A 62,775-nucleotide genomic window follows, 5' to 3' on the forward strand; every position below is an offset into this window, starting at 1 on the left:
GTGGTTATGGGCCCAGAACCCTCTAGAGGCTCTTTCTTCTCAGAGTTTATTGTTTTATAAGTTTAGTTCAATTAGCAAATGTATATTTATCTTTTACTTATGTGAATAACTACAGCGAATGTAAGAAAAGTTTAAAACAGGGATCGCACTTGAGAAAAATGAAGTCTAGCAGGGAATCCGTGAATCAGTCTCACATTAAAAGTAGTAAATGACTGTCCGGGTCTGGCTGGGTGGGGTATTAAAGCCAAAATATTTGGTATTATTACCAAAGTGTCCCTTAAACACTGGCGGAAATGTGATTAAAAGCTTTTCAACATAATTTTATTTTTTTAATTGAGATACAATTGACACGTGACATTATATTAGTTTTAGCTATATAACGTAATGATTTGTTATTTGTACATATTGCAAAGTGGTCACCACATGTAGTTAACATCCATTCTTTTCTTGTGAAGAGAACTTCTGAAATTTGCTCTTAGGAACTTTCAGATACATAATACAGTGTTATTAACTCCAGTAACCATGCTGTACATTACATTCCCATGACGTATTTGTTTTATAATTGGTGGTTAGTACCTTTTGACCACCTTCACACATTTCACCCCTTCAGCCCCCACCCCTGATCTCTGTATCTATAAGTTAGGATTTTGGGGAGTGGGAGGGATTCCACATATAAGTGAGATTATATGGTATTTGGCCTGGTGGAAGGCGCAAGGGATCTCTCTCAGACCTCTTTTTTTTTTTTTTTAATTTGTGTTTATTTTTTTATTTATTTTGAGAGAGACAGAGAGAAAGAGTGGGGAAGTAGCAGAAAGAGAGGGAGACAATCCCAAGCAGGCTCCACTGTCAGCGCAGAGCCCCATGCGGTGCTCAAACCCATGAACCGTGAAATCATGCCCTGAGCCAAAGTCAAGAGTCGGACACTTAATCTCGGGCCTCTTTTGTAAGAACATGAATCCCGTTCACCTAATTGTGTCCCAAAGGCAACTTCCTAATATCATCACCTTGGAAGTGAGGATATCAACATGAATTGGGGAGGAAACAAATATTCAATCTATAGCAGGCCAATTCTCCATTAGTAAAAGAAGGTGGGGGACGCCTGGGTGGCTCAGTCGCTTAAGTGTCCAACTTCGGCTCAGGTCATGATCTTGCAGTTTGTGGGTTCAAGCCCCATGTCTGGCTCTGTGCTGACAGCTCGGAGCCTGGAGGCTGCCTCGGATTCTGTGTCTCCCTTTCTCTCTGCCCCTCCCCTGCTGGTGCTCTGTCTCTGTCTCTCTCTCCCTCTCAAAAATAAATACAAACATTTAAAAATAATTAAAAAACAAACAAAAAAAAGGTAGTGGCTGGCTTCAAGTGCTGGTGGCTCTCTAAACTTTGTCCTCAGCACAATTCCATGCAAAGAAAAAAAAAATTCAATTGGATAACCTATTACGCAGCATCACAGGCAGACATGGCCATGCATATATGTACATTGTAACTAATCAGTGTTCCTTATAGTGCTAATAGTTCACACACACACACACACATACACACACACACGCACACACTACTCTTCTAGATGGAGGAAAGATTTTCTCTTGCTTTCTTTATCCAGTTCTCTGAACCTGATATACATTGAATCGTGACCAACACTTGACTAGAATATCCTTGATTCCTTCTTCCTCCTCACCTTCCACATGTAATCCATCAACCCATCCCACTGGCTCTACTTCCAAACACATCCTGACTCTGGTCCCTTCTCCCCAGCCCACCACTGCCACCTCTGTGCAAGCTGCCACCATCCCTCCCCTGGGCAACCACGACAGCCTCCGCTGTTCTCACTTTCCCTCCCACTCCCCTATAGTCCACTTTCACACAGCACACAGAAGGATCTTTTTTTAAAATACAGGTCAGATTTTTTAAGTCCTCTGATGCAAACCTTCCATCAGCTCCCCATTGTCCTCGTAATAAAGTCCACACTCCTTGGGGCGCCTAGGTGGCTCAGTCAGTTAAGCGTCCGACTCGCGGCTCAGGTCACGATCTCACAGTTCGTGAGACTGAGCCCCATGTCAGGTTCTGTGCTGACAGTGCAGAGCCTGCTTGGGATTCTTTCTTTCTTTCTCTGCCCACCCCCCTCTCATTTATTCTCTCTCTCTCTCTCTTATAATAAACCAATAAGAACTTTAAAGCCCACACTCCATGCTATGTCCCCCAAGCATCTGGGATCTGGCCCTTGCCTGCCTCTTCAGCCCCATCTAGAATCACTCTCTTTGAAGGTCTTGCCCACAAAACTCCATCCACTTGGGCCTATACATTTCCTCAAACAAGATGAACTCCTTGCACACAGACACTGGATCTTTCCATGACCAGTTGCTTCTTGATGTTAATATGTCTAGTTAAAGGGCACTTTGTCAGAGGCCTTGGCATGACCATCTGCATTGGAAGTAGCTATTTATTCACTCTGTTCCATCACCCTCCTTTTGTTCTCTGTGTCGTTCTTGTCACTCTCTGGCTTGTAAATGGTCCGTCTGTGCCTGCCTGCCCGCTCACTGCCAGAATGAAGCTCCCTGAGGTGGGACAGTACCTGTATTGTCCCTCATTGTATCCCACTGCCTGGAAGGAAGTCTCATACACAGGAGGGTCTCAGTAATGCTTAATGAATGAAGGGGTTCCTGATAATTTGGACCAGTGATGGAGTTCAGAAAATAGCTGTTTCCCAGTAGGGGAGACACCAGCTGCTTTCTGACTGATCAGGCCAGACCTTTGGCAGGAGTGGTAGTCATTGGTGGGAACACTTTTCTACCTTATTCATACTTACTCTGTTCTTCAAAGCCTCAGAAGTGAAATGGCCATGACCCTTGCTCAGCCTAGCGCTCTAATGGCTAGTTAGTGGTAACTCTTACACACCTTGGCAAACTCCTGATGGACACTTCTTGTTTCTAGTACTATTGTAACTTTATATTTTTGTTTGTTTGTTTGTTTAAGTGGACATTTGACCATGAAATTGGGGGAAAGAGAAGAAGGTGCCACCACAACCCAGCTGGCAATCAAACAGAGGTGGTAGTGACATAGTTTTATATTCAGCCCATGTTCAAAACTGGTGGTAGAGAATTGTGTTTTTATGTGTTCATATTAGCCTTTTCTTCATTTAATAAATGTGACTCTTATAAGTAACATGCTAATAGCATACACCTACCAGATAAAATAATACTTTAAAATTGTTATCAGTTATCCTCCCAAGTCAAAGGCATTTGAAGTGCACCTCAGTCTTCTCATTTAAGAGATGGGAATAATGGTAATAATAATAGTATCTAGCTTAAAGGTTGTTGTAAAGATTAAATGAGATAATCAGCATAAAACTCTGATGGAGACCCTGACAAAAAGTAAGTGCTGGTTAATGTTCTCTAAGATTGAGGTTAATATTATTTTGATTTTCTCTATCCTTGGTGCATTGTATGTAAAATGCCAAGAACCATGGGAACCATAAATATTAAGAGAAGGTCACTGTTATTTTACAAACTAAGGTTATCATATCCTTAATTGTACCTGAGTGTGGCTAGGGGGCACACAATTCTGCCTGTGGGTATGAAACAATGGAGAATAGACATGTATCTCAGAAAGCAGGCCAGTTAATGGGCCAAGGTGAGCCCCTAGAGGGCACCAACTTCATGGGTCATTATAAACCACATCTAATCCTTTTATGACTTACAAGGTCACAAAAATTTGATTTTGTTGATTCGTGGAGGATTGGTCAGACTCTCAGGGGAAATTCACCAAAGGTGGGAAGTATCTAACATTCTGGGTGCCTATTACTTGCCAAGCCATCTGTTACACACTTTATAAATGGGATTTCATTTAATACTAACAAAACCCTTTAAAGAAGTAAGTAGAGAAAACTTAGGCTCATGGGGAGTTTCAATAACTTGTCGCAGGTAATGAGTGACCTAATCAGCATTTGAACTCAGGTATGGATGATTTCAAACCATCGTCCTTTCTATTATACCACACAGCCTTTCTCAGATGCTGAAATATAGTAAGCAACTTAACTTTGGTAAGAGGCTGGTATATATGTTAGAACAACAATGCATTATTTTACAGTGGTGTTTTCAGCCATTCCAGTGAATGGAATATTTAAATCTGCCACTTAGGACATTCACGAGATTTCTCGAGAAGTAAATTTCCAACCAGAAAGGAATCCACCAAGTCTGTAAGAATATTCCAGGCCACGAAGTGTACTAAATTCTGCCTGACCCATACACCTGGCTAAATCTTCCTCTTGGTTTTGAGCGTTCTTCTTCGTGCAGGTTGGCTATGGCTCTGACCTGCCAAGGTCTAAGGAAGGTAGCATTAGGCACTGAGGCCGATACTTTCTTCCCATGCTCTTGCTCCTTTCCTTTGGGGCCAGTGGGTCTGCTCTCTATGCCCTTTTGCTCAACTGGGAATGCTAAGATTTATGTGAGCTGCGGTTCCTAATATAGTAGACAGACTTAATAATTTAGTTTGCTCCGGGTTGAAGCTTCTTTGGCTTCTACTTCCTCCAGCTGGTCCAGCCTACTTCCCTAGAGTTCTACAGAAGTACTTGGAGGCCAAAGCCCCAGCTCAATAATGGTAATGATTCGCTTGGCCCTGCCTTCTGAGCTCGCGCCTCTGTGGATCCTTGACAGAAAGAAGGAAGTAAAACCTGGGTATTCCTGGATCTTGGCCAAAGTAATAACACATGACTTTAATCTTATACTTGTCCCCAACATTCTCCATGTATCTGCCAGATCCCATCATTTTCTTTCCTGGACACAGTTACGTAAACACTGCCAAATCCTTGGTCTTTGATTTCTTTTTTTAATATATATGTATTTTTTATGTTTTTATTTTATTTTTAGGAGAGAGACAGGGCAAGCAGGGGAGGGGCAGAGAGAGAAACAGAATCTGAAGCAGGCTCCAGGCTCTGAGCTGTCAGCGCAGAGCCCGACATGGGGCTTGAACTCATGGACTGCGAGATCATGACCTGAGACGAAGTCGGATACCCACCCGACTGAGCCACCCAGGCTCCCCCTTGGTCTTTAATTTCCTAACTAAATTCCATGTAAACCAACTTCTTTCTGCTAAAACATTTTGTCCTAAAACAAAACGATGACATTCCAGTGCACCCACCCCATTCTGGCAGCACCTGGCGGGGACTGCATTCCTGTGGCAATCTTGCTTTAGTTGAACTTCATGATTTCTCCAGTTTTTCAGCCCTGGGCAGGCAGACCTTCTCCTTCTGTGGCTTGAATCTCTGAAGAGCTCATTTATCCATTCGTTATGAGTTGGTCCTATTCTTTCTATCACAGAGTTTAACCTTATTTCCAAGTTGGGAGGCAACTAAGTTTTAGCCCATTTATGTCTGACTTCATTCAGTAAAAGTGTTACTTCTACTCTTCCAGAGACATATGGGATTCATCTAAATGGACAATTTATTAACAAACTTATTTTTTAACAGACTGCCTGTACTGAATGACTATATATAGCAAGAATCTGGAAAAAACTTTATCTCCATTCCAGGAACATCCACTGCAAATACCATACTAAATTCTTTTATTATCCAAACTATATAAATTATCTAAATTGTTTCCCACTTTTCCTAGCCCTTGACTAAGGAAATACAAAGTTCTCACACCTAAACTAGGAAGATAAAGGGGTTAAGGAAGAGTAAGATAGACTAGTGAGTTTTCAAAGTCATGTGGTAACCCGTTGTGATCCAAGAACTGTCTGCATAATAATACAGTTCCATAAAGATTAAACTGAAAAGTGTCCCACTAGGTTCAATTATTGCACATCTGAGCACACCAGAATACTGAACATTAGTTGCTCTTAGTAGACAAAATAAAAATCATTTTACATTTAGTGAACTGAAAAGCAATATTCCCCAGACCAGTAGGTTTTCTCCTTCAAGCTATTTTCCTTCCTCATTAAATGGCAACATCTACTATTAGGTGCAGAGATCCCAAGCATGGGAATAATTCTGAATTTCTGGTAGAAGGGGCCAGTGGTTCATGGTTCAAGGAAGAACTGTCACTATGGAAATGCTAACTTAAAGGGGAGCTATCTGAACTGAAAATCACTAAAGTGTTGCTTCAGTAATGGCTTGAGCTATTCTCATGTTTATTCAATACACATCAATAGCTTTGGATTGAGAATTTATGATGATAAACCAAATGATGTCTCCTCTTTTTCCTCCTCTTCCTTCTCTTCCTTTCCTTTTCCTCTCCTTCCCTTCCCCTTTCTCCTCCTCAATCTATCATTATTTTTCACTTCTCTTTGCTATTTGGGATATACATCATGTGTGCTAGAATGTATAGGATTTCTATAATCATGATATGTGATGATATTACATAGGACACATAAGGAGTATTGGGACCCATCTGAAATTTTTGCAGTGCTATTGGTTGCTTTTTATGTAGCATGAGTTCTGGTGATAAGAACTTGTGTGTAGTTGCTGATTTGAGGGGAAATTATAAAAGCTGGTTAAGTGAAGGGCAGTTTAACCAAAAAGAAACTTCATAAGAGCATACAGCTTTGTTGGGCTTGAGACATCACTTTGAGTTCATCATCACTTCCATGACGCTAATGTATACCATAAATCATTAAAGTTTCCTGAGATTGTGCAAGACAGACCAATCTATGTATTCACTTTATTATTATTCCCAAGCCCTCAAAGAGGCTAGAGCTACTAAGAAAATGTCGTTTAACACTTTAGGCTCAAAAGTTTCTGCCAAAACAAAGAGCCTTGCTGAAAAGAGACAAACTTACGACCGTTGATCACACATACGTATTGACCATGTGATTACAGAATGTTTCAGAAATAACTTTTTTTTAATGTTATTCATTTTTGAGAGGGAGTCAGAGCATGACCCGGGGAGGGGCAGAGAGAGAGGGAGACACAGAATCCAAAGCAGGCTCCAGGCTCTGAGCTGTCAGCACAGAGCCCAATGTGGGGTGCAAACTCAAGAACCATGAGTTCATGACCTAAGCAGAAGTTGGACACTTAACCGACTGAGCCACCCAGGCACCCGAGAAATAACTTTTATCTGAGTCTATTGCTCATCAAAAGTTTCAATGTAATTTTTTAAAAACTTGGTTTTTCCTGAAATTCTGCATATCCTGATGGAATTTGATGAAACTTGTCTTTGATGAGAAACTTATCTCATTCCATAAGATAGGACAAATATGGCATGACTCCAAGCAAAGATACCATTTCCACCACAAGGAGTAGAACAAAACCAAGAGACCCTACAATGATGTAATATATATATAATATATATATTAGTTAACTATAAACTTCAGTAGTTTAGGTTGGTGCCTCCTGGTTGGGAAACTAGTACCCAGATTGAGTACAAGCAGATTGAGAAGTTACCAAATGAAGTACCTCAGGTTCAAAAAACCATTTCACAAAATAACCCTTTGACTTATTATTTGTTTTTTTGATAATTTTCTTTGCTGAAACTATAGAGCTCAGCTGAAAATTACACTGATGGCAGTAATGTTTTCGTAAGAAGAGTACCTATTTTGCCATCAAAAATTATCCTAAGAGGGTGCCTGGGTGGCTCAGTCAGTTAAGTGACTGACTTTGGCTCAGGCCATGATTTCATGGCTTGTGGGTTCAAGCCCCATGTCAGGCTCTGTGCTGCAGCTCAAAGCCTGGAACCTGCTTCGGATTCTGTGTCACCTTCTCTCTGTCCCTCCCCTGTTCATGCGCTCTCTCTCCCTCAAAAATAAACATTTTAAAAATTTTTTACAAATTATCTTAAGGAAGGATAAGAACACTTAACTATGTGGGGCGCCTGGGTGGCTCAGTCGGTTAAGCGTCCGACTTCGGCTCAGGTCATGATCTCGCGGTCCGTGAGTTCGAGCCCCGCGTCGGGCTCTGTGCTGACAGCTCAGAGCCTGGAGCCCGTTTCAGATTCTGTGTCTCCCTCTCTCTGACCCTCCCCCGTTCATGCTTTGTCTCTCTCTGTCTCAAAAATAAATAAACGTTAAAAAAATAAAATAAAAAGAACACTTAACTATGTGATTTGAACAAATGCATGTTAAAATAAATAAAGAGTATGCCATTGGGAATAAGGTAGCTGCCGTGGCAGCTTAGCACACACACACACACACACACACACGTATGTTCAGATTACCTAAATACTGTGTATGTTGTATTCATTGAAAATTGTTACTAACTTACAGAATAATTATAGCCCACTTTTCAATTGCTGAGACTATATTATGTTTTCCACCATTAAGTATGAAATATATTGTAAATATGCGTTAATTTTTGCTCTAATGGAAACAATGTAAACTTTTAAATTGGGATTCCGTAAAAGTGAGCATCACTTTCCCCCAAATTATAGGCCCAGCCTTTTTTCATCACCTGTAGCTGAGCTAATAATTCTGCTTTAAAACAAATAAAAATCTGGGAATGCAAGCTGGTGCAGCCACTCTGGAAAAGAGTATGGAGGTTCCTCAAAAAACTAAAAGTAGAACTGCCCTACGACCCAGCAATTGCACTACTAGGCATTTATCCAAGGGATACAGGTGTGCTGTTTCAAAGGGACACATGCACCCCATGTTTATAGCAGCACTATCAACCATAGCCAAAGTATGGAAAGAGCCCAAATGTCCATCGATAGATGAATGGATAAAGTAGATGTGGTATATATATATATATATATAATGGAGTATTGGCAATCAAAAAGAATGAAATCTTGCCATTTGCAACTACATGGATGGAGCTGGAGGGTATTATGCTAAGCGAAATTAGTCAGAGAAAGACAAAAATCATATGACTTCACTCATATGAGGACTTTAAGAGACAAAACAGATGAACATAAGGGAAGGGAAGCAAAAATAATACAAAAACAGGGAGGAGGACAAAAACATAAGAGACTCTTAAATATGGAGAACAAACAGAGGGTTACTGGAAGGGTTGTAGGAGGGGGGATGGGCTAAATGGGTGAGGGGCACTAAGGAATCTACTCCTGAAATCATTGTTGCACTATATGCTAATTTGGATGTAAATTTAAAAAAATAAAAAATAAAATTAAAAAAATAATAATAATAAAATAAAGCAAATAAAAATGTATTTTGGTCATTATCCTAGCACAGTTCTTGGTAGAAAAGATTATTGATGCCAGAATATCCATATATAAAGCCAAGTTTGTCTTTTAAAGAGATGCCTTTAAATCTCATACATTATTCATGAGACTTTGAGGCAGCTCTTTGCCTCCTCCAGCTGATGTCATTTTAGCTCAATGAGAACAGCCAGGACACCATTCCTGCATTGAAGTTGCTTTCAACTGAAGGAGGAAGACAAGACCTACATACTTGGAAAAAGTGAAGAACACCCTTTGTATTACAGGTGAACACACAGGCAAAGGGATTTCAAATCACAGATGGGTGGGGCGCCTGGGTGGCCCAGTCCGTTGAACACCCAACTCTTGGTTTCTGCTCAGGTCATGATCTCACAGTTGGGCTCCATACTTGGGATTTTCTCTCTCTATCCCTCTCTCTCTTTGCCCCCCTCCTGTGCTCGTGCTCTCTCTCTCTCTCTCTCTGTCTCTCAAAATAAATAGACTTTTAAAAATATATAAAAATAAAATCACAGAGGGAACACTGAGCGGGTGGAGTTTATAAAGGAAATGCAGCAAGAGGTAAGTAAATGACCTTCCAAAGGGTGTGGAGTTTAGGTGCGGTGGCAAATTAAGAGTACTTTGTCAGAAACACCCTCAGAGATCCCAACTCTTTGGCCTTCTTGACACATTTGAATAATTTTAAAACGTGCCCCAACTTTAGGAAGTGCAACATTATCTCCAAAAGCAAGACTTCCTGCCAGAAAGTCACCCTGATAAGGGAGCAGTGGGGGACAGAGAGGCCAGGCCTCCTCGCCTCCCCGTGGGCCAGCAGGAGCAGGAGGGCTGGTTCTGACTGGGGATGGGCCTTCCGAGTAGAAGCCAGAGGGTAGAGAACACGCCAGCACTTTCGTGGGTCCTGGCAACTTGTCTCGGGAGACGTAGAAGTGGCTCCCAGGTGGCCTGACCGTCAGAGATACATGACGCAGGGTGTGCCCAACATGGCACCGGGTCCTCCTCCGGCTCGTCGTCAGCAATGCCACGTCGACAGATGAGACCCTCTTGTTTTTGACTCTGATGTCCCAGAGAGTGGTGACTAGGGAAGGCCTCCTGCCACCCAGGGGGACCCAGGCCTTGCTTCTCAGGCTCGGGTGGCAGTTGGGAAAGAGAGAGCAGTGTGAGCGCTGAGGCTGGGAAAGGAGGGAGGCCGGATCCACGGGGCCGGGGGCACCACACTAAGGAGCCTCCCCCTCACTTTGACACAGTGGGGACCCAGAGGACGGGGCACCAACAGAAGTGAAGTCCCGCAGATGTAAATTCCTTCTGCAAGAGGGCCTTTGTATTCATATCGGCAGAATGGCCTAACTACTAAAAAAGGGCACCTGCTTTGCCTGTCCCTGCACAAAGTAAAAGGAGTTCCTTTCCTTTCTCCTGCCAGTGGGGATGTGCACTGGGGCGGGCAGAGACAGAGATCCCGGGCTGAGAGGACATGGGCAGTTCGGCAAGGACTGGGGACCATCCTGTGGGTGGAGAGATAAGAAGTGGGCAGACACTGTGACAACGGCTTTACCAGGCTGGACCGGCTGGAAGGCAGCTAGAAGTCCCCATCTGCGCATTCCAGATGCCGGCCTTGCCCGGGCTTCGCTCTGCTCTGAGACTCCAGGGGCGTGGGCCCTGGAGATAACGGGGTCTCAGTACCGCCTTGGAACTGACTGATTGATGGACTGAGCAGAGGATGGCTTTGAAGAGAAAAGAGCAGGGCAAGACAGAAGCTATGAAGATCTCGCAAAGGCCAGTGAGCAGAAGAACCTGGACCTGGATGGAGGCCGAGGGCACGCGCAGGAGCTACGCTGACAAGACTGGGGACACTGATCGCCTGTGAGGATAAAGGAGAGAAATGGGCCAAGAACGCCCCTGAGGCTTCCAGCCCAGGCAACTGGGCTTTGAGGGGAAGAGCAAGCCTCTGAGAGAGGATAACGATCACTGGAAGCACATTATTCATCAGAGCAGAGTTTGAACCCCCGAATAACCAAGAGAATCCACATATATGACAAGAGTAAATATATGAAAGAACACGAAATGCGATTAAATCTGTTTATTGAAATAAACTGTAGTACAGATTGGTTTCAGCATGTTATAGATGTCACACGTTTCTCCTACTAACAGATTATAGCCAGATGAAACACGATAGCAGAAGAATCTAGAATAATAAATTTTATTACTGAGACTCTCCCCAGAGGTCAGCAAACCCAACCCAACTCTTGAACAGATGAGGAAACTAAGGACCAGACAGGCTGGCATCGTCCACTCTACAAATGTTTAGGGCACTGACCATGTGCCAGGCACTTACTCGGTGCTGGGCATATAAAAGCTAACACCACGTGGTACCCGTACTCAAGGAGCTCGTAGCCAGGCTAGTGGGCAATAGTGTCCAGTAAGCAGGAAATTAACACACGGCCGAGGCAGTGTTGTGAGAACAGCGTGCTCAAGCTATCGGGGGCACCCAATCCAGGCTCAGGAGCAGCTCTCTGAAGGTCAAGTGCGAGCTGAGCTGGCAGGGATACACGGAGCTCATATAGACAAAGAGGTTGTGAAACAGTGCCCCGGGAAGGCCCGGGTGAGGGAAAGCACAGTGCGTTTCGTTAACCCAAGGAATTCAAGTACAAAGGAACTCCACTCCTGGATTTTGAAGACAGCAGTCTCCTGACTTCCAATTCGAAGCTATTTGGAGAATACTATCCATCTTTCTAGGTCCCCTGACAAATATGTGGTGATTCGGCACATACATATCAATACTCTTGCATAGAAAAAGCATACGTGGCTCATGCTTACCCAGGTAAGATTTTCAAACCCTCTTGTTTACAGTGTCTTTTGGAGGAATCATTACTTTGCATTACAGCCTCTCATTTCCTCCCCAAATTTCCATCAGTGGGGTCATGCCATAAAGCCCTTACGTCTGGAAGGGATTTTAAGGAATCACTTTGTCAGTGGCCATGGGAGCAGGAGGCGGGGCTGGGGGAGCAGTCACCACCCCGGTGCGGGCAATAAAGGAGCTGTTATCTGTAGAGCACATAAAAATTTATAGTAAAGCTGACCAAAATCGTCCTGCATTTTATTACCACCACGTGGCAGCAGTCCAGCAGTCCTCAGTCAAGTCAGTAGCGAAACACTCCTCCCTGCCAAGGCAAAGTGCTCCTGCTGACCCCCGCCCGTGCACGCCAGTGCGCTTGGGTACACCTGCACAGGCAGAGAGCACACTTAAATACACCTGCACACGCAGAAGCACACAGCGCCCGCACAGGCTGTGCACCTGTCTGAAACCCCCAGGGTTGCCCTCTCTTCCCATTCTTGTCACCATTCTCCAGTCCACTCCCTTCTGTAAACAAAGCTTGAATCGTCAAAAAAATCATATATACAAAGAACCCCTTATCGATGTGCATCTTCCTACAATGATGACATTTATCTCCAGTGAAGGTTCTCGTTTCTCAAAAGCCTCAAATCCCTCTCAAGGTGGGGATGACGTCGGAGGCCACCACTTCTGTGCTCACGGGCTTACCAGGAGCAATCCTCACCCATCCTTTCCGGCTGGGCCATCTGGCAGGTGCTCGGCGGGGTAAACACCGAGGGGTCTTTAATACCCAGCTGTATGTCAAAAAACCGCGTGGACAATATCACACTGTAATTTTTGGTGAAGGTTTCCTGGACGGGATAGCAATCCTTGACTGTATAAATGCCAATCCAGGTTTCATCTGTAAGAGAAAGAGAGGGTGACTTAAAAAATTTTTTTTTAATCTTTATTTTTGTGAGAGAGACAAAGTGTGAGCAGGGGAGGAGTAGAGAGAGAGGGAGACACAGAATCCGAAGCAGGCTCCAGGCCCTGAGCTGTCAGCACAGAGCCCGGCGCGGGGCTCGAACTCACAAACCGTGAGATCACAACCTGAGCCAAAGTAGGAAGCTCAACTGACTGAGCCACCCAGGCGCCCCCTGGGGGTGACTTTTTAACGTAGAAGGTAAGGCAAAATGCCTGTGTTGTTTGCTTTCTTTTTCTCTCGTGGGAAAATATACATAAAATTTACCATTGTAACTATTTTTAAGTAGTTCAGTGGCATTAAGTACGGCATTAAGCCATCACCACCTCCATCTCCAGAACTCTTTCATCTTCCCCAGTTGAAACTCTGTGCCCTTTGACACTAACTCCTCATTCCCCTCCCCCAGCCCCTGGCAACCCCCGTTCCACTCTCTGTCTGGGGGAATGCGACTATTCTTGGCATCTCATGTAAGTGGAATTATATGGTGGTTTTCCTTTGCTGACTGGCTTATTTCACTCAGCGTAATGTCCTCAAGGTTCATCCACATGGTAGCGTGTGACAGAATCTCCTTCCTTTTTAAGGCTAAATAATACTCCATTGTCTGTTTACACCACGTTTCGGGGATTCATTTACCTGCTGGGGGACACTTGGGTTGGTTTCCACCATCTGGAGGAATTATTATTCATTCATTCATTGTCATTAAGTATGCTGCTATACACATGGGTACACAAATATCTTCTTGAGTCCTTGCTTTCAGTTCCTTCGGATATACACTCAGAAGTGGAATCGCTAGGTCATATGCTAATTCTACGCTAAACTCAGCGGCGGGGATGGAGGGAACTGTTTTCGCACTGTTTTCGACTGTTTCCCGCAGGCACCATAAAGCCTGTGTATTCGAAACAGCTTCGGGGTGGGCATATGGAAGCACCACCGAGAACAGCTTTCCGTCTATACGCAAAAGCAGACACTCAGAATGACAGGAGAAGATCTGGTCACTGTAACTTCAGGAAGTGATATGGGGACTCGAACGTATACCTTAGACAGACATCTTCTGTGTCCTAGATCTCAGGGTCATTAAACGTCAGAGCCAAGGCTAAGCCCCTAACAGCCAAGGTGGCAGAAAGGTACAGGTGGTGCTGGAAGGCAGAGGTGTTTCAAATGTGATGCGTATACCCTGGAGCTAAACCACTAGCAGATTAAGCACGTGGGGGGGGACATTAAACAATTTGATTAAGCTTGTCAATTTCCTTAACTACCTTCCTTAGTGAACTTAACCTTTTTTCCCATCATGCTTTCTGGGACGCAGCACTTGGATAGTTTTTGAAGCCTTACATGATCTAGCTGACTTTCTGTCGGACCACTCCTGGACGGTGATCTGCTCCTGGGGTCCCCCTATGGAGTACTGGTCCTCAAAGGTGGCATTCTGAGGAATGTCTAGAGGGTCCCAGGGGTCTGTCAAGGTGATCTTGGAGCACTGCTTGGTGGCTTGTTCAATCTGAAACATCACTCCATCCTTATAGAGCAAAATATATTCAAATAATCTGAAAGACAGATATAGAGAGACCATATCAGGACTTTATTGTCAGTCGTCATGCTTTTGTCAGCACACCGTCCAAAGGGCTGCAATATGAATTACTCTTGGAATAGAACAAGCAGAAAAAAACAGTTTGGCTTGTTAATAAATAAATAAAAAACATTTATTTATTTATTTATTTATTTATTTATTTATGAGCACTAGACACTTTGATAACCTAAATACAAAATAATTAAAACTAAGAGTTCAAAACTGAATATTGAATAACTGAGCACCTATTATATGCCAGACTCTGTGCTTAGGCTACAAAATGGGGAAGACGGGGCCCTGGGTTAACGGCTGGTTTGTGACATTGTAGTACAGGGACGCAGGAGGATTTGACCCTTGGCTTGGTTCAGTTCTCCTTGCAGCACTGAATCTGGCATTACTGGGGTGCCCTATGTAGGGCATCGAGAAGATGCTGAGGTCAGACCACACACCTGTGCCCCATTGTCTCAACTGTCAGTCATGAGTAATGGGTTTTGGGGTGAGGCACAGCGGTGTGAAAATGGGGCCCTCCTCCCACATCTGGAGGAGGCTGAGACAAGCAGGCAGAAGGTGAGGGGACCCCAGAACAACTGGTTTCCACACAGTTTGTCCACATGCTCTAGGCCTCGTCTCTCCTGCCCACATGCACGCCCCATGTGTGGAGCGAGCCAGAGGTGTTCCCAGGCTGGGCCAGGAGTCTGCAGACGCGCCCTGTCTCCCAGCACACGGCCTTGTCACCAATCCTGCATCAATCTTAAAGCTAAGCAATCCTGGTGCTGGGTGAAGCCAACGGTGGGGGATGGGGGGAGGGGGGGTCCTCTGAAATGTGTTTGATCATCAGTCTGAGACTCGGGCCACTGCTGCTGGTCCAGCAGAGTGAGGCTGCAGGCCTTGAACTCACACAGTGAAGAGCCTACAGAGGGTGCTTTCGATGGGCAAATAAAAGACAACCAACATATTATCTGTGGTATGTGAGGCTCACTCCACATCACAGCCTACGTCTGCCTCCAGGGCAAATGTTCACCATCCCAAGTCCGAGCTTAAAAAGCATTTTCTAGAAAAACTATTATAAATGATCACTGTCTATGTGGTCAAAAAATAGTACCACTATTTTAGCGTTATGCTTCCGTTTTCTACTGAGCCAGTATGGAAATGTACACATGACCTCATTTTATAGATTTAGGTATACTTATCCTGCTTCGTTCCAGGAAACACTTGAAATGGCTTATGAGGGTCAAACCCAAGCACAGACTTTTAGAAATGGGAGTGATCACAGAAAGAAAAGGAAGTGTTCATTTGCTCCGACAGTGCTCCCATAAACGTGGAGCCAACCTCTCATTATAATACACATGCAGGGTTCACACCCTACTGAAAGCCCTTCGAAGGAGATGGGGTTGGACTGTCACTGTCTTCTCAGGCCCAGAAAAATCCCTGGCACATCAGTCTAAACATTCGCGTAAGGACACCCCGAGTGCCTGAGTGACTCAGTCTGTTTAGCCTCCGACTCTTGATTTCTGCTCAGGTCATGATCTCGTGGTTCATGAGTTTGAGCCCCGAGTCAGGCTCCACACAGAGCATGAACCTACCTGGGATTCTCTCTCTCTCTCTCTCTCTCTCTCTCTGCCCTCCCCCAGTTGCACATACTCTCTCTAAATAAATATTTATTTAAAAAAAAAAAAGGAGTACAAAGACATCCGTATCAATTTTAGAGCACTGTCCATTCATAAACACGGGACTCTGTACAGAGATCCTGTTCTACGATCCTCTCTGACAGCGGGCCCCACAGAACACCGTGTGCCCTCAGAGGTGACTGTCTTCTTTATTCTTCTCCTCACCATCAGCACCCGCCCCTTGTGCCTTCCCAAGTCCCAGGCATTAGCCTAGACAGCCATTCGTCACTTTTGCTGAAACCCCGATGGCGTGCTTCTCAAAGCGTAGTGACTGCCCCCTGGAAGATATGCACCATGGGCGGAAGAGGTGCGGGGTCCTTCCTGAGAACAGCCCTTAGCTCCCAAACCCACAGGTCGCAGAAGGTGGGAGCCTGGCAGCCATTCTGGCCATACATGGGCGGGCTTCCCTCCACGGAGCTTACGGGACCGGAGGTGAACATCCCGCCCAGGGCAAGACCATCAGATCCTCACCCACAAACATGTGGAATTGCGCCTGCACAGGTCATATGTAAACTCAGAAGCTCTGGGAGGCTTTTTCCAACATGTGAACTGAGCAAGAGGGAAGAATGAAGCAGAGAGAGGCACCAGGAAGCGGGGATTCCAACAGCTGGTCCCCCCGGATGCATTCCTGTGTCCTCTGTTGTAATAAACTTTCCTTTCTTCTGCTTGGAACTTTTTGTGTGACTCATAACCAGGACTCATCTCTAAGATAGTTGAGGACTCCGCGGTTTCCACCTAGAGCCCTGGAGAACAGCCACTGGGACAGCTGTGTTATGTGTCATGCGGTGTCATGGCGGACCCCTAGCCACCTCCGCCTGCCCGGGCAGCCACCAGCTGGGGAAGGGAAGGGGCAGCGGGAAAGGAATTCTGCCAGCTGCGCCGTTGTCCCGAGGCCAGCTCTGCCCATACACACACAGAGGTAAAATTTAATTTCAAAATGAGAACTCTAGACTTGAAGGAATCGTTACAAAACGTTAACCTTTATTACTTCTGGGTGGTCTGAACACAGGTGTTTGTTACAGTGTTCTCTGTAACTTTTCTGCTTTCAAAATATTTAGTATTTTAAAAAGAGGCCATAATCTGATACCGAGGTTATGTTGACAGTGCCTTAAGTAAGACAGAAAATATTAATTCAACGGGAAACCAAATACAACCGTATAACTGTTTTTTTGTTTTTTGTTTTTCAAAATCCCATATGGGTAGAAAAGCGAGTACTGATCCATAGGCAGTTTTGGAAAAGAAGCTTTTCACAGTGCTGTTGTGGCTTGGGTGTTTATGGGAACACATTCATAGTTCAGACGTAAAGTTCTCCGTCGCAAATAGGATACAGGCTCCGGAGCCTGATAGAGCCCTTAGGTCAAAATGCAGAGATCAGCCAGGGTTGAAATGAATCATCTGCCTGGGATGCTGTGCGGGTTATTACCTCCGGAGACCCAAAGGACTGACTGTCTTCAACAGAAACTCGATCCCGGGAAGCAAGATCAAAGCCTGGCTCTAAAGCAAAGGAAGTTGTAAGGATGGGAGTCACAAATGACACCCCCGGGGTGCAAGCAAGGTGAGGTGCTGGAAAGGGCTTGGAGGACAAGGCGGGCAGGCCAGGCCTGGGTCAACAACAGCCTGCAAACTCCTCCTTGCTGGCCAGACCCCAAGCAAAGCACAGTTCCCGGGAGGGCCCTGCCAGGCCTGGGCTGTGAGCGAGGTCAGGCCATCCAGGCCCGGCCAAGGGGTCAGCAGGCTGAGCTCTCACAGCAGCCTCAATGCAGACGCAAGGCCCAGGCAGGGCTCCATTCTGCCGCTCGCCTCGTGGGACCAAGGATTTTTGTTGCTTCTGACAAAATTCTCAGGCTACATTGACCATTTCTGTTGTTTCCTGAAAATCCATTTTCCTAAATATTAGCCTCTACCACCCGCATGTTCTCCAAAACACTGAAAACCTGCAGAAGTTTTAGATCTTTTGAAAATGGATGTCTGGTTTTTGTAAAACGATTCACATTCAAAGTTAAAAAAAAAAAAAAATCCAAACAGTACAGAAATGGAAAATGAAGTAAAAATTGCCCAGAAACTCGAACTTACAGAAATAACAACTCTTTGCCTCTGTGGCTAAACATATAGTGATATTTTCACTTAAATTTCTTAAAATTGTGGTAAAATAGAACATAAAATTTACTATCTTAAGCACTTTTAAGTGCATAGTTCAATAGTGTTAGGTACATTCATATTGTTGTGCAACCAGTCTCCAGAATTCTTTTCGTTTTGCAAAACTGAAACTCTATGCCCATGAAACAGCTCCCCATTTCTCCCCCGCCCAGCTCCTGGCAACCACTCTTCTCCCTTCTGTCCCTATGAACTTGACTGCTCTACAGACTTCCTACAAGTGGAATCATTCAGTAGCTGTCCTTTTGTGATTGGCTTATTTCACTGAGGATAATGTCTGCAAGTTTCATCCATGTGATAACACGTGTCAGAATTTCCTTCTCTTTTTAAGGCTGATATTCCATTGAATGCATATAGCACATTTTGCTTATCCATTCATCTGTGGATGGATCCTGGGTTGTTTCCATCTTTCGGCTATTGTGAATGATGCTGCTATGAACATGGCTGTGCAAATATCGTACTGAGTTTTCATTATGTGTACTAGACACGTTTTACAAAAATGAGTGAATCTAATGTCTTTTTTAATGGGCGAATATAATGTTCTCTAACCTACACTTTACCTTAATTTCTTTTATTTTAATGTTTATCTTGAGAGAGAGAGAGAGGGAACGCAGGGGAGAGGCAAAGAGGATCCGAAGTGGGCAACAGACAGCAACAGACCCAACGCAGAGCTCGAACTCACGAATCATGAGATTACGACCTGATCCAAAGTCGGATACTCAACCGACTGAGTCAGCCAGGCACCCCTGAAATATTTTTTAAATGCAGAAGAGTTGAAGGACTAGTACAATGATCACCTTTGTGTCTACCACTTAGATTCAATAATTGTTACATTTTGCTATATTAGCTTTTTCTAAGTATTTGCCGAAAACAAGGACTTTCTGCCTTCTGGCCACACTACCACTATCACACCTAAGAAATTAAAATTCATTCCCAGGGGCGCCTGGGTGGCTCAGTCAGTTGAGCGCCCGACTTCGGCTCAAGTCATGATCTCACGGTTCGTGGGTTCGAGCCCCGCATTGGGTTCTGTGCTGCCAGCACAGAGCCTGAAGCCTGTTTTGGATCCTGTGTCTCCCTCTCTCTCTGCCCCTCCCTCGCTCGCACTCTGTCTCTCTCTGTCTCGAAAGTAAATAAACATTAAAAAATTTTTTTAATAAATAAATAAATAAAATTCATTCCCTAATGCCAGCTAATATCTGGCCCATATTCAATTGTCCCCCAAAATGTATTTTAAACTCTTTTTTAAAAATCAGAATGCAGGGGCGCCTGGGTGGCTCAGTTGGTTGAGCGGCCGACTTCAGCTCAGGTCATGATCTTGCAGTCCATGAGTTCGAGCCCCACGTCGGGCTCTGTGCTGACAGCTCAGAGCCTGGAGCCTGTTTCAGATTCTGTGTCTCCCTCTCTCTGACCCTCCCCTGTTCATGCTCTGTCTCTCCCTGTCTCAAAAATAAATAAAAACGTTAAAAAAAAAATTAAAAAAAAAAATAAAAATCAGAATGCAGTCGGGGCGCCTGGGTAGCTCAGTCAGTTAAGCGTCCGACTTCAACTCAGGTCACGATCTCGCAGTCCATGAGTTCAAGCCCCCCGTCGGGCTCTGGGCTGATAGCTCAGAGCCTGGAGGCTGCTTCTGATTCTGTATCTCCCTCTCTCTCTGCCCCTCCCCCGTTCATGCTCTGTCTCTCTCTGTCTCAAAAATAAATAAACGTTAAAAAAAATTTTTTTAAATAAAAATAAAAAAAATCAGAATGCAGTCAAGTCTCAAGCAATATATTTGGTTGTTACGTTTCTACTGTTTTAAAAATCTGGAACACTACTATCTTTTTTATTTTTAATGTGGCCTTTGACTCTCTGAAGATTCCAGATCCGCACATATTCCCCATTCTACATTTTTGTCAGTTTCCTAATTTAACTTGTTCCTCTATATCCTGTCATTCCTCCAAACTAGGCGTGGATTCTAAAGTCTTGATGTGCTTTGGCTAAAGATTCTTGGAAAGAAACTGAGTGGGCTGTGTACCTCCTGGTGCATCACATCAGAAGACAGGTGATGTCCCATGCCACTATCAATGCTACCAACTCTGAACACCAAGTCCTGTCCTTACTCCAGATGCCTTCAGCATAGAGGTGCTTCCCTTCGCAGTTAGCAAGTAATTGATCAGCAATACTTGGTGAAGCTGGGGAACAGCCCGTTAGCCAATAATTGTCACCTCATGGTTTTAGGTAAAACCATTTCCTGAATCAATTGTCACTGGAGATTGGTAGATTGGTACCAATGGTATAACAAATGACATCTATCTATTTATCTATCAATCACCACCCAGGACGCAAGGATTTTTATGTACTCAATGCACGACAAAGTCATTATTCCATTTGATGCTCAAATTGTCCCAAGTTCCCTCAGTGGGAGCTGCTTCCAGCTGGTATTTGTGGCTTTGATGTGCCCCCTTAGTGTTTGAATGCTGTGTATACATATGCATGTATATGTGTGTATATGTATGTGTATATATATATGTATGTGCCCGTGCATAAATATGCATGTATATGTGTGTATATGTATGTGTATATATGTGTATATATGTATATGCTTGTGTATATATGTATATATGTGTGTGTGTTTGTGTATATATGCACATGCATCACATGTGTGTTTATGTACACACACACACACACACACACACACCATGTTTTGCTTTAGTGATCTCCTACTCGTGATCACTTAGATTATTTCCACAGTTTGTTAATATTAACAAAGCTGAATATAAATTGTAGGTAAACCCTTTTGGCTTTCTCTGTTTATAACTCTATGAAAAGTTTATAGACTGGAATTGTTGGATCAAATAAAATTCCCATTTTATATTTTACAAGACATTGTTTCCCAAAAGGAATTTTAACTGGATGTAGAGCTTCATTCATTTTTTTTTTTTTTTCATTAGAAAGGTACTGGCGGGCGGTGCCTGGGTGACTCAGTCAGTTCAGCATCTGACTTCCGCTCAGGTCATGATCTTGCCGTCTGTGTGTTCGAGCCCCGCATCGGACACCTACTTCGGATTCTGTGACTCCCTCTCTCTGCCCCTCCCCTGCTCATGCTCTTTGTCTCTCTCTCTCTCTCTCTCTCTCTCAAAAATAAATAAACATTAAAACAAATTTTTTTAATTAAAAAAAAAAGTACTGAAAATTTACCCAACTAAGAGCACCTGGGTGGCTCAGTCAGCTAAGCGTCCAACTCTTGGTTTCGGCTCAGGTCTTGATCTCAGGGTTTGAGAGACTGAGCCCCACACTGACAGCATGGAGCCTGCTTAGGATTCTCTCTCTCCCTCTCTTTCTCTGCCCCTCCCCTGCTCTCTCTGTCTCAAAATAAATAAATAAACATTTTTTAAAAAGTTTGCCCAACTATACTAAGGCAGGGGAAAATCTTTCTGTCTAGTTCAGGGTAAGGTTTACAGACAGCATGAACTGCACTGTAAAAAAAGCTGAGGTGAAGAAATCCAGGTTCCCAATCTACTACTGGTGACCTGCGATCATAATTTTAATCTCCCTGTTTCTCATATGTAAAGAAAGACCAAAAATTTGAAGCTCAAAGTTTTTTATGAAGATGATTTGAGACAGCAGATATAAAATTGTTATCTAAATGCAAGGGATTATAGCTTTGTAGAAAAGTCTGGCAGTGGGTACGTTTACTATCACCTGTTAATGTTTAATAGGGAAACTACGCATTTGACTTGTGTACGTAAGACCAGATCGGCTGTGTAACAAAGAAGGTCTAGTTCATCCAGGTGGGGTGAAGGATGAAGGGGAGACCAATCTTGAATGCGATAGCGGACCCCTCTGTAGCAGCCCTGCAGGCATCTGACCCTTTCTCTCTTGCCTGCCTCTCAATATAGAGGTTGAGGAAGTACACTCATCTACTCACTTCCTTAGTTTCCCTTGGAGCTGGGGGTACAGTTGGTTCTGGCCTTGGAGATATAAAAGGAAGTCTGTTGGGTGAAGAAATGCCCTGGAGATTTCTCTTTTCCCAAAAAAGCAGACTCCCTGTCCTGCTCTATGTCCTTCATTTCCTGTCTTTGAACATAAGGATATAATGCTTAGAGTGGAGATAGCCATCTTAAAGCCATGAGGCAATAAGTCAGTGCGCCATCTTGCAACTTTGAGCCAACATTCTAGAGTAAATGGATGGAGAAGAACCAGGGGCCTTGATGATACTGTTGAGTCAGACCTAGGAACAAGTATCACCAGAATTCTGAGGTAAACTACAACGATCCTCATAGTTTAAGCCCCCATTAGTCAATTTTCTGACACGTGCTGCTGAAAGCACCCTAGATGAAATAAGTAAAATCCACTGCTTTATAGTTATTATCTATCAGATGCTTTTTTTTAACAGCTCTCTGGGAGCCCTTCATTCCAGAATGAGCAGGGCCCAAGGATTTGGCTAATCCCAGGACCCACAATACCAGAGCCTGACCTGGGTGTGGACAAACCTTAATAGCTACTGCCCGTACAGCCAGGAGGCAACTGTTTTTCTGTCTTGAATCAGAGTAGTCAAGGGGAAAAAAATACAGTCTGAGGCAGAGGTTACAGACTGGCAAATTCAGCTGGCTGACACGTTATTAGCTTTTTCCTTTCTTTCTTTTTTTTAACCAGATGAGAAAATAGGAGGCTCAGAGAATTACTAAGTAGTAAATAATGTGCCGGGATTGGACTCCAGGTCTGATCTCCTATCAGATTCGTCCTAATTCACTAACACTGTGATTCTTCCCATCCACGTATAACTGCTTGGCCATCCAAGATATCTTAAATTACAGAAAAGGGAGTGTACAGATATTATATTGTGATTTCAAAAGGACTTTGGCTTTTATGGAAGAAATTGGACCAACTCTGGATTCGTTTAATATGCAATATAATATATTAGCAATTCATGCCAGCTCTGTGACTCGAGGCCGGAAGAATGGAGCTTCGGCCACTTGCCATTCTGGCGTGTACCGGGATTGAGTTACACCCTACAGTAATTATGAGACATAAAAGAAAAACGCTATTTCAGAATTGTTGTGTTAGACACAAACTCATTGTGTAGGCTGATACCAACCACATACAACAAAAGGAATATTAAATTACTTGAGAATGCAGCCCTAGGAAAAGTAAAATCAAAGAATAATTTTGCGTGCAATTTAAGAAGCTGTAAGGTGACGGGCCTCCACTGCTTGGATTCTAGTTCAAAAGAGGAAAAGCCTGCTCAAGAAATTGAAGCGGTTTTTTTTTCCCCAAAAAATGTTTCAGGAGGAATACTGGCACAGGCATATATTCTTCCCGCTGATGGAAGATAATGAAAAATTATCATGAGACAATAGTTCAAATTGTCTTTTTTTTTTTTTTCAACATTAAAAGAAAGATCCTCATTAGCACCAAGGTACCCATGTTGCCATGGTACATAGTGATTTCTGGAACTACGCATCAGAAGGTATTAAGAAGGTTGGGAGGGTACAAGGACAGTCAGGTTCATACCGTCAGCACTCCGCTTTTCAGTAGAAACTTATCAGTTGCCACTGTGTGTAAATATGAACACAGACATTCTTCCAGCTAACGTTAATGACTCTAAAATATAAATCTTATTTTTTATCTTCACTGGGATTTGGGATGATACTGAATTTAAGAAAAAAAAAAGAAGAATATGTGACCACAAAGATAGCTCTCTAATGAAAAACATGATTATCAAAATAGAAAATGTAGCAGAGATGATACAGAATGCTTGGGCTATAGGAAACAAACAAACAAACAAACAACAGAACAGCACATTAAAAGGTATGATTCCAGAACTCTAGGAAAAACATAGGAAGGGATGAAAAGGCTAATGGAAAGATAAGAAATCAGGGCGCCTGGGTGGCTCAGTTGGTTGAGCAACCGACTTTGGCTCAGGTCATGATCTCGCGGTTTATGAGTTTGAGCCCCGCGTCGAGCTCTATGCTGACAGCTCTGAGCCTGGAGCCTGCTTCGGATTCTGGGTCTCCCTCTCTCTCTGCCCCTCCCACACTCATGCTCTGTTTCTCTCTGTCTCAGAAATAAAGAAACATTAAAAAAAAATTTTTTTTACAAGTTAAGAAATCTGGGGGAACATGAGGCACCTGGGCGGCTCAGTTGGTTAAGCATCCAACTTGGGCTCAGGTCACGATCTCATGGTTTGTGAGTTCGAGCCCCGCGTCGGGCTCTGTGCTGACAGTGTGGAGCCTACTTCAGATCCTCTGTCACTCTGTCTCTCTCTGCCCCTCCCCTGCTCTCTCTCCCTCTCTTTCTTAGAAATAAATAAATATTAAAAAAAAGAAATTTGGGGGGAACAGATTTAAGAGAACCAATACATGTAAGTATAGAGATATTCTAAAGGAACAAAGAGAATGTCTTCCCTCTTGCTTGGAGAGTATCAAGGCTCCAGAAACAGCAGATGAAATTTCCTCTAGAGCTAGACATAGCCTGGAGATGTTAATGATGTTCCAGGATAATAATAGAAACAACCGACAAAAATTAGGGCAGAAAAAAAATTATTAAAACTAAACGAAAATCAGTTTGGTATCAGACTTCTCTTCTAGAGCTCTAAATGCCACAGCAAATTTTAAACAAAAAATACCATTATTACCCAATGAACTGCTTATTTATTTTGAGAGAGACAGAGACAGCATACGTAGGGGAGTGATAGAGAGAGAGAGAGAGAGAGAGAGAGAGAGAGAGAGAGAGGGAATCCCAAGCAGGCTCTGCACTGCCAGCACAGAGCCTGACACGGGGCTCGAACTCAGGAGACTGTGAGATCATGACCTGAGCCAAAACCAAGAGTCAGGTGCTTAAGTGACTAGGCCACCCAGGTGCCCCTATTATCCAATGAATTGTATACACCCCAAAGTTACCATTATGCAAAATAGCAATAAGTAGATGTTCTCAGACATTCAAACTTTCTGGAAGTATACCATGGCACCAGTACCCTTGCGGAGGAAAATTAATTGAATACATTTTCTAGCTGACATAAACATGAATCAAAATAAAGGATTCAGGTAGATAAGAATATTAGCATAAAAGAAATTGCAGCAAATAATAAAAGGAATAAAATAATCTACGTTTCTTTTGTGGCAAAGCTACTTAGAAGTTTGTACAAACACTCACAAAATAAAAAGTCCTCTGTGCTTAACAAGTGAAGAAGTTGACCTTATAGAGGCTTGACTCAGCCTAGTGAAAGAAGGAAACACTAGAAACCATCCAAACACTTTAAATTCTTTTCGACATAGTGAGTGGGACCTAAGTAAACACGCGTCCTTTACAAAAGAAATTGTGTTCTGGTGACAGAAAAGTGGATTCCCAAGTTTCACCCTCTAACTCCTTAGGGGAACTGAGACATCAAGAGGGTGGCTCCTTGGGGGTCCTCAGGGCAAGCCAGACAATACATGGCGCTGGATGGGGCGGTGGGGGCGGAGGGGGGTGAGGGGGGATCATGATCCAAAATACAGTGTATGACAAAGGGGATGGGTAGAAGGCTCAATTCAGAGAGAGAGGACTCCCACATGCAGAAGAAACACATAAGCCACATCAGAACACGGTGCTCAACATGGCATTTCAGTGGATATTAAATCTGGAGCAGATTCTCTCCCCAGCACCTCTCCTCCCCAGAGGGTGAGCTGGTAAAACTGTCTACTGGTCCACTGCCCTGTTCCAACTCAGAGAACTCCATGGTTTCTCTGGCATCTTCCTCAGAGGAACATCTGCCTTTCACAACTTGATTGGATAATCAGCTCCTTGGTGAGACATTCTGGGAAGAAGGATTTATAATTCCTGGGAATATAAAATGTATCTCGCAGTAAGGGACTCGGTGAGGTGGTGGGGGTGGGAGGACTGTTTTAGAAGCTTTGGAGTCAATGCAGATGGTCTCGCTTACCACAGTCCTCCCTGCAAGTATTTTCAAGCCAACTCAGGAGGCCTGGCATTCATCAGGGGTGAACCTGGATGCCATGCCAACTAGCATGGTAGTTCAGGGTGCCTCATACATTCCTCCTAAGTTACATCTCACCTGTAGCTGATGATGCTATGCCAGTCCAAGAAATTGATGTGCCCTTGGCCCTGTACCTCCACCATCTTCCCATCTGACAGCATCTTCCTTGGCAACTTCTGAGATGCTCCAGAACAGCAGGTTCTCTGGGTTCTATGATCTGAGTGTTTGAGTCCCTCCCCTAACCCTACCAAACTGATATTGAAAACCTAATGCCCAAGGTGATGGCAGGAGGACTGAGGTCTCTGGGAGGTGATTAGGTCTTGAGGGTAGAGGCTTCATGGATGGGATTAGTGCTCTTATACAAGAGGCCCCAGAGAGCTAGCTGGCGCCCTCCACCATGTGAAGATACAACGGAAGGTCTACGACCAGAAGAGGGCCTTACCCAACCATGCTGGCACCCTGATCTCAGACATCCACCTTCCAGAACTGTAAACAATGAACTCCTGTTGCTTATCAGCCACCAGGTCTCTGGTATTCGTTACAGCAGCCTGAACTAAGACACTGTAGGAGCTTGGAGGAGTTACTTTGGTGCCTCCTCTCGAGCAAACTGACAGTTCTCACTCATTGGCAGAGCTCACACTCTGGAACTTTCCCAGTTGATCTAGTGTCAGCCACAACAAAAGCAGCCTTCCGTGAATGGGGCAGCACAGCCTTTTTGTCCAGCGACAGCTGCCTCCTATTTAGAAGCCCTCTGTCCAAAAGCTTCCCCATTGTTTGGAGGGTCTGAGGGCCAGGGGGGCACCCTGCTGGGGGTCAGATTCCTCACACGGCCTCTCCCTTCAAAGAGGCACTGCTTCTGAAGGAAGCCATCAGCGCTTGGGAAACTCTCAATGCCCATATGAGGGAAAATTCTCCAAAACCGGGACTGGGGAGCAAGAGAAACACTGAAGATAGTGTTTGATGAGGGAAGAGCTGGGGACCAGCTCATGGATGAAAGGAACCCGGAGGATCCATTTCTGGAGGTCCTGGTATGCTCTCCTAGGTGGGATCCACCTCAAGCCTGCTTACAGACCTTTTCAAAATATGGGTGGGCACTGCCATTTGGTGTCAAGAATTGTTCTGGACAAAAGAGATACATGATGTAGAATACGATAATTAATAAACCATGAAACCATTCCATAAATCCACAAGTTGATGGTTAAACATGTAATCCTGAGGGAAAAGAAAATACAAATGCAGAATATTGGGAAGAAGAAAAGGATATTGATAGGTAAGGTGGAGTTGTTTCAGAGTTCGGAGAACATCACATACAAATGTATTAGGGTGATAAATATAATCTTGATGAAATGGAAGATTTTCTAGGAAAATATAAATAACCAAAACGAATGCAGAATGAAGCATACAATTAAGTGAATAAATAACCAGAGGGGGCTAAAAAAAACTCTTACAGAGGTCTAGTGAGATCTTAGATCTTTGATGTTTAAGAGATCAAAGAGTTACTTCTCCAAAAGGAGTTGGGTCCTAATGGTTTCGGGAATTAATGTTTTCCAACCTCAAGGCTATACAGCAATAGAGACATATAGAAAGCTTGCCAATTCTTTTATCATTTTACAAAGCTTTTTCTACATTAAAATACAGAAAGAAAATTAAAAACTAAAACACAAGCTGAATTGTGGCTGTGGATTAAAACCACATCTTAAATATTAGTGAGTCAAATCAGGCAGACTCTTAAAAGACTAATACATAACGATAAATTAGAATTTACTTTAGGAAAGCCAAGTTGGTTTAACGTAAAGCAATCTATTAGTACAAACCACTAGGTTGGTGAAGTTTCATATCCATCCCAATTAGAATAAATTCTTTATAAAATAGGTCAGAAAAATATTTACTGAACATGATGGAGTGTCTTAGTTAAACCAACAGCCCGTAAGAGACTTACATGTAAAATTTCAGAAACAGTCACAACACAGTGAGAGTCACTAGGGCTGTGACAGCACCACAGGCATGTCATTTTGCCCTTGTTTTTTCTTTATCATATTAGAAATCATTAAAAAAATTAATTAGGCTCCTGGGGCGCCTGGGTGGCTCAGTCGGTTAAGTGTCTGACTTGGGCTCAGGTCATGATCTTACTGTTCATGAGTTCGAGCCCTGCATCAGGCTCGCTGCTGTCAGCCCAGAGCCTGCTTTGGATTCTCTGTCCCCCCCTCTCTCTGCACCTCCCTTGCTCTCTCACTCTCTGTCAAAAATAAATAAACATTTTTAAAAATCTTAAAAAAAAAAATAGCCGCCTACAGGCATGAGTGTGGGAAACATGACCACTCACATTCTGCCAGCTAAAATATCTGCCAGGTGGAACAATTTCCTGAAGGGCAAAGTCGTCACAACTTAAAAATGTGCAAATCCCTTTTCTATCATTTTCTTACCTAGGAATGTATCCAAAATGCGTTAAAAAAATGGTACACGTAGAACTGCACACAAATACAAGGTTATACATGTAGTAGTCTATATAGTCCTCCCTGCAAGTATTTTCAGGCAAACTCAAAAGGCCTTGCATTCATGATGGCTGAACCTGGACGCCTCGCCAGCTAGTCTGGTGGTTCATGGCCTCATAAGTCATGGGTTCGTGGTTCATCCCTCCTAAGTTCCATCTCACCCATACTTGATAATGCTATGTGGACAATAGAGAGGAAAGATACATAACTATCCCATAATAAGGGACAGCTTAAAGAAGCTGTGCTCTATCCATTAGCTAGAATACCACACAGTCATCAGAAATGGTTCTGCTGGGGCGACTGGGTGGCTCAGTTGGTTGAGCATCCGAGTCTTGATTTTGGCTCAGGTCATGATCCCAGGGTCGTGGGATCATGCACTGAGCATGGAGCTTGCTTGAGATTCCCTCTCTGTCTCTCTCTCTCTCTCTGCCCCTCTCTCTCTCTCTCTGCCCCCTCCCCCACTTGCGCTCCCTCTCTTGCTCTCGCAAATAAATAAATAAACATTAAAATAGAAAAGAAAGAAAGAAATGGTTCCGTTGATGGGTACTTACAGCATGAGAAACATGCACAGCATTTTGTTAAATAAAAAAAATGCAGACCATGTTTCCCTCTTAATTTCAAAATTTCATACACAGGAGTAGGAAAAGAAATCCAGAAGCACATGCATCAGGGTTCTTAAGTCTATATGGCGGGACTACAAGCGATCTTTATTCTGCTCTTCTGTGTTGTCTAGATTTTCCACCATGAACACGTATAACGCTAGTCGTCCCAAAGCCATCAAAACGGTGTTTACTTGCTCAACACACATTAACTGAGTCTTACGATATACCAAGCACTTCCAGGTGCCGGGGTTTGGGTGATCGGCCAAACCAATAAAGTTCTCTCACTGGCGGAGGAGAGATGGACAATAAACACCAAATGAACTGACCAGACGATGTCACACAGGGATCACGCCCTGAGGAAATCAGAACAGGATGTGACGGAGAGTGGCTGGTGGGGGGCGTCGCAGTAGGTTCCTCTGAGGAGATGGTGAGCTGAGACCCGAAGGAGGAGACGCCAGTTCAAAGATGAGAGAAGGGGACTAGTCCGTATGGATGAGCTTGCCCAGTGTGTTGTTCAGTGAAAATAAGCCTGTTGTGAAACAGTATGTGCTACGGTATGCGTGCTGGGCATCTAAAAATCTCCTAGGCTATTCGGAAGATGTAGTCTTACTGGTTGAGCAGTTATGGGTAACTTTTTTCCTCTTTGCCTATCCTTCTACAATAGATATATATGTCACCGTTATTAGTCATCCCCTCATTCAAATATTCCCCCCAAAATCTGATTCTGTGGTGCTAGAGATACAGCAACAACCCAAGCAAAAGTCCTAACAATGGAGCCTTGTTTGGGGCAAGGGGAGGCAGAGGAGATAAGAAAACAGGTTGAAAAAACATTAAATAGTAAGTCAGATAGCGGTAAGCATCTTGAGCATGTAAGGCAGTGACGCGGAGTGTAGGAGAATGTTGGCAGGAGAGACCGTCGAATTTGGGAAGGGGCCATGCAGCTTTTTAGGGAAAAGGCCTTCTGTGCACAGGAAACAACAACACAAGTGCCAGCAGCGGGGGAGCGAGCTGGCAACCAGGGAGGCTGCAGGACAAGGTCAGGGACAAGGGATGGAGGGGGTGGGAAGCAGACCCCTTAGGGCGGCCAGGCCCGTGTAAGGACATTTACCCTCAGACACGGAAAGGCGTTGGAGGGTTTTGATCAGACAAGCGATATGATACAATATTTTTAGCAGAATCATCATTCAAAGGTGGCGTGCTGAGAACAGAAAGGGGGCAAAGGTCGAAGTAGGTGGACCCATTAGGAGCCTAGTGCCAAAAGCCCAGGCAAGAACGATGAGGGTTTGACCCTCAGGTGGTAGCGAACATGTGGTCAGATGGTGAGTCTCTATCAAAATTAGAGTCAATAGGATTTGCTTTATGGATTACTTGTGGCATGTGGGAGAAGAAGAAATCAGAGATGGCCCTAAGAGCTGGTCCTGAGCAAATGGAGTTGCAGTTAGCTGCACTTTAGAAACCTGCAAGAAGAATGATTTTTGATTTGCTTGTTTGTTTGTTTTCAGGGGAGGCATTGGTTTGGAGTATGCTGAGTCTGAGATGACGGTCAGAGATCCAAAGGAAGAGGTCAACTCAGGATTTGGATGTAAAGGTTCAGGGGAGAGGACACAGGACTCACGGGGGAACTCAAGGCTGGAGACACACGTGTGGGAGTCCTCCGTGCAGAGATGCCATCTAAAGCCATGACCTAGCTGAGGGCACCAACAGAGGGGTGTAGACAGATAAGTAAAGGGAAGGAGGGGCACCTGGGTGGCTCAGTCGGTTAAGCGTCCGACTTCACCTCACGTCATTATCTCATGGTTTGTGGGTTTGAGCCCCGCGTCGGGCTCTGTGCTGACAGCTCGGAGCCTGGAGCTGCTTCGGATGCTGTGTCTCCCCCCTCTCTCTCTCTGCCCCTCCCCCACTGATGCTCTGTCTCTCCCTGTCTCTCAAAAATAAAAATAAAACATTTAAAAAATTGTTTAAAAAAAAGAAAAAAAGTAAAGGGATGGAAAGCCTGCGCCCTGGGACATTCTACCATCAGTGGTCTGCAAGAAGGGGAGGAAGAGCAAAAGGAACTGAGAAGAAAAGGAAATGACGTAGAAGAAAGGACACCGGCAGAACGTGGGGTCCTGAAGACCCTGTGAAGAAAGATATCAAAATGGAGGAAATGAGCACCGTAAAAGGAGGACTGATAAAAGATCATTCGATTAGTAACGGGTTGCACTTGAGCAGAGCAATCTCAGCAGAGGTATGATGCTCTAAGTTTGGTCGGAGGGGGTTCAAGGGAGCAGCGGGGAGGGGGCGCGAAAATTGGATTTAGCGTGAGATTTGCTTTAAATAGAAGGGGAGCATGGTGTTTCAGCTGGTGGGATAAAGAGAGGAATTTTTTTCTTTAAAGATGGGTAAAATAAAAGAAATTATAAAGGGGAAACTAGAAGATTTTTACTGGAATTGGGGAAATAGAAGACAATCCCATTCATTCCAGGAAAAACAAACCACTAATTGGTAGAATATTTTCAGATCTTCGGGCACTGTGCCCCCGACCGCCATCTTCGAGGGCAGAATCAGGAAGAAACAGCTCAAGGTTGACGGAGAGAAGTAAAGACGCTTTCACAAAAGTTGGGGGACCACCTCTGGCTTCTAGTTATAAGTTGGTCTTACACCCCACCAGCCCTATTACTGTGTGGGGCTTGTCTTCCTTGGCACTAAATGCTCCTCACTGCCTGCTTCTCCTTTGCCTCCCAGCATCAACTCTCTGAAATCCAGGGTCAACACACCCACTGAATTAAGACTCAAAGCAAACTTTACAGGCTTCCAAGAACATCTCTTCCTTGAAGAAAAACTCACTTTTGCAAATCAGCATGGTTTATTTTCGAGGATCAAAAGGCCACAAGCAGTCAGACTTCCTGAGCTAATAATAAAAGAAAATGCTGGCTCTTGATCTCAGCAGAGAGCAAGAGGAGGGAATAAAGGCAAAAAAGAGTCATTCTGAAATTCTGAAAGGCATGATTTCTTAAGATGGAAGGCCTCATCTATGCAAAACAAGGTTGGTGATGAAATAAATCCACGGAGCCCTTCATATGAATTTACCTCCCCCAGCCACACAGAAGCATTCTGAGGATTTACAACCATACCACCCTGAGAAATCCAAAAGAAGGCAAACATATAAAAAAACATAAACTAATCTTTGCCTTCCCCTCGTTCAACAATGTCGTCTAAAGTCACAAGGGAGGGCCAAGCAAGAGAGCCATCTGCATGGCCCGGCCTAGAGTGCAGAGCCCAGTGCGGTGAGGAGGGCACCCATGTCGGGAAGGGACATCACAGCAATGCACCATCAGTGACCTACTCCAACTGAATAATGGGAGCCAGTTTTCTCTGAGAAGGGGCCTACGAAAACAAACCATGTGGTAGCGGGGTGGAACTGGAGGTTCTAGGCAAATACATATATGGATCAGAACCGGAAGCTTAGCAACGTATGTACATGTAAATCTATGTGTATGTGTATGAGTGAGTGACTGTGTGTGTGTGTGTGTGTGCATGTGTGTGTGTTCAAATCTACATCCCCTTCCTTTGTCCACTGAGAGGGGTCTGGGAGCACAGCCACCTAATAGCCATGAGCATAATGAAAGCAGAAATCTTGGCACCCAAATATTATCCTCCAGTAAAAGTAACCAGAGCTTCTTGAGAAATGGCTCAAATCTTGGCTTATTCCAAGACTCTAGCAGAGAGAGTACAGATGGTTTGGGGATGTCTTATGGTGGCAAAAAAAAAAAAAAAAAAAAAAGCAAAAAAGCAAAAAAAGTGCTCAAAGAATGAGAGGTGCTTGTTAAAAGAACATAAAAGCCAACTTAGAACGGTGCCCACTGGCCAGATCTGGGACAATGTGAACATCAAACCAAACAATGAGAGCAAATGCATCACAGTGAGAATCCTTGAAGGTGTGCTGATATAAGTAAGTGAATAAATTCGGTGTCATGAAAAATGGGATGTGTACGTGGTTTTAAAATATCTCCCTACAAAATACTTATTCATTACAAAGTGAAAAGGTGTCACTTGACGCTGAAGAAACTTTGCAGCCATCAGTTAACCAAGCGACAAGCGATCAAAGAGAACCAAGTGATCACAGGGTACAGCAAGAACAGAGTACTACCTCTGTGATACTCCTGCCGCGGGTGAATAACTAGAATATCAACGTAAGGAAACTTTCAACCAAAAACCCAAATGTGAGGAACATTCTACCAAACAACTGGTTTGTCGTCAAAAGTGCAAGAAAGACCGAGGAACTGTTCCAGACGGGACACCTAAATGCAACGCTTGAATAGAAACTGGGTCCTTTTTGCGATACACAACATAAAAGAACAACTGCATTTCAGATGGTAGAAATGAATCCGTGTTAATTTCCTGATTCTTAGGGCTGCGTTGCAGTCACGCGGAAGAATATCCTTGTTTGCAGGAAATCATGCTGAAGTATCTGGGGGTCGTGGGGATATCAAGTGGGCCACTCGCTCTCGAATGATTGAGGGGGAAAAAGTGGCTGTGTACTATCACTGTGACCTTTCTGTAAGAGCGGGATGGTTGCAAAATAAAATAAAACTCGATATTTGGAGGGAAAAAAAAAACCCTTATCCTGTTGTTGAAACACAATGATCGTTGGAGTTACCTAGTGTGATAACAGCCTTTGGAATTAATCTTTCAAAGCAGATACGTGGAGGAACACTCTGGAAGCAGTGCTATTCATGCCCTGGTGTACTCGGGGCTCCCACTCAGAGGAGAGCCTTCTGAGTTTGCAACCAAAGCATTTAAGGGTGGCCCCTCTTTCCTCTACCCATTGAACACAGGTATAGGTGAAGAAGAGAAGAAAGAAAAAGCATTTTGGTTTTATCTACACAAAGGGACAAGCTGAGAAAAAAATTAGAATCCATGTCAAGTTCATTGTATCATGGTAGAAACAGGAATCAGCCTGATGTAATAAAAGCACGATTAGTATCATTAAATCATTAAATGATTAGTATCATTTAATCTCTAAGGACGAAGGCCTAAGAGTATTTAGTATAAACATTGTAGATCATTAAAATTAAATTCAAAGATGAAAAGCTGATATCCTGAGAAGTAAGGGATCGCATCGCAAGTGGTGAAGCCAGGGCTAGAGGCCATGTCTGGCAACCCATGACTTTCTCACTGCATGTCCGTGCTCTCTACACAACACTGTGTGGCTTTCTCTAAAAATACAAAACAGAAATGATATTCTGCTCTCCAAGAATAGAATTCTCAGGGAAAACTGAGACTGACATGAACTGATCAGAATTTGAATGAGAATCTATTTTCTTTTCATCTTTTACCCGTCCCCCCACCCCGCCAAAATCCCTGAACCTGTAGGACTGGTAGTCAAATAGTCTTCTAAGATATGATCCCTACCATACCCAGGCATATTCTCTTAACCCCTCTCTGCTCACTCTGTATCAGTAGCACCATTAATTCCAACCGCCAAGCCACCATTTTGTAAGTGGGCGCGGTAAGCTACTGGTGGCCCAACAAAATTCATTCAGTATCCCACACTGCTTCTTCCACAAAATTCAACACATTCGCTGAAATATGAAAATAATCTTCTTTCTTTTCCTGGGTCTTCCAGATGTAATACTTGTGAGTTTAGCCAAGGAGTCAGGAAGGATTGTTGGAAGCAGAAAACAAAATAGTATCAATTACTAATATTTCCCATTCTCTGCTGAGGCTGTCTTATCTGAAGCTTATAAAGTTGTTTAATCTTTTCCATCATCTCAGGGAAAAGAGAGCCTGGAAAATCCTAGTCATTCCACAGTAACTATCAGTGGGATTTTCCATAACTATCTGGATGCAAAATAAAAATCTTAAGAAGTTGATCCAATTCTAAAACTTAGTTCTCAGCTTACTAATAAATATGAAGAGACAACCCATCCATATTTTCTTCAAATAACATCTGGTTTCTTGGCCGGACTGCTAATACCTGAAAAAGTTTCTGAGTTTATTCCAGCAAATCTACATTTAAAGAGCTTAAAAATGCATTTACGCACTTAAACATTCTTTTCTACATCTGACGTAAGGCCAGAGATGGGACTGTGAGACGGAACCTCGCCAGGAAACTGGGAAGATGGGGAATAAAATTGCCTTCTAAAAACTAAACTGTGAAATCAACAATTGATAGGTCAGGACAGAGAAATGAGAAATCACCGCATGGGGACAAAAACCTCTAGGCCAGCAAGATTTGGCTGCAACCCCACTAAAGACATAACACACACACATAAAGGCTATAGCAATCGATCATGGAGTCAAAGATGAAGAAGGGTTGCTAAGACAGCCTGAGCAGTACTCACCAAGACTCCATGCGGAGTGGAGGGAGTCTGGACCAGCAGGGCTGGGGTAGCAGAGAACCAGTGACAAGACATCTGTCTGGTGGAAATGAACGCATCACTTAATCTCAGCCCCATTACCCTGGGCTGGCCTGTCTCCTTCAGGATGGAAAGCTCAACATTGCGCATACAGCCTGGCCTGGAGCAAGCAATCATTAGATTCAGTGACTTGGCTCCCACTTTTTGCTCACAACCTCCTGATTATAATTTGGCTTGCCTACAGGGAGAGAATGACCTCGTCTTGTGGATCTGAGCATTCTGGCCCTCATGCCAGCCATAGCACTCACTCAAATATACGTTTTAGCTGTTAAGCCTGCTTCCTGTGAGTCAGCTCCCAAAGGAAGGGCCCTTGATCAAGTTTCTGAGCCCACGGGCTGGCAGCGAGTCTCTGGGCCAGGGTCAATTGACCAGGCGGGCCACGTACAGCTGCAGCCACCTACTGAGCACCTGGTATGTGTCATACACTGTGCCGTGTGCTTTACATACTTGAACTGGTTGAAACGCCAGGACACTCCAGTAAATTAGACACCACTGATATTCCCATTTTGTAAATGAAGAAACTGAGGCTCACAACGCTTTAGCAATTTCCCCCAAAGACCCGCCTCAGGACGCTTGCACTCCACCCAGCTTTATCCACCTCTGAAGCTTAACCTCTTACATGGTGAAAATACTACCTCTGTGGGAATGGACCCTTACCTTTCTCCTGGCCACACTACTCTGCTTCAGCAGTGTACTCTGGGCCATTCCAGTCGGGCTGCAACACGACCTTGTTCATCAATACACCACTACTGTGCCAGCCTGCCCATCAGGGCGCTAAAGGTTAGCGATTTCTCCTGGATCAGAAGCGCACAAAGCCAACCCTATCTCCGTGAATGGCGCCGGTATCTCTTTCACGCCATCAGAAGCCAAAAATGGCCACCTCTCCTTGACTCTTCTCTCTCCTCACCTCCTCTGTGGGTAAACCCCTTCCATACTTCCCTAACGAGTCCGCTTCTCACTGCCTCCATGGCCGCTACCCATCTTCCACCCGGACCTTGACCAGAGTCTCCTAGATCACGTGTTTGCCTCCACTCTTGCTCTCCTTTATTCGAAACCATACACCCAGTGACTAGTCCCTAACGCAATTATGACATTACACTGTTTGAAAATCCTTCAGTGGGTCCCAACCTCTCCACATCCTCTGTCTGCAGTCCTAACAGTGATCCGTCTGCAGTTCTTGGAACGCATCCAGCCCTGTGTGCTCCAGAATGTCCCGGAATATACCCGCAACCCCACCCCACCCCACCCTACCCCCCCCACCACCACCCCCCCCCCGCCCCCGGCAGTCTTCCCTTCTCCGGTCACTGGCACTGGCTTTGAGACTCACTCATGCTTCAGCTCCCACAGGGAGCCTGGGTTAGCTGCCCATCTTATATCCTTCATCTCACCAAGTGGAAATTTTCCTCGTGTGACTCCAACCCCGGACTGTGACCTCCCTGAGGCCCAGGACCCGCGCTGTTTGAACAAAGTGCTTGCCATGAAAAAAATGCACGATGAATGAATGACAGCCTGGTAATATAGCACAGGTGTCAGAAACCACCCAGCTTCCTCGAGTCCCAGCTGTGGGGTCTTGAAAGAAACATGTTGAATCTCCCTAGACCTCAGATTCTCTGTCTATAACACAGAGATCCATAAAGCTTCCACTGGTAAACTGTTGTAAGATTTTCACGTAACACATGGAGAGTCCTCAGCACTGTGCCAGGTGTATAATAAACGCTCAAACATTGGTTGTTGCTACTATGTCCTTTGAGACGGAACCAGAATGTTCTTTAAAGGCCTCAGAGATATTCCCAGGCCCCCATGGTGACTCAGCTGCTCCAGATCTCCTCAGGACTCATGTTTTACCTTTCCAAATGCATTAGCTCCCATTCTCGAATATACTGCTCTGAAAGGTTCTGTTCCCTCGATACTTCCTTCAAGATTTGCCCCAGATCTTACTGCTCTGGGCCCTTAAACCATGGAGGTCACATGCTACCTCCTGATGATGCAAATGCCACACAGGGGGGCCCGCATAACCCCCCCCCACACACACACACACACACATACGAATTTCCACAGGAAAGCTGTGGAGTTGACAGGTAGTGATCCCAAAATAGAAATCAGGTCTTAAACGGGGCAGGAGCAACAGGAGGTCTCAGGAAGAGGACGTCCATTGTCGCAGCAGACGTGGAAAGGTGAATCATGGGACCAATGGCCTTGAAAAAAAAATGGCATCGCTCCTCCCTGGAATATTGTGCAGCTATTTAAAATAGCTCGGCGGGGGGAGGGGGGGCAGCCAATAAAATGGCAAATAAGAACGCGTAAGTGAGCTTGTATAAAGAAAGATCATGGTTTCTAACCACAGTGTGTGAAACTTGCTTTAGAAAAATTTAACGAAGTTGACCAAAATGTCACTTGTTGTAACGGGGTGATGATATTTTCTTTGATTCCCCACACCTTTGGCAGTGCTGCCCTATGCTTTTAAAATGCAACAAGAATTCTTAAAATATACACATCCTGCGCGCCTCCCTCGCAGATGGCTCCTGGAAGAGAGGAGATAGTGCAGGTGACACGCCCTAGGCTGAAGGGGGCTCCGAGAGCCTGACTCAGCAGCGTGCGGACCTGGGCGAACCTGGGCCCCGGGACGCCGGGATGCGATCCCACCCCTATCTCCTTGTTCACCCGCCACCGCCCCGCTGGGGATCTCAGAGCGCAGTGGGGCCAGCCCTCCTCCCAGCCCCCCAAGCGGGCTGGCCCCGGCCACCCTCCCCGCGAAGTTTCTCCTCGGTAAGAGGGAGGCGCCGCCAGCGGCTGGAAATCTAGCGGCCCGACGCGGCCCCCGCGACCTCGCCCCCGCCGCCCGTCCCGCGGCCCCCGTACCTCTTGCAGGGGATCAGCGCCTTGCGCTCGTCCAGCACCCGCAAGCGCTGGTTGAGCCCGTCGTAGGAGAGGAGGGCGCGGCTGTTGCGCCCGGTGCTCTGCCGGTACAGAACCTGGCGGCCCTCCCACTGCTGCGGCGCCTGGCACGGGCGCGGGGTCCCCGGGGCGCCCCCGGCCCCCGCCCCCAGCGCCGCCGCCCCCAGGGCGCAGAGGCCGCCCAGCGCCCAGATCCAGAGGCCGCCCCGCAGCCAGGCGCCCAGGGCCCCGCGGGCCACGCGGAGCGGAGCGCGCCCCAGCATCGCCGTCCGCCGCGCTCGCCGCCCCCCCCCGAGGGCCGGCGCGAGCCGCAGGGGGCGCTGAGCAGTCCGGGCGCCGCGCAACCGTCCGCCGCGTGCGGGGCCGTGCGGGCGTGTGGTCTCCGCGCGGCCTCTGCCCACGTCTGGGATCAGGTCGCGCGCGGTGCGGGAGCCGGGGCCGCGGCCCGGGAAGGCTCCGGGGAATCGCGGGAGCTATTTCTGCCTGGGCCGCTGCCCGCTGCGGCTCGTGTTTTCGCTTTGCTCTCTGCTGCCAACAGGAAATGCAGTGGCAGCGGTGCCACTAGCATCCTGAAGGGCATCCGCGTTCTAAAGGGGGGGCGGGGTGGGGAGCAGGACGGTGAGAAGAAATTCGTTTCCTCCAGTAACTGAAGCGCGCAGCAGATAACCACAAACTAGGAGATAAGTTCAAGTTCGAAGTCGGGAAGGCAGTGCTGCTTCACTTGCTGTGCCCCCCCCCCCCCCACCTTGCCCCTTTGTCAAAATTGACACCTTCTTCCTCCAAGTTAGAAATCGAAGGGTCCCTTCCGGAAGGAATGATAGCAGTCATGCATCGTGGCCATTTTCAAGCCACCACTCTTAGTCTAGCGCCTGGGGTATTAGGGGATAAGCCCTTGCCCTTGGGCATAGGACTCAGAGACCTTGTCTTCAGGATATGCTTGCAGTGAGACTGCAGCCCTCACCCATCACCTGACTACACCACAACCCTGGAGGTGTGTGAGTCTGGGAGTTTAGCATCAAGAACAAAGTTAATTGGGTTTATGGCTTATGTTTTGTTTGTTTTGTTTTTTAGGTAGGCTCCATGCCCAGCACAGAGCCCACCAGGGAGCTCTTCGGAGAGCTGGCACTCACAATTCTGACATCAAGACCTGAGCTGACACCAAGAGTCGGACACTCAACCGACTGAGCCACTCAGGTGCCCCTGTTTTGTAATATCAGGATGTACCACATGGAATCAAGAAAAAAGAAGCAACATTAAAAAAACAGAAAAAGACCCTCGCTTTCCAAGTTTGTAGCATCTTTTCGGTTGCTCTGTTTCAAGGACGAGGAAGTGAGCCAGTTGACGTGGGAGAGAACATTCCTGGATGAAGGACAAGGGGACAAGAGAAAATGGGTGAAGCGCTGGTGTTTAAGGAGAGTGATTTGGAGCCAGATCGCTCAGGGCCTTGAAAGCCAGGGAGAAGCACCATCAGGTGTAAGTCTTAGGAAGCTCACTCTGGCCTGAGTGTAGAGGATGGGTGGGGGAGAAGGAGGTGGGAGAGGCTGTTATGACCCAGAGGACAGATACTGACATCCGAACTCAAGTGGTGGAAGGGAGAGGGTGAGCGGAGCTGGGAACTACAGAGAAGGTGGAAGAGCTTTCTGGTTGGGGCCACTGGGAGTTCAGTCCTGAATGAGGAAAGAAGACAAATCAGTTTAGGATCGGTTGACTGTGAGATGCCTGTGGGATAGGCAGGTGGAAATACCCCAGGGACCGTTGGATAAGCACTTCCAGAAACCAGCAGGGCCAGAGGTCTGGTTTGGGGAGCTATTGGCATCTAGGTGGTAATTGAAGCCAAGAGTAGAGCAGCAGGGGAGGATGGGGTGGGGGGTACTGCTGTCAATATCTGGAGACATTTTTGATTGTCATAGTGGGGTAGGGGCTGAGCTTCCACTGGCATCTAGTAGGAGGAGGCCAGAGAGGCTACTAAACTTCCCAGAATGCACAGGAGCCAGTAAAGAATTACCTGACCTCAGTGTCAGCAGTGCTGAGGTCCAGAAAACCTGGAGATGGGGGTGTGTGAAGAGCAGGAAGAGGATGGTTATGGAGCCCTAGCAGAGAAGCAGGCCTTTAGGGAGGCTGAAAAGGAACCATCAGAGAGAAGCCACTGACCAGGGAAGCTTCCTGTTACGTGAGCTATTGGCAAATCACTGTCAAGTACAGGGTAATGGATTAAGTGCTAAGGCAGGGCCTGAAGAGGGAGGCCGGTGAGGGAATCTCCAGATGAATCCTTCACTGCTGCCCCACCCCAAGCAGAAAGGCTACAGACCGGCTGCCAGTGGACCCCCTGGGGACGCCAAAGAGCTTTATAGAGAAGGCCTCTTACCTTCTTCTCAGCCTTGCTTAAAAGACAGGCCATGGAGAAAGGGAAATTCCTGCAGCATTGGGACTTGGGACTTGCGGTTAAACAGAGGCAGCAAGTTTCAACCGGCTGCGCAAGGAAGAGCCTCTCCAAGTTTGCCTCTTCAGCTGCCTGGCAGGAAAAGGGTCAGGAGTTCAGCCGTTTCTCAAAACTGTACTTTCTTCCCTTGTAGGAATTTGGGCTGCAAATATTTTTCACTAAGCCAGGGGGTTTCGACTCACTGGATTCTACTGCTGGGAATGGCTTCCGATGTCATCCAGGTTATCCCCTGTGCTTGATATTTCGCTGGCCTGGTTTGGCATCTTGGGAGCTTGGGTCCCGTTCTAGCTGAAACTGGCATACCTCTCGAGTTGGCGACTGGCGACGCTGTGTTTGGACGCTCTGGCTTCCCCTAAATAGAACCTGACTCCTTGGATGAATCTTGAAATAATATTTGTGTCATTTGTCCTCTCCACTTGCCATGTTTAATTTACGTGCCCTAAAAAAATAATAATAAGACGGTGTATTTAAAGTGCTTAGCCCCATACCTAGCCCATTGTAAATGCTCAATAAAATGTCAGCTGTAGTTTCTGTTCCTTTTATTTCTTAATCCTGGTCAGAGTCAAACTAAACTATCGTTGTGGGTCACAATGTGACGACAGCTAAGCTGTGACCAAGCTAAGCTTTGGAAAGAAAACAAACAAAAAAACAAAACAACAACAAAAAAACCAAAACCAATTACCTACTGTGTGTTCAGGATTCTAATTAGACTATGTTTTTAAAGATTTACATTTAGAAACCACATTTTCATATTCCAACACCCCATGAAAATACCACATACCGGAATTCTTACTGCCTGGAGATTAATATACTTGCAACAATAAAGCCTCCTTTTTGTTTTGTTTTGGTTCTTGTGGAGACCTGAGCCAGTCGTCGGTTTTATCACTTCTTCCTAATAACAAGAAAAAAGAAAACAAAATATACACGCTTGCTTTCCATAGTACACAGGTTCTCACTCAATTCAAATACTTTCTTTCCAAGCACATCAAAAATCAAGAATTTAGGCTGCTGGGTTGGAAATCGCTTTGGGCATGAGGGGGGAATTTTTTTTTTTTCATATTGTCATGTCCGGTACTCTTCCCCTTCTCCCGGGTTTCGTTCACGTTGGACGGAGGAATAGGGAGTGAGAAGAAGGAAGGGGAACGTCGGTGGATGGAAAACATTTCCACACTGGAAGATGCTATTATTACACCTCTGGCAGCTCTGTTCCTGGAGCAGGTACAGACCGAATGCCATTCTGGAAAAAACCTGAGCCCCAGCTACTGGCTTCTAGACACAACAATAACAAAACCCAACTCCATGCAACTTGGGGGAGGTTTGTTTCTACAAGGTGTCCATCCTGTTCCAACAATGGCTCCCGGGTCCCACACCGTGGTCTCGCCGCTCAGCGCTCCTCCACGCCCCCTCCTGGAGAAAGCAAGCGTGTTTCAGAATTAAAGGGCGGCCGAAGTTTTCCTTCCCCTTCAACTCTGTACTCGGGGAACCTCTAAGGCAGAGGGCGCAAAGTTCAGCTTGGGCCCAGATCGCGTCCTTCCCTCTCCCAAAATCCTCTCCTGCACCCTCTTGGATCCGGCGTCCCAAACGACTGCCAGAGACTCTTTCTCTTGGTGCGAAGAAAAAGGACTGGCCAGACTAAAAAGGAAGGGACTTTGGGGAAATGCAGGATTCCAGCCCTGGGCTGCGGCCCGGAGGAGATGATGTCACCGCTCCGGCGAAGCGAGGGCTGGGGGGTGGGGGTGGAGGGGGGGGCGGCCGAGGGGGAGCCCGCGCCGCGCCCGCCGCTGCCAAGGGAGCGTTCGGAGCCCACGTCAGGGGAGGTGTCGGGATAAATAGGGTCCCGCAATGGCCGGGGCCGGCCGCGCTCGGAGCTGCCGGGGCCGGGACTGGAGCTGCCCGGGCGGGTCCGCGCCCCGCAGGCTGAGGGCCGGCGCTGCTCGCGCTCGGTGCGCCGGACGCCGGATACCCCCGGCCGGCCCGCGAGGCCCCGCACCGCCGCCGACGGCAGCGCGGGCGGAGAGCCTCTCCGGTGCCCCGCGGGACTTCCTCCCCGGGGAAGGGAGGGCGAGAGCCTAGGGGGGCAGGGAGCCGAGGGCCCCTTCTGCCTGTCGGGGCGGCGGAGCGCCAGGGCAGTGCCATGCTGCTCTCCGTCCTGGCGGCGTTGTGCCTGGGGCTGCGCCTGGCGCTGGGCGTGCGCGGCGCGCCCTGCGAGCCGGTGCGCATCCCCATGTGCCGGCACATGCCCTGGAACATCACGCGGATGCCCAACCACCTGCACCACAGCACGCAGGAGAACGCCATCCTGGCCATCGAGCAGTACGAGGAGCTGGTGGACGTGAACTGCAGCGCGGTGCTGCGCTTCTTCCTCTGCGCCATGTACGCGCCCATCTGCACGCTGGAGTTCCTGCACGACCCCATCAAGCCGTGCAAGTCGGTGTGCCAGCGCGCGCGCGACGACTGCGAGCCCCTCATGAAGATGTACAACCACAGCTGGCCCGAGAGCCTGGCCTGCGAAGAGCTGCCGGTCTACGACCGCGGCGTGTGCATCTCGCCGGAGGCCATCGTCACCGACCTCCCCGAGGGTGAGCCTGAGCCGGAGGGAAAGGAAGGACCGAGGGGGATGAGGGGGCATTCTTGGCTGTGGCTTCCACGGGAGAACCCACCGGGCGGCCCCTTCTACCGATGCCAGTGGGTGGGTGGGCTGTCGGTCCCCCACCCCCCCCACCCCCGCCACCCAATCTCACTTCCGACAATTGGAGGAGGTGGGAAGGGCGGTGACCTGACGTGGGTACAAGTCTGCTCTCCCTCCAGAAACGTAGGGGGCGGAAGAACACTATGTCCCATAGAGAATGTAAGGGGGGGGGGCGGGTAGGGAGGTGCTTCTAAAGAGAGCCATTAGCATTTTCCTTGACAATGATAGAATAATAGCAACGAACACGTATATAGGTGGGGTCCGAGCTAGCGTTCAGCGCTTTCCGTGTACGGTTTAATGCTTAAAACAGCCCCATCAGGGTTCTCCACTTAGTGCTAGCTCTTGAAAACTCTTTTCGGGGGGGGGGGGAGCAGTAGCAGGCTTCACTCCCCAGGAGGAGTGCAGTTTGTAAATTTAGTCCTTCTGGAAAATTGTGATGTCTGTTTCACGGTCAACATCTTATCTTGCGGCATCTTGGTTAACTGGATATCAACTTCCGCTTCTTTTTTTCGGTCATTTTGCTGCTTTTCTAGGACGAAGGAACAAATTTAAGTCCACTTCTTGAAGTCAAGCCTAAGAATATTTTTGCATGCTTTTTTTATCCCTGACCCAGGTTACTGAACTTTTAAAGAGATTATGCTGTTGCCTTAGTGTAGTTTCTGAGGTTATGTCTCAGAGCATTGTCCGTAACGTGAAGAAAGAGAAGTATAAGGAAGGGAAAATCGAAACTCTTCTCTAATTCAGAGCTTTAGAGAAAAACATATTTGTTGCTTAAATTATATAAATGATAGAGGGTTATGCCTTGGCCGGTGGGGGGTGGGGGGAGTCTTATATAGCTGTGGACTGTTTCTGCACTGGGAAATGAGAGGTGGAGATTTGGAAATATTCGGGATATTTTGATTAGTGTCAACTGTCCACTTGGAAAAACCAACATTTTAAAATGGATTTGGGTGGGAAAGTTAGCTGTATGTGTCAGCCAAGTCAAATGGACGGGCATTCACATCAATTTGTGCTGGATGGGCAAAACCTCACTCAAAAGTCTTCTTTTCTAAGCCCAAGAATGTCTGTATGAAAGAAGTAGTTGACAAGCCGATGCCACTTTTACAATGTAGTATTATTCTTTGGTAACGCCGTGTTAGTTTATTTCTCCAGATGGTTCTTTATTCCAGGGGGTGAACGGGCTAAGTCACTGACCACACCCATGCGGCTGTGTGTGTGTTTCAGACGTTAAGTGGATAGACATCACGCCAGACATGATGGTACAGGAGAGGCCTCTTGATGTTGACTGTAAACGCCTAAGCCCTGGTGAGTTCTTTCTTCTCGAAGTCCCTTTTTTTTTTTTTTGCCTCCTCCCCAGAGTGATTTCCAAACACTTTTCCGACTCTCTGCCTCTCTTTCGTCTCCTTCAGACCGCTGCAAGTGCAAAAAGGTGAAGCCGACTCTGGCGACGTATCTGAGCAAAAACTACAGCTACGGTAAGTCGTCCGATGAAGCCGTTCACTCGACGAGTTGGCCAATTACAAAGCCAGTCACGAAGCCAATCCCAAAGTAAAGAAAGCCAATCCAACGTGGTTCACGATGTGGGTTCTGGAAGGCACAATAACAACTATAAAATGCCTTGCCCTTCTGGGTAAATCAAGCAAAAACAACGTAAATTACCCAGGGAGAACAGCGATGTGGTTCAGGGCTCAAATGTGACATCAAGGTCCTCTTGGTCTCGGTGAGAGGTGCCACTCAGCCAGGACAGCCCAACTGACTTTTTCTCTTCCTGAGGTTTCCTTGCTGCAGGAAGGATGGGTGAGTGATCCATGGATTTGATTATCTGAGGCCCAGAGGCCCAGGAACTAAGACCTGCCCATGTTTCTTTTTAGTTATAAACACTTATAGATATTTAACACCTAAAAGGAACTGTAGAGAAATAGGTTAATCATGAGACCCTCTGGCTATAAGTATTGACATCGTTTAAATGCCCTCCTCTCTTATTTGAAAGAACAGTCAACACGGCTATTTTCAGTTTTTTTAAGTAAATGTAATTCTACTGTTCTCATTTGAAAGTAAATTTAATTGAAAATATGTTCTTTTAAAATATCTGAGTTGTTTTATGTTCCTTTGCATTTCTTTTTTTTTTTTTTTAATGTTTATTTATTTATTTCTGAGAGAGAGAGCAAGAGAGTGAGCAGGGGAGGGGCAGAGAGAGAGGGAGACAGAATCCCAAGCAGTCTCCCTGCTATCAGCACAGAGCCCAATGCGGGACACGAACTCACAAACCTTGACATCATGACCCGAGTTGAAACCAAGAGCCGGATGCTTAACCGACTGAGCCACCCAGGCACCCCCCCCGCTTTGCGTTTCTTAAATTACTTCTGCTGGAATAACAGAACTGTCTTGGCAAAATGGTCATTTTATTTGTTAACTTTGTTTTCCATATTTCAAACTGAAATTTGACATCATAAACCTTATCTTACATATCGCATGTGAAAGTAGGAAGATCGTGGCAATATAAAGGGCTGAAAAAATAACCTCTTAGTGAAGTTGTTAGATTTGAGATTATAGCCAATGTGGGTAACTCTACCAAAAAAAGAAAAAAAAAAACAACTGACTTTTCCGGTAGCTTTTATTGTTGTCGTTTGAAAACTGTTCTTTGTAGATATTACGTTAATCTAAACGATTTTGCCCCTCCTCTGACACTATCCAGCCCTAGTTGCTAATCTGAGTTTCACTGTCTTGCTGTCCATGGTGTCATTTGCCACATAACTTCTTTGAGGATGAAACCATTTTCTATTTAAGTCTGTTGCCTTCTTCCTAAACAAGCTCTCTAGGACGGAATCCAAGACAGAGATCCATGCTAGGCTGATTACAATTCCATGGAAGGCAGTAATAGCAAGGGACCAAAAGGGCCAGAATTTTAAGCTTGATCAGACAATGATTACTTAACAGCTATCCGTAATAACAGTTATACATCTGCTCGCCGCAGACCTCGCTTTGACAGTCTGTGAAATTAAAGGATTAAGAATAGTGATCTTCAGAGACTCTGTCCAGGTCACAAATGTTACAGCTTTAATAACTTCCTTTGGAAGACAGGAAGTCCCAGCATCAGACGGGCTGTTGGACCATACAAATTGTAAAGTGGCTTGTGACTCTGAGAACATACGATTCTCACTTCCGATAATCACAAGGCAGAGTCTACTTTTTTCTATGAAATTTTTACTGACGTTCTATGTAACTGAATCTCCTGATATGTTCTCGGCAAACAAACGTCCAAACAAAACTGACATCAGGTTTTTAAGGCTGAGAAAAACCTGCAAGGTTCTCTTTTCACACCCTCGCTGTAGCCCAGTGAGGAGCAGCCGCTGACCCAGAGGCAGAGCCCAGACCGAGCCCGCCTGTCGCTTTGCTCTTACGTCTTGCAGGCTGATCCAGAACTTTAAAGACAATGCTGACAGTATGATTGTGTGGGCTTTTGGCCTGCATCTGGGCAGCTTGGACATGACCATAATTACAGGAGGGATTCTTTAAGAGAGGCTCAGGGCTTGGCGTGAATACACCATCCCTATTTGTCTGCAGAGGCCTCATCAACACTTCCATCAATTTTTAAATTGCAGTCATTCACGCCAAAATAAAAGCTGTGCAGAGGAGCGGCTGTAACGAAGTAACGACCGTGGTGGACGTGAAAGAGATCTTCAAGTCCTCGTCACCCATCCCTCGGACGCAGGTCCCGCTCATTACCAATTCTTCCTGCCAGTGCCCCCACATCCTGCCCCATCAAGACGTACTCATCATGTGTTACGAGTGGCGCTCCAGGTAGGCACGGAGCGGGAGGGAGGAAACCGCACACTGCTTAATGGAAGCATGAATCCCATTTACCAGTCGTGGTGTTTTTTGTTGTTTTTTTTTTTTAACGGCGCCAGTAGTTCTTTTTACAAAGGCAGTTTAAGGGGCGCCTAGGTGGCTCGGTAGGTTGAGCACCCGACTCTCGATTTCGGCTCAGATCATGATCCCAGGGTTGTGGGATCGAGCCCCACGTCAGGCTCTGTGCTGAGTGTGGAGCCTGCTTAAGATTCTCTCTCTCTCTCTCTCTCTCTCTCTCTCCCCCTTCTTTCTAAATAAATAAATAAATAGACAATTTAAAAATAGTTCAGTAAATAAAAATACACTTTCAACAGATGCCTCTGTTGCGATAATCACATAGCCTAACTATCATTTAATTCCCCGTGGCATTAAGGAACAGTAGGAATATGAGTATTTGAATGGGATGCTTAAAAATCAATTTCAGAATTCGTTAAAGGACTTCAAAAATCATAGGCAGATAAATTACTATGAGTGAAAACAATTCTTTTCAAATGATTCAAATCAATCTTGGTGTGGCAAATACTTAATTTTTTTAAAGAGCTCTTTAATGATCAGGTAAAGACGGCCATTTGAGACGACAGGTCCACATTTTCCTTACACACAATATAAGTACATGACATTTGTTTGATAGATCATTGCGTACACACACACATTCGCACTCACGCTCACCCACATATATCCGCGTACCTCTAGCTGGGAGTGTGTTTCCCCACATCTCTTTTCTTGGCATATTTTTATATATTGGTACATTCCTTAGAATGTAAAAATCAAACTCTTCAGACCAGGGTGCGGGATGGGCCCCCTAACTGGCTACAGTATACATCTCCAACAGAATCATTCCTATTTTATATAACCAGTCTTCCCTTTAATTCCCTGCCATTAATGCTCATCTGTTTCTTCTGGGTACAGCTGTGGACTGTTTTTTCAAAACACCTTTTGCAACTGACCTCACTTGAATACCTTCCTGATCTGTATTCTGTCTTTCCTGATCTGTACCCTCCCTTGGGTACCCTTGGCTTTTTTTTTTTTCCTTTAATGTTTATTTATTTATCTTGAGAGAGAGCAAAGGAGGGGCAGAGAGAGAATCCCAAGCAGGCTCCGTCCCGGTCAGCGCAGAGCCTGACTCGGGGCTCGATCCCACGATTGTAAGATCATGATCTGAGCTGAAGTCAAGAGTTAGACACTCAACCGACTGAGCCACCCAGGTGCCTCATGGGTATTCTTGGCTTTCAAACTGTTCTCCTTATATCTTGTCTCTCTAAAGAACGAATGTTGACTGAATGTTGCTGGGCTCTTCTCTCGCATGGTGTTTGTACCTGCTACAGGACTAGGTGCAGTTCTGGGAATGTACCAGACTGCTAGTCATCAAATTCTATTTGGATTCCCATCATCCTTTCTGTTCATTTATAGATTTAATGGCATTCTGATGAAAATACCAATAAAAAATATTTTCGAATGATCGGGAGTTGTGTCTTCACACAACGATCATTTGGAAGCACAAACTGGCAAGGGCGTGTAAGCGACATTTTGAAAATAACCGTTTGGAAGGAAATCGGTTTCTGCCTTAGGAGAAACAGAAAACTGGAACAAAGCTAGACTGCTAAAACCATGTGGCGCAAGAGTAGACATGCAGATAAATAAAACAGAGGAAGCATTCTTGAGACAGATGCTAATGCATAAAGTAACGTATTAGGAAGGAAAAAGGGCAAATCAATTAGACGTGAGTATATTAGTTAGTAAATGTTGCAAATGTTTTTATTTGGAAAAATAGTACATATTTTCACTTTATACTAATACCATAAAATGAATTTCAAATGGATTCAAGAGATATTTTTTAAAACTTAATCATAGAGGGTAAAATTAGGTGAATAGATAGATGTATGAAATCTGAATAACAAAATACTTTGCAAACATGAAATTAATGTAAAAAATTACAAGAGGAAATGTCCATACATACCTTTGATGACATTATATCATGGACATAAAAATCACCAAAGAAAGCCAATAAAAGTTGAGAAAGATACTTGCAATAGTTATGGCAAAGGGGGAGTAGCCTTAAAGAGTTCATGTAAGTTAATATTTAACACATTAAGACGACAATATATAAATAATATGTACATAAATCTATATGGACACGTTCCAGAAGAAATACAAATAGTAAATAAATTTACCTCTTTAATTCTCCAATCCAGAGTAAAACATGATCTGAATGAAAGTTCAACCATTCTGAAAACGATTTAGAAAACTTTGAGAAAGTACATACTCTTGGACCCAGTAATTCTACTTTAAGAAATCTGTCCTAAGGAAATAATAAGCCAGTGCACACTAGTAAATATACAAGGATATTCAACAAAAAGCTGTTAATAGTAGCAAAGCAATGAAAGGGATTCAACAGTAGGGAAAGGTCTAAGTATCATTATTGCAATATTATATGGTTATTAAAGCCGTATTCTAATTATATGAGAAAATGCATATAATAGAATGATAAAAAGAAAGGTACAGTGTGATCTAAATATATAGTGTGATTTAAGAATATAGGTACAAGGCAGAATAAAAGGAAATGCTAGTAAAATATAAATGGGGGATATGTGGATTGTAGAGTTAAGGGTTATAAAGAATTTTGATTTGTAGGGGCACCTGGGTGGCTCAGTTGGTTAAGCATCTGATTCTTGATTTTGGCTCAGGTCATGATCGCACAGTCGTGAAAAGGAGCCTCACGTCTTATGCTTAGCATGGAGCCTGATTAAGATTTTCTTTCTCTTCCTCTGCCCCTCTCCCTGGCTTGCACACTCTGTCTCTGTCTCTAAAAAAAAAAGAAAAGGAAAGGAAAGGAAAGGAAAAGAAAGAAGAAAAGAAAAGAAAAGAAAAAAGGAAAAAAAGAAAAGAAAAAGAAAACAACGAATTTTGGATTTGACAATTTTTTTGTATTTTTTTTAACTTTTTCCTTTCATAGTCGGAATTGCTTAAAATAAATTCCTTTTTTTTTTTCAGGATGATGCTTCTTGAAAACTGTTTAGTTGAAAAATGGAGAGACCAACTTAGTAAAAGATCCATAGTAAGTATAATTAGCAACCCTGCACATATGGATTTAAGCGCAGGTAAAGAAATTCTACAGAACTGGGGATTCTTCCTTCACCTTCTTCCATCTCCAGGCTCTCATAGGAGGTTGAAATAGCATCAGTATTTGTCTTTCGAATAAGTAGTTAAGAACAAAGTTATTCTCACTTCAACCTCAAAGATGATTTTGTTACACTCAATCTTCATCTAATGGTTATTTCCAGATTAAATTAGCGTTTGTTTGTTTTTTTTGGTTTTTGTTTTTGTTTGTTGTTTGTTTGTTTTTAACTATTTTAGCAAACAGGCACTTGAGCAGAGTTCACATCCAGTGGGATTAAAACAGACATATACATGTAAGGATGTGAACCCACAATTCTAAAATCCATGCTACTGTCTCTGTACAAAGCATAATCTCTCCCCATATTTAAAATAGTTTTGAGACTTTTGTCAAAATAAATTATATATACCAACTATAATCATTTTGTGGCCAAATCCATGATTTTTGGTGGTATCATCATGGAAATATTCGCAATGCAATTAGAGGATTAGAATAATTTTTTGCCCAGAGATATGCTGTCACACCAGAACTAAAGAAATCAGGTCATTGGTTTGAAATGTTTTTAAAGCATTCCCTCTCCTGTAAATACGTTTAGATAGATGTAGGAGAATTTGTGCTGTCAGGTTCACAAAAGGTCCTACTACTGCCTGTGCGAGGAAGAAGTCTATGTTAATACTGACTTAATGGAGAAGGTAGTTTGAACATAGCCTCGTCTACTCTGTGCATTTCAGAATAACATGACTTCCATCTGAGCTGAAAACCGTGGAGCTGTCAGGAGCACGCTTAGCCTTACTGGACAGAAGATTCTAGCAGGATGGGTTATCTGGTTTCCAAGACTACAGTGGATTAGAGGCATCAGTGTAGAAAGCAAGTCCACCATGAGAACCTGGGAGGAGAGAAAGCTTTCAAGAATCAAAGCTATTTAGAGGCCCCTGGGTGGCTCAGTGGGTTGTCTGACTTCAGCTCAGGCCGTGATCTCACGGTTTATAGGTTTGAGCCCCGCTTTGGGCCCCACACTGACAGCATGGTGTCTGCTTGGGATTCTCTGTCTGCCCCTCCCCCACCAGCGCTTTCTCGCTCTGTCTCTCTCTCTCTCAAAAATAAACTTTAAAAAAATAATTAGGGGCGCCTGGGTGGCTCAGTCAGTTAAGCGTCTGACCGGCTCAGGTCATGATCTCGTGGTTCGTGGGTTCAAGCCCCGCATCGGGTTCTATGCGGACAGCTCGGAGCCTGGAGCCTGCTTCAGGTTCTGTGTCTCCCTCTCTCTCTGCCCCTCCCCTGCTCACACTCTATCAAAAAATGAATAAACATTAAAAAATTGTTTTTAAATATTAAAAGAAAAGAATCCTAGCTGTTTGGGCCATTCACTTTTGCAGCAAATATTCTAATAAACTTCAGTAAGAATTCGAAGATATCACCATATAGTAGCAAATGTAAGATGTTTACTATTTTAGAACACATTAGAGTTGTGCCCTGGGAAGGTGGGGACAGTGTTTCTCATTTCATTGTATTTCTAGTGCCTAGAGCAATGTCTGGCCTGTGGTCATGCTCAAACTCTTTGCTGAATGAAATATAACAAAGTAGGGGCATTTGTACAATAAAAAGCAGTGTCTATTCAAGGAGCCTTTTTCAGTTTTTTCTTACATGCAGCTACTTAAATAAATAGTATTTCTTTCTATAATAAGAGGTATATCTTTTTCTATCAAGGAAACAACTACCTAGAATGCCTCATTTCTCCTGGGTTCTGGGTAGCTAGCACTTGAGTGGATTACTAGACGTGAGTGGGGTCTCTGTTTTCCTTCTGATGTAAGAGAATTAGGTGAGCCCATCCATAAATGTGGGAATAGACCTTTGGACTTCCTAGTGAGGCTGGATAAATTTCTGCTCTTAGCCATATGTCAGAGCGTTTTTAGAAGGCTTTGCTGTGTAGGGATGTTGCATCATAGGACCTGTGGGCTGGGGCCTCGGGCTCTGGAGTCAGACTGGGTGAATTTGAATCCCAGCTCCGACATTTATCAGCTGTGTGACCATCTATAAATAAGCTCTGTGTGCTTGTTTCCTGGTCATGACCATGGTGTCCACCTAGAAGGGCTGTTGTTTCAGTGAAACGAACGCTTATCAAAACTTCCTCCCATACTGAGCCCTTCTAGAATCATCTGGTATATGATAAGCGCTCAATAACGGAGGGTAGCTATTTTATTTGCTGTCACGATTCATAGATTACAGTGGGGAAAAAATTGCATTAATTCTGATATTAGGGCAACAGCATGACATGATGAGATGCATCTGATGGTCATGTGTGCAAATTGCCTCCCAGCAGTGGGAAGAGAGGCTCCAGGAGCAGCGGAGGACAGTTCAGGACAAGAAGCGAATGGCTGGGCGTACCGGTCGTAGCAACGCCCAGAAACCAAAGGGAAAGCCACCCTCTCCCAAACCGGCCAGCCCCAAGAAGACCGTCAAAGCTAGGAGTGCCCAGAAGAGAACAAACCCGAAAAAAGTGTGAGCCACCTGCTTTCCAGAATGGAGACTGCCTCTCAGAATGAGGCCAGGCGCCCCCCAGCCAGCCTGGGGGGGCGAGGTGCCCCTCTCCTCGCCTTAACGACTGCAGTCCTCCCCATAGACACACCGTACAGCAGTTTTCTTAGTGATACGCTTCAATTTTTTCTTTTTAAGCCACCACAAAACCCTAGTGGTATGTATGTCCTTTGGTATGGAAGGTATATGAAAGCTGAGAGCTGGTGGACAAAGCTTCTCGCGGCATTCAGAGTAGACTTCGTGGTGCGTGGTCTGTGAGATCTCTGGGTGGGGAAAGGATGCTTTGGTCCTTACCATTTGACCTAATATGTGCATTGTAAAATGAATGCCATATTACAAACAAACTCCCCCCCCCTTTTTTTTTACAATATGTTGTATTTCAGCTTGACTTCTGTCGTTAGAACGTTCGTCATGTTTCAGAATGTGATTGAAAATGCAATGATTCTAAGGAGGGAAGCAAGAGGAATGAAGAATGAATGTCTTAAAAGATCTTTCTATGTTTACTGTTTGCACAAGAAATTCTGTGATGAAAGGGAATTTTCAAACAATCTAGAAAAGTAGGATATGGAAAACTGTAATGTTTGTTTTTGGTTTTGTTTTTGTTTTTTTTACAAAGAAGCCTTTCACCTAGAGTTTTTAGCTAGACACACTCTAGAAACTAAAATAATAATGATGATAACTAAATAAATAAAAGGGAAAGGCAGACATACCACATCCGGATCCTTATTTTCTGGTTACCACGCCGTTGGGTGGAAAGGCTCTGCATTTACATTCCTTGACGCTTCTCGTTAGTAACCATTACATGGCACCAGAAACAGAGTGTGTTTCTCCTCTGATGCTTTATATGCCAACGACTCCACCCCCAAGAATTTCACACGGGTGTATGTGATGCTCATGTCATTTCCCAGGATGCCCTAGGCATCTTGATGCCAAGCCTGAAAGAATTTTCTCTCTGCTGGTAGCTGGTGCTTACAGAGGTGCTGTGGGCCCAGTGTGGGAGGGCCAGGACTCCAAAGCCCCTGGTTCTCAGCCACTGCCCCACACCAGCTCTGCCCCTGGAAAGGCAACTACGTTCACTCTTCCATTCAAAGATGTAGAGGAATGACCTGAAAGCTTACATAGAAAATCTCCTTTAGGTTTACCATTGCCCCTGCTTCTCAGAGAAGGAGTAAGTGACATGTTGCACTCACACAAGATCATTAGACACATGATCTAATCTCACCTCTGTAAGCCACTGGGACGCAGAAATGAGGTGTGTGGGTAACCCAGGGGAGAGTGGAGAAATGGGGTTAGTAAGAATGCCGGCATGGGCTCCCCTCTCTTCCTAAAAGTGTAACAGGACGCCTGTGTCACCACCACCCCAGGGCGGCAGAGTTAAAGGAATCCAGTAGATGGACTGACACAAGGGTACCAGGAAACACTCGGTGTATGTTTCTGCTATATGAAAGGCCAAACTTCCTTGGCCCTTAAGGACTGCTGGATACATGTTTAGCAGAGCATCCAAAGAAAGGCCATTAAAAGGCCCTGGCAGCCTAGCTTACCTCCTTAGCATTGTAGGGCTTCTTCGGGGAAGGGAATCAGAAATGGAACTCTTCGTGGGAATGGAGAAACAAACACATATGAAAAAACAAAAGTAAACACTATTTTCAGTGCAATACTGAATACAAATAAGAGTTTGGAGATGACTACATACTCAAGCACTGTTTACTTAAAATATTTAACTGAAATCATATACTGAATATTACACAAAACTTGCTACTTCATTAGGAACAACGATACATTATATGATACTTAACTGTGCACCTTTATACATCATACAATATGTAATCGGTGTATCAGTTTGATTAATCGATAAAAGAGTTAAGCAGGCCTCCAGTTATTATGAAAAAGTCAAAAACATCAGCCCACACTAAGAGTAATATAACAAGTGTGGTAGTGGTCTTTGTGTGAGGATCAGAGATTTATTTTTCTCCCTTAAATATTTTCTCCATCCAAATACATGTGAGAGGAGGTAAATATTAATATGCGGAGAGGAAAGCTGAGGTATTGAAATGAGAATTATTTGAAGGTTGGATTGTTTATGTGAGGAAAAAATAGCATTTTTGCAACATTTTGATCAACAAATTTCATAATTAAGGACAATGGGAGGCATTTACTTTTTCAATAATTTTGTTGGTCTTTCAATAATAAACATGTATTTTCTAGAAAGTATTTAATACGTGCATAGAATACAAGTAGTGGAATTATAATCCTACCTAATCCTATTCATCACTATGCAGAGGTGATTGCTGTTAGTATTTTGGTGTACAATTGTCCAGGTGTTTCTTATGCATTTATATAATGATTTGAGTAAAAAAAAAAAAAAAAAAAAAAAACCAGGAGCTTATTATACATACTGTTCATTAACCTTCCTTCTTCACTCAGCCTCTTATTGAGATGAGTTCTCATGTCAATAAAGCTGATGCCACCTCATTTATAATGGCTCCGTTGTAGTCCGTGGTTGCTTTGCTCTACCAACCCTTACGTTATGAGGCATTGATGTTGTTTCTTAACTGAACATACTGAATAACTGAGTCAACATCTTGATAACTAATATCTGTGCACATCCTTCATTGGTCCCTTGGGATAAGTCAGTTTAAGTAGCACTGCTGGGCCATGGAGTTATGTTCACCGAGGAAAGTCCTTGATTATGGTGTCAATTATCCATCAGGATATTGGACCACAGATAGGTAAAAATGTTGACTCTCCAAATCCTCACTAAGATTGTTTTGCCCTGCCAATATTTCTTTATAAATCTTAGCTGGAAACCAGATGTCGTCTTGGGCAAAGCCCTGCTCTTCCTCTGTGAGCTATCACTGACCACATTCTCAACACTCCAAATACTCAGGAAGCTGGGGAATGAGTGATGAAGGACTTCAAAGAGGATATAGTTGATGGACAGATAGATGATTGATAGATAGATTCTGATGAGATGATTGATAGATGATGATAGATGGCAGATAAGATAGATGATAGATAAGATAGATAGACTGATAGATAAGATAGATGACATAGATGGTAGATGATACATAGATGATAGATGGTGATGATAAATTAGATGATAGATGATAGATAGATAGATAGATAGATAGATGATAAATCTCTTGACTTGGGAAAGTCTATACAACCTCCTCAATCTTTTTAATGATTCAAATTTAGGAATATAACCGGTCAGCTAGAGAAACCAAAGAATTAGGGTGTAACAGACATGTCAGTAGATTTGCTCTCAGTCCAGCCTTCTTTTAAGATACATGAGAATTTGGATAAATAACCTTAGTTTTTTACTTTTTAGTTAAAACCAATGCAGTGTGAACACACTTTTGGTTTCTGTCCTTGGATACTTAAAGAACTATCCATTGCAAGCTTACAATAAAACTCCTTTACTTGAACTAGCTTTAGGGTACTTTTGTTGGGTGGAACTAGTTCCTAAATAAAAAAGAAGGGCATGTGGTTGGGGTTTTTTTTTGTTGTTGTTTTTTTTTTTTTTTTGTCTTTTGCTTTTTGTTTTGGCTTTGGGGGGTTGGTTTGTTTTGTTTTGTTTTGTTTTTTTAACCACAAATTTCTACCTGCTGTTATCACCAACTCAAAAAGCAAAAGTGGTTATTTGGAAGTGTGCAATGAGAAAGTTGAATGGGACCTTAGAACTCATAAGCCAGCCCAAAAGAGAAAGGCTATCCTAGGGCTTATCTGACACCTCACATGTTGCTAGAGAAAGATCTGGGCCCCCAGAGTTACTCAATTTTAACTTAACAGGCCAAAGTGCTCTGCTTGGTCAGTAACATTGGCCCGGCTATTCGAGGGAAGGCTCATGTATCACCACACAAAGAGCAATAGGAACCAATCATTGCTTCGGTTATAGAATAATATACACCAATACTGATCATGTTTCCTAATGGGAAAGTAATTCTTGAAAAGCATTTTACTCTAAAAGATGTATCATGTAACAATGACAGCCATGTCAACCAAAAATGTTAGTGAATTGTCAACTTGGTGACTTAACTGATAAGCAAGCAATGATGTGTTCTTCAGATCGAGGGAGTATGTGGGATTGTGTATTTACCTTAACATTAGTATTCCAAAGGAACGCTCGACCCTAGGATGGCAATGAAATATCCCCCCTTTTTGTTATTCAAACAACAGAGATAAGTGGAGAAAAGACAGAGAGAAAAGTACTCCAAATGTTAAAATCAGCATTTTGATGCCAACCTTCCAGACTCTCTCTGTTTGAGTATATGAATAGAATAATGTAACATGACTGCCTTTCCATATAAAGAAATAAAACTGTATTTTCATTTTCTACAACCACATAGTTTAGAGGTACCAGAGTTTATTTTGCCAGTTACTTGTGAGCAGGGATGTTTAAATGTGGTTCCTAAGGCACGCCAGATTTTTGTGACACAAATAATTTTCCACTCGGATTGAATTTTCAGGACGAGGAAAAAAAAAAAAGGGCACAAGAGCACAAAGTGTAAGTGCTTTTGCGTATTTTGTTACTTTTAGTACATGTTACTTTTAGAAGATGCTACAAAAATATCATGAGAAAGAGAAAAAGGGAACGAGAACAAAATGGAAAGTCGTATGGCTGTAAGCCATGTAGACACGTAAACATGGAAACAGCTTCGTCGATGACATGTATGTTGATCTGGGTCCTCAGAGAAGCAGGCACAAAATGGAGTTAAGCATGGAAGGATTCCATTCGAGGAAACACCTACTGAGAGAGACGGGAGGGGAGATGAGCAGGGCTGGCAGAACAGACAACGGGAGGGAAGAGAGGTTGAGTGGATGCACTCCAGACTTCCTCGATGTCTTAAGGAGAATTTGGCAAGGCTATTGGGGAGCGTTGAGACAAGCGAGACATCCAGTCCCTCATCTCCCGGGAGCAGCTCTGCCCTCGTGTCCTGCCTCACTCGGTCATGGATGGCAACCAGTCCATGGAAGCCTGGTCTTGGCACAATGTTAGCAATGCATTTCAGACCATGGTGTCTGGATACCTGGTCAGTAACGGTCCCCATGGTTGGTGTCGAGCAACAAATGTTCCAGTCAACTTTGGAAATTGCCATCTATAAACTATTTGAATCTGTAAAACCCCAAAACTTCAATGTCTTCACGTCTTTTTTGTTTTACTTCAAATTTATTGAAGGGAAAATGTGCCGATCACAGCTACAGTCTTACGGTATTCACCCTTCTACTTAAGAGAGGTTTCTTTGTACTAGAATGTAAAGAATGGCAGTTAGGAGGTAGTTAACAAGGCAATTCATGGCAGTAATAAAGTCCATGATGTGTAATTTTGCCTTTACAGGTCCACACAGTGTCAGCACAAAAATATAAGCATCAGTGTATCTAGCTCAATATTTGTATGAGATCCATTTTCTAACTGGATAATCCTAAAATATGTAGCTGGAATATCTAGATGAGAACCACTTTATAATGGTGAGCGTGGATCGCATTAGTGATGTACTTTGAAAGGGAAAATGAGCATACTTCATTAGCAATGAAATTTAGCTAACAGGGAAGACTCATACCCAGAGGGCCGATTCCAAGCGTCACAACATTGTAACAACATGAATCACATGATGAAGTGCAAAGAACTTGGATTCAGCAAAAAATGGTATTATGAATAAAATTCCATCATGGTATCAAGGGATATCTCAAATGCTGTTGTTGAACCAAACTGATGCATTTTTTAAAACTTCATTAACATTTTTAGTCTTGTAAGAATTTCAAATATTTATTATGTCATTGAAATATTTCGGCCGCTGAAGATCACATGAACAATTGCTTAGTCAACTTTCTCCCTTTATTAAAAGCATTAAAAAAACTGACCTTGGAGGTCATCCAAAGTAGTTTCCAAGGGATGAGCAAGTTCAAACACAGTTCAGGCAAGAATCAGTACCAGGGGCATCCACCCCAGTGAGCAAAAAGGGCACCAACAGAGTCCGGGAAGAGGGCCATAGAATGGGGCATAGTATATTTTAGGAAACCCGTCCATGTTCCTGAGGGAATCTATTTACAGAGAATGGGATCCAATCAGAGGATTCTGGAATGTATTCGGCTCCAACCAAGAATGCTTCAGGTCTCCTGTCTTAAAAGGTGGCTATAGGGACGAAGTGGGGCGATCAAAAAACCTGTGGCTTCAGGGTCAAGTTGCATAAGAGAGCCAGTCCTAAAAGAAAGGGGTTGTTTTGTAGAGTGGAATTCATAATCCAATTCTGTCCTCAATTGCTTCAGCCTCAGTGGCTGAGATTTCTGAGACAGGTGCTTTCTGTCCAGCTGAGATTCAAGATCGGCCCACTGAGCTGGGGCGCTGACAACTTTCTAGCCTCTTCTAACCTTTCTTCCGCAGGGGCAAGAAGATATTCGCAGGTCCTGCCAACCCCAGCTCCCATGTGCCTGCCTCACGGTGCTGCCACCCACTAACTTCAATCTCAAGACCAGCACCAACACAAATTAAGGTTTAATTGAGTATATCTCTTTTGGCGTTGATTAGTGGATTTCTGACCACTTAGCTTAAAAGGGATTCTATAATCCTAAAGAAATACCCTTTCCTTATCTATGTCTTGCTTATAAAAATCGTCATATAGAGAAGAACACATATATAGACAACTGAGGGAAACATGCCATCTGCTGGTGAAATATGTTGTTAATTTTGTTGCTTTAATGCTTTTGAAGTTCTGGACGGTTCCAGAGTGTGCCACTTGACAGCTAATAGTATTTGATCTGAAGGAGTGGGGAATATGAAGGAAGTAGGGTGAAGATTTTTACTCTACTTATTTTTCTGCACAATAAAAAAAAAAGCCAGTAATTGATTTACCCTAGTTTTTTTTTTAACGTGTTCTGAAGAAAAATTGAGAAATATCCTTACTGTTAATTCACACGTGCTTCTCAAACATAATGTTGGAACACTAGAGTTTTGAGGTGAGCAAGGTGTTACTAATACTAAATAATCAAGAGGTGATGTCAGCAAGATGGCAGCGTAGGAAGCCCTGGACCATCCTTCCCTCTGCAAATTCACCAACTCAACAACAGTCCATGAACAAATTTCCTTTGCAAGCACTCCAGGAACTAAGTGGAAAGTTCCTGCACTCGAGGTGACTGTGAAGCCAGAATCCCCAAAGCCAGTAGAGAGATTTGGGATCCCCCCTGCCCAGAGTCCCTGCATCCGGCACAGCAGCATATGATCAGGAAGAAACCCCCTAACTCTTGGCTTCTCCCAAGGGGAGGAAGGAATTGGTTTGGGTGTCCAGTGCCCCAACTTTCCTGAGAGGGATCCCAGAGGACTAGCCTAGGTCTTGTCAGCCTTGGAGCTTGGATGGATCTACCACAGAGGAGTACAGAGAAGGCAGACACCATAGCTTCCCCTTCTTCCCAGTGCAGAGAGAGCAGATAAGAAAGTCCAGGTCTGGAGAGGGGCATCTGGTAAAAGCAGCAGGGCTACATGGGATTTGGCCCTAACAATCTGTCCAGCCTCTGCAGCAGGAGGTACGGCAGAGGGAACCGATTGCCCCAGGCAGATGGCCAGTTGGTCGGGGTGGCTGTGGCCACACAGGCCTACAGGGCATGGATACCCAACACTAGGTTGTGGGGGAGCAAACTGCACACTGCCATGTGACTCCCAGAATCCAGGCAGGCCAGGTCCCCATCCCCATGTCTGGACTGTGTAGACAGGAGGCTGAGTCAGCAGTGTGGGTACCTGCAGGCCACTCCCTGCCGGGTCCAGCCTGCTCTAAAACAAAGGCTTAGGGGAGCCTGGGTGGCTCAGTCAGTTAAGCTCCCGACTCTTGATTTTGTCTCAGGTCATGCTTTCACAGTTCATGAGTTCGAGCCCCACATTGGGCTCTGTGCTGACAGTGCGGAGCCTGCCTGGGATTCTCTCTCCCTCCTCCCTATCTGCCCCTACCCTGTTTGTGCTCTCTCTCTCTCTTAAACTTTTTTTAAATAAGGCTTAAACATAAGACACAAACAGGTAAAGCTCCCAGAAAACAAACAAACAAACAAACAAACAAACAAACAAAAACGGGCAAAGCTTCATGACACTGGTCTTGGCAGTGACTTCACAGATACAGCACTAAAGGCACAGGTAACAAAAATAAAAATAAACAGGTGGGACTAAATCAAAGTTGCCACACAATAAAGAAAATAATCAACAGAATGTAAAGTCAGGCTGTAGAATGGGAGAAAATATTTGCCATACATCTGATTCCAAAATCTATAAAGAACTAATAAAACTCAGTAACAAAGAAAACCTAATAACTCCTTTAAAAAACTGGGCTAAGGGGGCACCTGGGTGGCCCAGTCAGTTAAGCTTCCAACTTTGGCTCAGGTCATGGTCTCACAGTTCATGAGATCAAGCCGCACGCTAGGCTCTGTGCAGACAGCTCAGAGCCTGAGCCTGCTTCGGACTCTTTGTCTCTCTCTTTCTCTGCCCCTCCCCAGCTCATGTTCTGTCTCTCTCTCTCAAAAATAAATAAGCAATAAAATTTTTTTAAGAAATAAATAAAATAAAATAAGAAATAAATAAAATGGGCTAAGGACTTGAACAGACTTTTCTCTAAAGAAGACATGCAAATGGCCAACGGGTATATGAAGAAATGTCCGTTGTCACTTATCACCAAGGAAATGCAAATCAAAGCCACAGTGAGATGCCATCTTACACCTGCTGGGATGGTATATATGTGTGTCTCTGTTAGGATGTGGACAAACTGGAGACCTTGCTGGCACTCTTGGTGGGAATGCAAACTGGCCCAGTTGCTTTGGAAAACTGTACGGAGGTTCCTCAAAAATTAAAAAATAGAACTACCAAAAAATATAGAACCACCATATTATTCAAGAATCCCACTTCTGGGTATGTATCCAAAATAATTAAAAACGGGATCTTGATATTACCTTTCCCACATTCAGTGCAGCACTAATTACAAAAGCTAACATGTGAACAACCGAAATGTCTATTGACAGATGAATGGATAAAGAAAATGTGCTGCACACGTACAATAAAATATTATTTAGCCTTAAAAAAATATGGAAATTCTGCAAAATGTGACAACGTGGATGGACCTTGAAAGGAGTACGTTGAGTGAAATAAGGCGGACACAGAAAATGACAACTACGTTATTCCACATGAGTAGTCCTATTCATAAAATCAAAGATGGGAACGGTGGTTACCAGGGGCCCAGGAGAGGGGGAAATGGGGAGTATTAATCAACTGACCTAAAGTTTCAGCGAAGTAAGATGAATAAGCTCTAGAGATCTGCTATTTAACATTGTACCTACAAGCCAACAATAAAGCACTGTACCCTTAAAATTTTGTTACGAGGATAGAGCTCAGTGTTCAGTGTTCTTATCACAATAAAAAGAATGCTAAACGATCAAAGTTTGTATCTTTGTTAACATTATAGTTTAAAAATCAGGATGAAAAGTTAATCTTACAAGAACATCATTTCTGCTCACTTGCTTTCCAGTATGTTCTCTTGAGTGGAATGAAAAGGAGGATTCAGAGCCAGCAGGC

At 44.5% G+C, this 62,775-nt stretch overlaps 2 protein-coding genes across 3 annotated transcripts; one reads left to right on the plus strand and one right to left on the minus strand.

Annotated features, from left to right (window-relative positions):
- Nucleotides 1–11,148: 11,148 nt before the first annotated feature.
- On the minus strand, nt 11,149–39,201 carry EPDR1 (ependymin related 1). Its single transcript, XM_042914976.1, is given in 4 exon segments — nt 11,149–12,817; nt 14,210–14,418; nt 38,571–38,887; nt 38,890–39,201. Coding segments are annotated over 4 exon segments (1,020 nt in total). The 5' UTR covers nt 39,187–39,201; the 3' UTR covers nt 11,149–12,620.
- Nucleotides 39,202–42,977: 3,776 nt separating this feature from the next.
- On the plus strand, nt 42,978–53,943 carry SFRP4 (secreted frizzled related protein 4). Of its 2 annotated transcripts, none has more exons than XM_042914954.1 (6): nt 42,978–43,625; nt 44,960–45,040; nt 45,145–45,210; nt 47,338–47,536; nt 50,576–50,639; nt 53,017–53,943. In XM_042914954.1, exons 1-6 carry the CDS (start codon nt 43,181–43,183, stop codon nt 53,200–53,202), a joined length of 1,041 nt encoding a protein of 346 aa, XP_042770888.1. In that variant the 5' UTR covers nt 42,978–43,180; the 3' UTR covers nt 53,203–53,943. The 2 variants fall into 2 exon arrangements, with proteins under 2 accessions (XP_042770888.1, XP_042770898.1); XM_042914964.1 differs by lacking the exon at nt 53,017–53,943 and adding an exon at nt 51,431–51,673.
- The last annotated feature ends 8,832 nt before the right edge of the window (nt 53,944–62,775 follow it).

This window comes from Panthera leo, chromosome A2 (assembly GCF_018350215.1).
Source record: "Panthera leo isolate Ple1 chromosome A2, P.leo_Ple1_pat1.1, whole genome shotgun sequence".
NCBI classification, from domain to species: Eukaryota; Metazoa; Chordata; class Mammalia; order Carnivora; family Felidae; genus Panthera; species Panthera leo.

Coding starts and splice junctions, on each gene's coding strand:
- SFRP4 (XM_042914954.1), top strand. CDS start 43,181: ATGCTGCTCTCCGTCCTGGCGGCGTTGTGCCTGGGGCTGCGCCTGGCG. Junction 43,626..44,959: donor CGTCACCGACCTCCCCGAGG/GTGAGCCTGAGC, acceptor TGTGTGTTTCAG/ACGTTAAGTGGATAGACATC. Junction 50,640..53,016: donor AACTTAGTAAAAGATCCATA/GTAAGTATAATT, acceptor ATTGCCTCCCAG/CAGTGGGAAGAGAGGCTCCA.